The 50,480-nt window shown below is 38.5% G+C and overlaps 1 protein-coding gene across 1 annotated transcript; it reads left to right on the forward strand.

The window, feature by feature from the left end:
• The first annotated feature begins 8,510 nt into the window (after positions 1–8,510).
• On the forward strand, positions 8,511–39,503 carry F9 (coagulation factor IX). The gene is made up of 8 exons (XM_017499913.2): positions 8,511–8,618; positions 15,026–15,189; positions 15,378–15,402; positions 19,571–19,684; positions 25,324–25,452; positions 27,538–27,740; positions 36,834–36,948; positions 37,610–39,503. The coding sequence occupies exons 1-8, from the start codon at positions 8,531–8,533 to the stop codon at positions 38,155–38,157; spliced, it is 1,386 nt and encodes a 461-aa protein (XP_017355402.1). The 5' UTR covers positions 8,511–8,530; the 3' UTR covers positions 38,158–39,503.
• The last annotated feature ends 10,977 nt before the right edge of the window (positions 39,504–50,480 follow it).

The raw sequence follows: 50,480 nt of genomic DNA on the forward strand, positions 1-50,480 counted from the left end.
CGTGGAATACTATGCAGCCATAAAAAAGGATGAGCTCATGCCCTTTGTAGGGACATGGATGAATCTGTAAACCAACATTCTCAGCAAACTGACACAAGAACAGAAAACCAAACACTGCATGTTCTCACTCATATGTGGGTGTTGAACAATGAGAACACATGGGCACAGGAAGGGAAACATCACACACTAGGGTCTGTTGGGGGGTGGGAGGCTAGGGGAGCAATAGCAGGAGCTGGGGAGGTTGGGGAGGGATAACATTAAGAGAAATATCTAATGTAGGTGATTGGGGGATGGAGGCAGTAAACCATCATGGCATGTGTATACCTATGTGTAGATCCTGCAAGATCTGCACATGTACCCCAGAACTTAAATAATTTTTTAAAAAGCAGAGGATAAAGTTAAAGCGTAGAGCTTTTACTTTTCTTTTTACATGTTTGTTTATGCAACCAGTATTAAGTTGTCATTAGTTTAAAACAATGGTTATAAGGTCGTACTTGCAAGCCTTAGGGTAACTTCAAATCAAAAACCACCATGGATAAACAAAAACAGCAAGAAATTAAATCATATCACCAGAGAAACCATCTTTGCTAAAAGGAAGAAAGTAAGGAAGGAAAAATGAAACACAAACCACAAAACAACCAGAAAACAAACAATAAAATGATAATAGTAAGTCCTTACTTATCTATAATGACTTTGACAGTAAATGGACTAAACTCTCCAATCAAAACACATAGACTGGCTTAATAGATAAAAAAGCAAGACTGAATGTTCTGTTGCTTACAGAAAAACATACTTCACCTATACATAAACAGTGCATAAAGGAATGGAAAAAGATATTTCATGCCAAGAGAACCAGGAAAGAACAGGAGAAGCTATACTCATGTCAGACAAAATGGGTTTTAAGACATAAACTGTAAGAAGAGATAACAAATGTCATTATTTAATGATAAAAGGGTCAACTGAGCAAGATAATATAACAACTGTAAACATATATTCACCCAACACAAAAGCACCCACATACATAAAGCAAACATTAGAGCTAAAGAGAGAGATAGACCTCTATACAATAATAGCTGGAGATTTCAATACCATACTTTCAGCATTAAACTGATCTCCCAGACAAACTCAACAAGGAAACATTGGATTTAATCTGTACTTTAGAACAAATGGACCTAACAGATATTTACAAAACATTTCATTCAACAGCTACAGAATACACATTCTTCTCCTCAGTATAGATTATTCTCAGAATAAACCATATATTAAATCACAACAAAAGTCTTAAAACATTGAAAAAATTGGAATAATATCAAGCAACTTCTCTGATCGTGATGGAACAAAATTAGAAATTAATAAGAGGATGTTTGGAAATTATACAAATACATGGAAATTAAACAATATGCTCCTGAATGACCAGTGGGTCAATGAAGAAATTTAAAAATTGAAGTTTCTTGAAACAAATGACAATGGAAGTTCTAGCAACTGCACTAGGGAAAAATATACATAAAGGTATACAAATTGAAAATGAAGAAATAAAACTATATTAATTACAAATAACATGATTATATATGTGAAAAACACCAAACAATTTACAAAAAAATGAAAAAAAAATCTCCTAGAACTACAAAATGATTTCTGCAAAGTCAGCAGATGCAAAATCAATGTACAAAAATCAAGTGCATTCTTATTTCATAAAAATGAATATGCCAAAACAGAAATTTAAAAGACAACAGCAAAACTCCTGTAACTAGTAAGTGATTGGTAGTAAGGTTGCAGGATACAAGGTTAATATGCAAAAGTCAATCACCTTCCTATATGCAAGCAATGAACAAGTGGAATTTGAAATTAGAAACACAATGGCATTTACCATTAGCACCCACAAAAATAAAATTTGTGCATATAAATATAACAAAATATGTACAAGGTTTATATGAGAAAGTCAAAAACTCTGATGAAAGAAATGAAAGTAGAATGAAATAGAGAAATATTCCATGTTAATAGACAACCCAATATCGTCAAAATGTCAGTTCTTTCCAATGTCATTTATAGATTAGATGCAATCCTGATCAAAATCCCAAGAAGTTTTTTTTACATACATATTAATTAGTTTTCACACAGCTATAAAAAAAAATAACCAAGACTGGATAGTCTATAAAGGAAAGAGGTTTAATTGACTGACAGTTCTGGAAGGCTGGAGAGGCCTCAGGAAACTTAAAACCATGGTGGAAGGGGAAGCAAGACCTTCTTCACATGGTGGCAGGAGACATAAGGGCAAGTAAGGGAAATTCCAGACACATAAAACCATCAGCTATTGTGAGAACTCACTGTCTTTTATGAGAAAAGCATAGGGGAAACTGCTCTCCTGATCCAATTACCTCCCTCCCTTCACACGTGGGGATTACAGGTTCTTCCCTCAACATGTGAGGATTACAATTTGAGATGAGATTTGGGGAGAAAAACAGGGTCAAACCACATCATTCCACCCCTGACTCCTCCAAAAGTTCATGTCCTTTGTACATTTCAAAACCAATCATGCCTTCCCAACAGTCTCCCAAAGTCTTAACGCATTCCAACATTAACTCAAAAATCTAAGTCCAAAGTCTCATCTGAGACATGGCAAGTCCCTTCTGCCTATGAGCCTGTAAAATCAAAAGCAAGTAAGTTCCTTCCAAGATATAATGGGGGTAAATGTGTCATTCCAAATGGGAGAAATTGGCTCAAACAAAGGGGCTACAGGCCCCATGCAAGTCCAAAATCCAGAAGAGCAGTCATTAAATCTTAAAGCTCCAAAATAATCTCCTTTGACTCCATGTCTCATATCCAGGGCACACTGATGCAAAGGGTGGGCACTTATGGCCTTGGGCAACTCCACCCCTGTGGCTTTGCAGGGTGCAGTCCCCCACTCTGGCTGCTTTCACAGCTGGTGTTGAGTGACTGTGACTTTCCCAGGTGCATGGTGCAAGCTGTTTGTGAATCTACCATTATGTGGTCTGAAGGATAGTGGTCTTCTTCTCACAGGTCCACTAGGCAGTGCACCAGTGGAGACTCTATGTGGGGGGCTCCAACCCCACATTTCCCTTCTTCACTGCCCTAGCAGAGGCTCTCCATGAGGTCTCCACCCCTGCAGCAAACTTCTGCCTGCATATCTAGGCATTTCCATACATCCTCTGAAGTCTAGGCAGGGGTTACCAAACCTCAATTCTTGACTTCTGTGCACCTGCAGGCCCAACACCATGTGGAAGCTGCTAAAGGTTGGGATTTGCACCCTCTGAAGCAATGGCCTGAGCTGTACATTGGTCCCTTTTATCCATGGCTGGGACACAGGGCGTTAAGTCCTAAGGCTGAACAGAGCAGTAGCAGGGCCCTGGGCCAAGCGCAGGAAACCATTTTTCCTTTCTAATCCTCAAGGCCTGTGATGGGAGGGGCTGCCATGGAGATCTCTGACGTGCCCTGGAGATATTTTCCCATTGTCTTGGTGATTAACATTTAGCTCATCATTAATTATGCAAATTTATGCAGTTGGCTTAAATTTTTCCCCAGAAAATGGGTTTTTCTTTTCTATCACATGGTCAGGCTGCAAATTTTCCAAACTTTCACTCTGTTACCTCTTGAACAGTTTGCTGCTTGGAAATTTCTTCCACCAGATACCATAAATTATCTCTCTCGGGTTTGACGTTTCACAGATCTCTATGGAAGGGGCAAAATGCCACCAGTTTTTTTGCTAAAATATAGCAAGAGTAATCTTTACTTTAGTTCCCATAAGTTTATCTCCATCTGAGACCACCTCAGCCTGGACTTCATTGTCCACATCACTATCAGCATTTTGGGCAGAACCATTCAACAAATCTCTAGGAGGCAGCAAACAATTCCATATTTTCCTGTCTCTGAGCCCTCCAAACTATTCCAACCTCTGCCTATTACCCAGTTCCAAAGTCACTTCCACGTTGTCAAGTATCTCTATAGTAGTACCCCACTTCTGGTACAAATTTACTGTATTAGTCCATTCTCACACTGCTATTAAAAAATGCCTGAGACTGGGTAATTTATACAGGAAAAAGTTTTGACTCACAGTTCTGCATGGCTGTGGACACCTCAGGAAACTTATAATCATGACAGTAGGAGAAGGGGAAGCAAAGACCTTCTTCACATAGCAGCAGGAGAAGGAAGGGCAAGCAGGGAAAATACCAGATGCTCATAAAACCATCAAATTTCATGAGAACTCACCCACTATAACAAAAACAGCATGGGGGAAACCACCCCCACGATCCAATCACCTCCTCCCTCCACACATGAGGATTACAATTCAAGATAAGATGTGAGTGGGGACACAGAGCCAAAATATATCAGATATTGACAATATGATAATAAAGTTTATATGGAGAGGAAAAAGTCCCAGAATAGCCAATAAAATATTGAATGAGAAAACAAAGTTGGAGGACTGATACTACCAGAGCTCCAGACTTACTAGAAAGCTACAGTAATTAAGACAGTATGGTATTGGCAAAAAAATATATACAAATATAATAGCTCAATAAAATAGAGAGCCCAGAAGCAGACCCTCATAATATACTCAACTGATCTTTGACAAAGAAGCAAAGGCAATAAAATGGAGAAAAGATAGTCTTTTCACCAAATGGCATGGAACTGGACATGAAAAAAATAAATCTAGACGCAAACCTTACACACTTCACAAAAATTAATGCAGAGTGGATCACAGCCCTAAATGTAAAGTGTACAATCATAAAACTCCTAGAAAATAACATATGAAAAAATCTAGGTTACCTTGTATTTGGTAATAACATTTTAGATACAACACTATAGGCAAGATATATGAAAGAAAAAAATGATACATCAGAGCCCATTAAAATTGCTCTGTGAAACATACTGTCAAGAGAATGAAAATATAAGACACAGACTGGAAGAAAACATTTTCACAAAATATATTTGATTAAGGAATGTTATCAAAAACATAAAGAACTCTTAAAAGTCAACAATAAGGAAATAGCATGAGTTATTTTGTTATTTTCATTTAACATGGGCCAAAGAACTTAACAGACAACTCACCAAAGAAGATACACAGATGGCAAAGAAGTATATGAAAAGATGCTCTACATCATATGTTATCAGGGAATTGCAAATTGAAACAACAATGAGATACCATTATACATCTATTAGAATGGCCAAAATCCAGAACCCTGACAACACAATGCTAATGAAGATGTGGAAAAACAGGAGCTTTTATTCACTTATTGGCGGGAATGCAGAGTGGAACAGGCACTTTAGAAGACAGTTTTGCAGTTTCTCACAAACTAAACACACTCTTAACGTACAATCCATCAATCTCAATCCTCATTATTTACTCAAAAGAGTTAAAAACATACATCTACGCAAAAATATGAACACAGATGTTTATAAGAACTTTACTTATAATTGCCAAAACTTGAAAACCACCAAGATGTCCTTCAGTAGGTGAATGGATAAGCTGTGGTACATTCAGACAATGGAATATTATTCAGGATTAAAAAGAAATGAGCTAATAAATCATGAAAAGACATGGGGAAAATTTAAAAGCATATTACTAAGTGAAGGAAGCCAATCTGGAAAGGTTACATAGCATATGATTTCAACTAAAGTTATGTACCACATAACAACATTTTGTCCTCTGACAGAATGTGTATACGACAGTGGTCCCATAAGATTATAATGGAGTTGAAATATTCCTTTTGCATACTAACACCATACCTGTTGTAACATTGTAGCACCACACATCACTCAGGTGTTAGTGGTATTGCTGGTGTAAAGAAACCCACTGCACTGTCAACTGTATAAAAATATAGCTCAATTATGTACACTACATAATACTTGATAACTAAAAACTATGTTAATGGTTTCTGTATTTACTATACTATATTTTATTCTTATTTTATGGTATACTTCTACTTATATATTAAAAAACATTAATTGTAAAACAGCCTCAGGCAGGTCCTTCAGGAGGTATTGCAGAAGAAGGAATTGTTATCACAGGAGATGACAGCTTCATGTGTTATTACTCCTGAAGACCTTCCACGTGTGGAGCTAGAAGACAGTGGTATTAATGATTGTGACACTGTGAAGGCCTATGCCAATATGCTTTTTTGTGTCTTAGTTTTTAACAAAAGGTTTTAGTTAATAAAAATAGAAAAAGCTTATAGAATAAGAAAGAAAATATTTTTGTTGAGCTGTATAATGTGTTTATGTTTTAAGCTAAGTATTATGATGAAAGTGTCAAAAAGTTTAAAATTTTAAAAGTTTATAAAATAAACACATTGCTGTAAACTAAGGTTAAACATTTTTTATAAATTTGGTGTAGCTTCAGTGTACAGTGTTTATAAAATCTACAGTAGTGTACTGTAATGTCCTAGGCCTTCACATTCAGTGATCACTCACTCACTGACTCACCCAGAGCAACTTCCAGTCCTACAAGCTCCATTCTTAATAAGTGCTCTATATAGGTGTGCTATTTTTCTCTTTTATTTCTGCTGTACTTTTTTATGTTTATGTACATAGATATTATCATAATTGCCTACAGTATTCAGTCTGGTAATATGCTGTACAGATTCACAGCCTAAAAGCAATAGGCTATATCATATAGCTTAGTAGTGTAGTCTGCTATGCCATCTAGGTTTGTGTAAGTGCACTCTATGATGTTCATATAATGATGAAATTGCCTAATGACACATTGCTCTGAATGTATCCTCATCAAACTGTACATGACTTTCTGAAATAGGCAAAACTGTGGAGACAGTAAAAATGATTAGTGGTTGCCAGGGGTTGTGGGGAGACAAGATAGAGAACAGAGGATTTTTAGGGCAGTGAAACTATGCTGTATAATAGTATAATGGTGGATACCTGTCATTATACATCTGTCCAAACCTTTAGAATGGACAACACCAAGAATGAACTCTAAAGCAAACAATTTACTTTGGGTGATTATGATGTGTCAATGCAGGTACATCAATTGTGATAAATGTACCACTCTGGTGGGACATGCTGATAATGAACGAGTCTGTGCATGTGTGGGGACAGAGAGTATATGGGAGATCTCCGTACCTTCCACCCAATTTTGCTGTGAATCTAAAATCACTCTAGAAAAATTAAGCCTTACAAAGAAACACAATAGTATTCATAATTACTCCAGAGAAAATTAAATCCTTATGTATACACTTACCAAAACACGTATAGTGTGTATATGCTAAAAATTACAAAAAACTGATGAAAGAAATAGAAGACCTAAGTAAATGAAGAGATATATGTATTATGTTCCTGGATTGAAAAACCCAACACGTTGAAGGTATCAATTTTCCCAAAGTGACATATAGGTTTTACATAATTCCTATCAAAATCACAGTGTTTTTTTTTTTTTTAGATACACATAAGATCATCCTAAAATGTATATGGAAAGTTACAAGCCCTTAGAATAGTTAAAACCATCTTACCAAAAGAAGAATAAAATTGGGGGAATCACTCTACCTTACATAAAGTCTTACTACATAGCTACAGTAATTATGACTGTGTGGTATTGGCAGAGGGATAAATACATCAATGGTACAAAGAATAGATAGAAAAACTGGAAGTAGACCCAAAACAATATGGTTAGCTGGTTTATGAAAAAATTTCAGAAGCCATTCAATCGAAGGAGAAGAGGGTGGGTTTTTTAATTTTTTTTTTTTTTTAACAAATTGTGCTTGAGAAATTAGACATCCCTATGCAAGGAAAGGGGGAAAGGGGGAAAGGGGAAAGGGAAATGGGGAAAGGGGAAAAGGGAAAGGAAAGGGAAGGAAAGGGAAGAGAAGGGAAGGGAAGGAAGTTTGAGCTAAACCTCATACTTTACACAAAAATTAACTCAAAATGGAGCATAGACATAAATCTACTTCAAAATGCTAAACATTTAGAAAAAAAAACATAGGAAAAAATCATCAGGATCTAGTGTTAGAATTCTAAATGTGATTCATAAAATAAAAAAAGATAAACTGGACTACATCAAAACTAAAAAATTCCGCCCTGTGACAATATGTGTAATCCACATATCTACGAAGGGACTCATATCTAGAATATATAAACAACCTTAAAAATCTAACAGTGAAAAAAATCAAATAAACTAACTGGATCACTCATACATTGCTGATGGAAATGTAAAGTGGCACAACCATTTTGGCAAACATCAATGTTCTCTAACAAAGATAAGATGGGTCCCACTGATGAACTGTACTGCTACAGTAAATGTAGCCACTGTGCCTATCCCCATTCTGAAGATGTGTCACTTCCTGTTTCAGCTTCAAATCAGCCACAATGGCACAAGCCCACGAAATCAGAGGTGAAATCTAATGATGACCACTGCCCATTCTCTTCACTTGTCCCGAGAGGACACTGGAAATAGTTCAAAGACCCATTGAGGGAGATGGACATTGTTTCCCAGAAGTAAATACAGCTCAGCTTGTACTTTGGTACAACTGATCGACCTTACCACTTGCACAATCTGCTAGCAAAGGTTATGCAGCGCCTGAAGATGATCATGGCAGAATCACCAGGCCTCATCACCATCTGCCTTTTAGGATATCTACTCAGTGCTGAATGTACAGGTTTGTTTCCTTTTTTAAAATATATTGAGTATGCTTGTCTTTTAGATACAGAAATATCTGGTGCTGCCGTCTTCACTAAATTTTGATTACATGATTTGACAGCAATATTGAAGAGTCTAGCAGCCAGCATGCAGGTTGGTAAGTACTGGTTCTTTGTTAGCTAGGTTTTCTTCTTCTTTGTTTTTAAAACTAAATAGATTGGCAATGCTTATGATGCATTTATATTTAATAAACACAGTTCAGTTTATGACTTGGCCATGTAACTCCTCTTAGAAAACACTTATCTTTTTAATTAAAAAAATTAAAAGTGGGAAAACAAAGAAATAGCAGAATACAGTGAAAAAAATAATTACATTACTTTTTGGACTCACCACCTTGAAATCAAAATGGGAAACATTAAAATCACAAACAGTCTTATTTACACAAAAAGTCTGATTTTAAGATACATGACATTTCAAGATTTTAGAAGTATGTAATGAGGTATGGCTCTGATTTTTAAAATTATATACCCTCAATTTAAAGTATTAGTTAAAATATAAAGATTAATCTTTCATTGGTAAGCTGTTATTTATCATGAAAGTTTTTCATAGGTTAGGAAAAAAATCATTTTTTCTCTATTTCGAACATTTTTGAGTTGATATTTGGTGAAACACTTGAGTTCCCTAGGGGAGATAAGCAAGTCTAAGAATTGACATAAAGAGTAGGAGTTAGCTAATGCAACATATATCACTTTGTTTTTTCAGAACTACAGCAACTTTATATATTCCCCAGAGGAAGGCATACAGGGAAGAAATTATCCCATTTGGACAAACAGCATGTTCTCACAGGAAGCATTTATCACACTTACTTGTCAACCTTCTAGAATCAAATCTAGTAGCTGACAGTACCAGGATCAGGGGTGTCAACCCTAAGCACCCCCAGAAAGCTGACTGGCCCTGTGGTTCCCACTCCAGACATGATGTCAGCTATGAAATCAGACTGAAATGCTGAAATAATGATGCAAAAATACAGAGGTTAAGCTAGCAAAGTGAGTAAAGTCAAGGGATAAAGAAAATTTGTTGGAAAACACACAAAGCAGGACATAAAACAAGGTCATTAGACATATCTCATTAGTGTGACATCTGGGAGGACAAAGAATCCAAACCCTTTTTCAATATAAGTGGTGAAATGATGAAGGTTGTGAGAGGGCTGCTTAAAGACTTCAGATGCTAGGGAAAGGATAGATTCGAATAAAGAAGAACCAGGCTTTTTTAAGCCTGAAGGGAAGTTAAATATATGACCCCCAGACAAGACTAAGGAGAAAGGCAATGTGATTCTACAGCCATTGTAGCTAGAGATAATAAGCTCTTGAGGAGGGGGCCAGGGAAATTTTTTTTTAAGAATAAACAATATTAATGCAGCACTCTCTTCTGCTATTAAACTCTCACTGGCTTCTAAAAGAAGTTTCTGTGAATGATTTGCTGAGATGTTGCATTTTCATGGCTGCTGCATTTAAGTGTTATTGCAACAATTTAGAATTTTGAAATTAAATCTGTTTTGTAAAACCAGTTTAGTTTTATAAAGCGTGTGCATCAAAGATTTCCTTCATTCATTCAGACATTACTGAGTTGCTAGTACAATGCCAGGTACTGTGGCAGGGTACTAGCGGTATGGGGATAAACTAGGCCCCCTCTTTGATGTAAAGCACCATAAGGCCCGGTGAGAGATTCCAATATAATGTGATAAAATGTGTACCAGGTGCTAAGGGATCATGGAGAAAGGAACGCATTAAATGGGGAAACACGACAAGAGAGACAATATTTTCATCTGGTCTTAAAAGATGAGTAGGAGTTATCTCTCTTTAAATGTCTGATATAAGGGCATTTTATTCAGAGAGGATTACTCATGTGCAAAGATTCAGATTCGCAAGAATATGAGGTATTTCAGGAGTTTTGTTTGGTTCCACATAGACTACGACAAGTGAAGCAGGTAAACTAGGCAGAGCTCGTCATCAGATAATAAAGGCGTTAACCAGATGTAGGTGATGGGGAGGAAGGCAGCAAAACACACTGCCACGTGTGCAAAAAAAATTAATAATAATAAATAAAATAAAATAAAGGCGTTAACCTAAGGAGATTGGGAAATAAAATGCAATATGGAGGTATCCAAAGTATGAAAATAAGGAGTAACACTGATGGCTGATTTAGGATGCCCAGTCTGGCAACACTCTAATGATATGATAGTTGGGGAGGGAGGCCATACCAAGATGAGGAGAGAGCAGTCTTGAGACTATTGCAATTATCTAGGGGAGACATAAAGGCTGGAACCTGAACAGTGGCTGTACAAAAAGAGAGTTCAAATGATATTAAAGAAGTAGAAGTGGTATGACTTATCCATCTGGGTATGGAAGGGGAAGCGGCTTAGAGTCTCAGGCATTTTGTATTTGACATGATTACGGGCCACAGCATAATGTCTAGATAACTGGCTGTTCAGTCTGACTGCCAGAGTCTGAATCATGGGTCTGACGTTTTAGTATGTTACCTTGGCCAAAGCACTTAGTCTCTATGAAGCTCAGTTTTCCTCATTTAAAAAATAAGATGACAGTGCCTATCTCATGGGACTTTTGTGAGGATAAGGTGAGATAATGGATGCAAAGTTACTGACCACAGTGTCCAACACAGCAGAAGCATTACATATACATCAGCTATTGCTGGCCACATTATGATATACAGTTAGGGAGTTGGAAAAACGATCTGAAATTCAGGAGACATACCTAACTATAGATGAGTATTTGGAACTCAGTGCTCTGTAAACAGTAGTTACAGCCATGTGTGTGGGCATCTAGAGAGTGAGCACAGATATCGGGATGCCTAGTACGGTGCTAGGCAGTAGTGGTTATATGCTCAGTAAATTTGCTGACAGGGTCAGAGCTGGACTAGAGTGTGGTAAGCAAGGCCTGTAGGGCATAAATATACTTGTACATGCTGAGAAGTGAGGACCTCTTAAATATTGTGCCCTAGATGCCTTGTTTAGTTCACTCTTGTCCCAGCCCTGACAAGTATATATGAAGTGAAAAGGGAAAAAGCTGAGGCTGGAGCCTGGGTGAACCCTGGACATCTAAGGGCCAGGGAGAGGAAGAGGAGTTAATCAATTCAAGTGCTGGATGGACAATAGGAGTTAGAGCCAAGAGGTGAACCAGAATGGAGTGATTATTATAAAAATAGTTTCCTAAAAAGGGAGAGATCAATAATTAGAAATGATTTAGAGAAGCCAGTAAATACATAAACTCAAAATTATTCTTTAGGTCATTCCTGATTGTGACAATAGTCATTTCATTATGTAAATGTGATTAAGGAAGGAAAAGAGCTACACAAAAGTTATTAAAGAGCTAAAGAGAACTGAGAAAATTAAAAAGGAAGAAAGTAGGGCCAACATGAAAGAAGTAGGGAGAAAGAGAGATAGCCAGCATATTCTCTCACTGATCCTGTCAACACCACTGTGAGGTGGACATTCTTATTATACTACTTTTAAACCTATTTTACGCCGGGCGCGGTGGCTCAAGCCTGTAATCCCAGCACTTTGGGAGGCCGAGGCGGGTGGATCACGAGGTCAAGACATCGAGACCATCCTGGTCAACATGGTGAAACCCTGTCTCTACTAAAAATACAAAAAATTAGCTGGGCATGGTGGTGCGTGCCTGTAATCCCAGCTACTCAGGAGGCTGAGGCAGGAGAATTGCCTGAACCCAGGAGGCGGAGGTTGCGGTGAGCCGAGATCGCGCCATTGCACTCCAGCCTGGGTAACGAGTGAAACTCCGTCTCAAAAAACAAACAAACAAACAAACCTATTTTACATTTAACAAAGTTAAGGTTCAGAGCTTATGTGACTTGTCAAAAGTCACAAGGTCTATAGGAGGCAGATATTTGATTCAAACCTATTTCTTTCTGATGGTATTCTGTTTATCACTCAACCACACTGTACAGTCATTTCTCCCTGTGAGTTCCATAGCCACAGATTCAGCTAACTGCAGATTAAAAATACTCAAGAAAAAAGTGGATGGTTGCATCTCTATTGAACATGTACAGACTTTTTCTCTCTCATTATTCCCTAAACAGAGTATAACAACTATTTACATAGCAGCTACATTGTATCAGCTATTATGAGAAACCTAGAGATGATTTAAAGTATAAGGGAGGATGTGTTTAGGTTACATGCAAATAGTAAGCCATTTTTATATCAGAGACTTGAGCATCTGCAGATCTTAGTATTTTGCAGGGGGTCTTGCCACCAATTTTCCATGGATACTGAGGAATGACTGTAAATGGATGCAGGAATGAATGCTATTTAGGAGTGTCCAGAGCCAAGTAAATGAGTTGCTGAGCAGAGAGGCGGGTGGAGGCTGTGAGGCATCAATATGTAGTGGCATACATCTGCAGCTTGGTGATGTTTTTCCTTCACAGTGCTCAGCCGTCTGGGAAGGGAAGGATGAAGGCAGAGGGCTGCTCTGATTTAGGGGCTAGGGTTGCAGGATAGGCACAGCATTTCAAAGGAGTGAAGGGAATTGAGAAATTTGGCAAATGAAGAGTTGAAGAGAGGCCGGGCATGGTGGCTCACACCTGTAATCCCAGCACTTTGGGAAGCCCAGGCAGGCAGATCATTTGAGGTCAGGAGTTAGATGCCAGCCTGGTCAACATGGTGAAACTCTGTCTCTACTAAAAATACAAAAATTAGCTGGGCATGGTGGTGTGCGCCTGTAGTCTCAGCTACTTGGGAGGCTGAGGCAGAGGAATCACTAGAATCAGGTAGGCGGAGGTTGCAGTGAGCCAAGATTGCACCACTGCACTCCAGCCTGGGCGACAAAATGAGACTCTGACTCACAAAAAAAAGAAGAAGAAGAAGAAGAAGAGAGAGTTGAAGAAAAAAAGTCTAGGCTTAATTCAAAGAAAACAAAGTGAGCCCAAAGGGGACTTGCAGAGCAAGAGAAAAACAAGCATATCAAAGGACTAGAATGCTCCATAAAGTGAACAGCTGCAATGAAAATAAGGGAAGAAAGTTTAGTCCATCTCCTTTGCTTTCCTTTTTTACTTTCCTTTCTCTTCCTTTTTGGAATTTAGGAAGTAGTCAAAAATAGCCTGGAAAGGTTATCTTATAAGTTCTTGATCCTCTTGGGATGGTATCAGATATATTGCTAGACCCTTGAAGAAAGGAACAACTCCAGGCAACCTCTTGAGTCTCTGTTATTAATTTTATACATACACACACATATATATATACATACATTAAAACACACAAACACATGCATGTGTGTATACAGTCAGGCATTCCTTAACAATGGGGATATATTCTGAGAAATGTGTCATTAAGCAATTTCATCATTGTGCGAACATAATAGAGTGTACTTACCGAAACCTAAATGGTATAGCCTACTACATACCTAGGATATATTGATGTGGCCTACTGCCCCTGGGCTTCTAGGCTGCAAACCGGTACAGCATGTGACTGTACTGAACACTGTAGGCAACTGTGACAGTGGTATTTTTGTGTCTAAACATAGAAAAGGTACAGTAAAAATACAGTTTTATAATCTTATGGGACCACTGTCATATAATGTGGTCCATCATTGACCAAAATGTCATTATGCAGCAAATTATTTTATATATATGTATACATATATACACACAGAGAGAGAGAGAGAGAGAGTGAGAGAGAGAGAGACAAAGAAACAGAGGAGAGAAGGAGTAAAGGAAGTAGACAATTCAGATGGGGACATCAATCCTCCAGAGTTCAGGAGTATCTCTACAGACTATGTAGCTGTCACTTAAAAAAATCCACATCCCAAATTCGAGAGAGATGTTTAAATCTCTGCAATTCCTATAGTACATGCTAACCAAAGGTGTTGCTGATCTGAAATTTTTTTTAATTATTGTAGTGGTTTTTCTTTAAAACCTAGTGACAGACACTGAGATCACATTTGCAGCTGGACCATATTTAGGATTCTGTTCTTCAGGAGACATTTGTTCAAAGTCATTTGGGCAACTGTATCCTGCAAACAGCCAAGCCAGGGTGATAGATCACCTTGCAAGGATCCGCAATGAGCTAGCTATTTTCAAGTGATGACAAAGTGTGAAGTTAACTGCTCATTTGAGAACTTTCTTTTTCATCCAAAGTAAATTCAAATACAATTAGAAATCTGACCTTTTACTACTGGAACTCTCCTGACTAAAAGTAAAATTGAATTTTAATTCCTAAATCTCCATGTTTATATAGGACTGTGGGAACATCACAGATTTTGGCTCCATGCCCTAAAGAGAAATTGGCTTTGGGATTACTTGGATTAAAAACAAAGCCTTTCTTAAGAGATATATTTAATTTTCATGATGTTTTCTTTTTTTTCCCTAAAGCTAAATAATTATTCTTTTACATTTCAGTTTTTCTTGATAATGAAAATGCCAACAAAATTCTGAATCGGCCAAAGAGGTATAATTCAGGTAAATTGGAAGAGTTTGTTCAAGGGAACCTTGAGAGAGAATGTTTAGAAGAAAAGTGTAATTTTGAAGAAGCACGAGAAGTTTTTGAAAACACTGAAAAAACAGTGAGTATTTCTACATAATACCTTTCAGATGCAGAACATAGAATAGAAAATCTTTAAAAAGGGACTTTTCTTTAACATTTTAAAGCATCCATATATATGTATGTATTATAAATGTTACAAAAGATAGGGAATCGTTACCAAAACACTTTAAATACTACCATTAATTTGTCTTCTTTTATTCTTTATAGAATGAATTTTGGAAGCAGTATGTTGGTAAGCAATTCATTTTATCATATAGGTTGTATATGAAACATCTGAGAATTATGTGGGTTTTTTTCTCTGCATAAATAGATAATAAACTTTGTCAAAAAGATTCAGAAAGATCAATCTAACCTTCTAACCCATATTGAATAGCGATATACCATAGGGTTATGCCAGCATGGGAACTATCAGCTGGTAGATAAGTTTAATCTTCCCTAGGGCTTCACAAAGAACATTGTTCCACCCCAAGAAGGTGGAAGGAAGAAACTGAAATGATTGTGTCTTAGGACCCAATGAAAGTTTGCATTCCTCGGTAAAACCAGAGAATGCTGATTGACTTAAATGTTTGTAGCTTCAAAGTCCTCCTCATTATCATGGCCCACAAGCCCTTCCATGATTGTCCTTCCCCGCCCTCCCATTGCCCTTCTCACCACTGCTGCTTCTCTCCTCACACACTGGGCTCCAGACGCCTTGGCCTTCCTGCCACTTCTTGCACACTCTAGGAATGCTCCCACTTTAGAGGTTTTATCTGGCTGTTCCCAAATTCCCCTGAGCTGGCTCCCTTAACTCCTTCAGGTTTTTGCCCAAATGTTACCATCTTAGCAAGGCCTACCTTCATCATCTATTAATACTTCAACCTGCCCCAGTAGCCCTACCACTCTAGACACCTGCACAGTATCCCACTCTACTTTTTTTTTTTTTTTTTTTGAGACGGAGTTTCGCTCTTGTTGCCCAGGCTGGAGTGCAATGGCGCGATCTCGGCTCACCGCAACCTCCGCCTCCTGGGTTCAGGCAATTCTCCTGCCTCAGCCTCCTGAGTAGCTGGGATTACAGGCATGCGCCACCATGCCCAGCTGATTTTTTGTATTTTTTTAGTAGAGACGGGGTTTCCCTATGTTGACCAGGATGGTCTCGATCTCTTGACCTCGTGATCCACCCGCCTCGGCCTCCCAAATTGCTGGGATTACAGGCTTGAGCCACCGCGCCCGGCCCCCACTCTACTTTTTAACAGAGCTTTTCACCATCTAATGTATCTTATAATTTCTTACTCATACTATTTATCATTTATTTTTTCCTGCTCCCCAAACATCCAAAAATGCAAGTTTCATGTTGGCAGAGAAACTTAACAATGAGGATATATTCTGAGAAATGTGTCGTTAAGCAATTTCATCATTGTGTGAACATAATAGAGCTTACTTACTTAAACCTAAATGGTATAGCCTACTACATACCTAGGATATATTGATGTGGCCTACTGCCCCTAGGCCCCTAGGCTGCAAACCTGTACACATGTGACTGTATATTCAATTGTTTTGTTTATTGATATATCCCCAGCACCTAAAACAATATCTGGAAAAGAGGTACTCAGTAAATATTCATCCAATGAATTAACCAAAAGAAGGAAAATTCAAAACTTTAATGACAACTAATTTTAAAACTACAGTAACTTAAAATTCAGCAGTAGGATTTTGAGGGAGAGTAAGTTTCAAAGATTGACTTACCTAAGACTATGCATAAATAAAAAGAAATTAATCCAAATACCAAATTCTCCAACTTCCATCAATTGGAAATCCAATTCTATTTTCTACAGTGTATGTTCTGGAACACTACTGGACACTCTCATACTCTCAGAACTCACAATTCCTCCACTTTTGTTTTTAAATCATGAGAAAAAAAGGAGTTGACTCTATTATATTGCTTTATCTGTCTTTCCTTGATCTTAGAAATGAATACTACCATGGTAATTTTTACTGAAGTACCTCCTAAAGTTAATCCAAAGAGGTCTTTGTAATATCCATTCCTGCAAAATTTAGAACTTTGAATCACATGATTTATTTCTAAAAGTAAATCCATGCCTACTTTACCCTCCAAAAAATTCCGCACTACATTTAAATTCCTATAATCCCTTCATTGCTCACTCCCCACCCCCAGGATCATATTTTAAAGTTGGGCCTCTGCCTTTTGGGCCACATAGGCATACTGTTTGCCATACCACAGGTATAGCTATCTGGAAGACATGGAGGGCATTATTCTGTCACTATTGCTTCATCAACCAAAAAATAAAACAACAAAAACAAGAACAAAAAAGAAAGAAACTTCCTCCCTCTTTTCACTTGCTGTCGAGATTCCTAACCACTACAAAATTAGCCTATGTTTCTTCTCCCACATAGTAGAAATCCAGGCTTCTCACTGCTGTGCTATTCTGTACCATCAATTCATCACATAAAGAGCCTCGTTGAAGAAGAATGATTGTCCAACCACTTTACTAGCATCTGTCAAGCACTTTTCAGTTTACAAAAGGCCTATCTCATTTAACCCTCACACCATGCCTGTGACCAAAGCATTATTTAACTCTATTTTACAGGAGAGTAAACTGAGGCTCAGGGAAGTTAAAGAAGTTGCCAAAGGTCATCAGTTGGGGAGTCATGAAGCCCAGAAGAGAAGCCAAATTCTCTACTGTTCAACCCCTTGCTTTCACTATTACACCTCATGGCCTTCAAATCTAAATGCAGTTATTCATGAAACAAGAACCTGGTAGTCTTAAACAGGAATCTCTCACTTGGCAAGGTCTTGTCTCTTGTATTTGACCCCAACTGTCCACGGCTTTTCCTGGACCCAAGGTACACACAGACAAGAACCCAAAGGAGGACTACACGTGGGATAAAATGACACTCATTTTAATGATATGTCTCGGCAGATGAGTTCCTGTGTAGCTGGCTGAAAGCCCAGACCCTTTCAGTAAAACATCCTGAATAATTCACATTTTTTGGTCTATAATATAAAGGGCAAATGTAGCTCATTTTTAGACCAGTTCTGAACATCAATAATAATAAACCAGAGATAATGTATTTTGTTTTCATAGAATTGGAACAAATTGGAATGTCTGTGCAAAAGGTTATCAGATGTAGTGGCAGAGGGGACAAGGTCTAATTTTTACAGCAGGGAGATTTTCCAGGGAGAAACTATTTCTGATAAAGGGATATTAGCCTCTTAGTCAACAGAACCTGGATAGATGTTTCTGACAGAGAAGAGGGAGTAAACAGGCAGGAATCTACACACAGGATATCAGGGATATTTGCTCTAAAATACGATTGATAATTAGAAATTTCTCAGTTCCCCCTTTTCCCTGATTCTTTGATTCTTATTGTTATCTTTATCTCTTACTCCTTTGTTTCTCATATATTGAGACTTACAGATCAAGCTCCCATTTTTTTCTTCAGGGATATTTTTCTAGTTCAAAGTGCCTACCGTCTCCCTTCTGGTTCTATTCATCCTTTCTCCTGAAACTCCTTTAGAAGTGTGGATTAAGGCAGAGCACTAAGAAATGAGGCTTAAAGGTCCCCTTCGCATTCTGACTCTTCTCCTTTTGTCTATTCCTTCCTCCTGCTTTCTTAATTTTGGTGTCTTCAAAGGCTTTCAAGCTCACAGTAAATGTAGAAACTTGAAGAAAGGCAGAATAGAAACATAACCAATGCATACATAAATAAAGCACACTGTAGAATCTTTTTAAATTCTGTATGATATATTGAATGCTGTTTTTCACATTACCTAGACCATTTGAAACCTAATTTGTAGAACACAGACTATCTTTAAGCAGTAACAGATGTTTCTGACATCTTTTCTGTTGTCTTGGACCATTACTGCATATGATACATCAAAGTTAAGTGGCAATACAAGGAAGTAGATGCATTTGCTCCATGCCTAGGCCATCAGTTCCTAAAGTGGAAACACCATATATTATCTAGCTTAGTTTACTCTACAAGACCTGCCATAGAGCATTGTACGACATAGAGATATTTTTTGAAGCAATTCAATTTGACTTGGAATTAACTCTGCCATCATTCTGTAAGGAAGGATTGAAAATTGGTCTCACCCTATGCTGAAATAGTACATTTCTATACAAAAACGTCCTTCTCCCTCTTCCCTTGGATTGCATAAACTATGTACATGCCTTCCTCAGGGCAACTTCCTAAGACAGTGTTAGCCTAAGGATCTTTGTTTGGGTGGCTTTTAGAAACTCAGGAAGACAGGAGCATCATATGCCTATAAGCAGCTGGCTTCCAGGTCAGTAGTTTTGCTCTGACCCTAAAATCAGACTCCCATCCCCATGAGTATCTACAGGGAAGGACTGGGCATTCTAAGTTTATGTGCCAATTCAATTTCTTAACCTATCTCAAAGATGGAGATCAGTGTGAGTCCAATCCATGTTTAAATGGCGGCAGATGCAAGGATAACATTAATTCCTATGAATGTTGGTGTCCATTTGGATTTGAAGGAAAGAACTGTGAATTAGGTAAGTAACTATGTTTTGACTACTCATGGTTCAAAGTTTCCCTCTGAAACTAGTTGAAACTAGAAAATGCAATATTCATGTATCATAATTTTTTCTTAAAAACATACTTTCAAAGCTTATAAACATTTATTTCATTTGTGGTTATAGTTTTCAGAATATGAGTTCAAGAAACTATATTAAAATCAATATTTGGTAACTAAGTGATAATGATGTTCCACTCACTTTACTTATTAATCCTTAGTACAACCATACGTGGTTAGTACTGTCATTATCCCCATTCTACACAGATGAGAAAACTGCAACCCCAATAGCCAAAAGTTACAGAGGCATAAATGGTTTAGACAAGACTTAAACTTCAGTGTGACCAAAACCCATGCTTTTAACTACTATATTCAAAACTCAGAGAAAACTGAACACAGAAAATTGAAATCATGACTAAATTGCTATCAACATAGGTAGTGAAAGTCAATTAAGTACAGAACTAGGGTATGACTGGCCAATTATCCCATATAATGGGAATTCTCCACATGTACAAACCACTTCATATACTAAATTTGTTGACAAAATTCAAAGCTCATTCCTGAATTTGACTATATTTATTACATCAAAAGTGTTACATAGCAACCCTAGAATCCTCGTATCCCTTTTCTTCTCAAAGTCTAGATTAATTTTTCTGAGGTTTTGGTAATTGGAGCAGTAAACCCCAATGTCCTTTACCTACTTGTTTATTACCTCCAGATGCAATATTACTGGTACTGTGATTGTGAAATGCACACAGTGCTAATGAGGAATTCACTTTCTACTCTGATATGCCAGAAGAATAGAGATGCAATCCTAAGGAAATAATTTAACACCACAGGCTACATAACTAAGGACAAAGAGTAGAAAATTAGCAGAACTCTATTAAGGCATTACAGCAATCCACCTCACAGATGAAAAGGGCATGAAATGAAATGAAATGTAGCAGCTGCACTTGTCCTGCTGAGAAAGGAAAAAAGTCACCCATAATGTTGTTCAGAAATCCTTTCAGTACTAAAAAGGAATTCATTGACCCCCTTTGGGCTCTAAAATTTCTTAGAAGGTTAAAAAAAAAAGATAAAGGTGACAGGGAAAAGATATTTGAAAAGAAAGAGAAGAGTCAATGAACTTGCACACCTGGCTTGGAGTCCCATTCCTTTAGATTTGCATTGTGGGGACAAACTAATGTCTGGGTTACATTTCTTGCGGGTGCGTTCATTGATTCAACATCTCTGAAGTGCTACTTTCATCTGAAAGGTTATAATTTGAAATTCAGATTTACCTGGATAAATTTGATCCTGCTATTATGAAAAACCTCAAGAATTCTTTGGAGTAGTTACTCTATCAGCTTAAATAATATAACCATTGGAGCTGAGGGAATGAATAACTCAATTAGTCTCAGTTACAATTGAAGGGCACGTTGTAGTAAACTATAATTGAAAACATAAGTATTTTTACCTAGTTTAAATATAAAGACACTTTAAGAGGAGGAAGGGAATAGCCCTGAGGAATGTAAATATAAGCACAAAACTTTAACAGGTGTGTCTATGTTCCACACAGCAAAAATGTGTTGTGTCTATAACTGACACAACGTGGATACTCTCATGTTCCCACATTTTGGTTTGGTCAGAGCTATGCAGTTGTACTGCAGCTACCACCAATCCTGGCCTCTAAAGTATGTTGATCTAACCCACCAATCTGATCAAGGTTTAGAAAAATATTTTCAGCCCAGTTAACTCACAAACAAAATGAGAATTCCCTCAAATTGCTCTTTATCTCAGACAATAGAGGAAAGCAACAGCAAAAGCATAAACAAATTACCATTTAAGCTTGTTGCTTCAAATTAAAGACTAATCTCAATAGCTATTAGATAGCACAGTTTATGGGGCATCTCAGCCCCATCTTTTGTCTTATATGGTGTGGAAAAAGAAAGGAGATTTTCATCAATAAGAATGTTTTGTTATCTTTTTCCCTTGTCTATCGGGCCCTTCACTGGGTGAGAGAGGTATAAATATTCAGAGTGTGCTTTCTAGTTAAAGAATATTAATTGGCTACTAGGTCCCTTTGGTTAGAATAAAGACCTCTGTACCCTAGCTGTACAACAAATCCAAGTATCTCTCAGATAGACGAAGTTCTGTAAGAATTTGGTCATTCCTGCCTCTTCTAAAGAGTAACAGAGGCATTTTCCCACAGTAAAGTAGAGTGGAAAGAAAAAAATCACAAGCATATAAACACTTTTTCAATTTTCCAGCATGTCACAGACACTGCTGTCTTATTTACTACATTTTCTGAGGAGTGAGAAAAAGAACTACGTTGAGTTTAGCTGAAGCACAGCATATTTTACGGTAAACTTGTTAAATAAAACATCTTTTGTCCAAGGTTCGGTTGTCACGCCAGTGGATATCTCAGGAAATATAAAGCCAGAATAAAATAAAGCAGAACATACTAACATTTGTAGTAGGCATGAAGGGAATTAGACATTGTTCGTGTTAACATGGAGGGAGAAAAACAGATGCTTTGAGACATTCTTTAACATATATTCTAGGCACTGAGACCAGCTTCAGGATCAAAGAGCACCCATACCCACCACAGTACCTGACATAGAAATGCTCAGTAATTGATAAATGAGTCCCATTCTAACTGTCCCTTAGGTCCTGCTCTATAGAACTCTCCCCTGGAATTCCTCGTGTCATTATTCTATTTCTGGAATCTTGAGTCCTTTAGCTGAGGGCAAAAGACTACTGATTAGGAAGCGATATTTCCCACCTCCTGCACAAAACAAGCCAAAGATCAACAGCACCAGCAACATACTGGGCCCTAGAGGGCAATGAATAACATGGAGAATGATACAGTGGTATGGTTATTTACCCAATAACACAGAATCAGAATTGAGAGAATTCAGAATTTACTCATTCCCATTGTGCATGCCCTGGACAAACCAAGCTGCACCTTTTGCAACTTATCACAATCTCATATTGACCGAACACTTTCCACAGGTAATGTTTGATTTGGCTGAACACTTTAGTATTGCTTTGTGCAACAAAATGATAACTAGTAACATAAAAAGATCCAGAGATATTACCACTGCTAGTGGGGAGAAAGGTCTTTAAATTAATTAATTAATAGGACCAAGTGCCATTTTCTTAGATCATGCCCTTAGTGGATTATTGGTAGCAAAGGTTAAAGCTCAAGCTGGTTCCTTTGTCCCCATGGCAATAGTCTATTTGCCTCCCTTTATTTCCTGAACTATCAGTAAGGACTAAGAGCTAATTAATACATTCGGCTATGCTAGCATATGTAAAATAGCGTTTAAAAGTTTTGTCACTCAAAAGTTCATATTCTCCAAAACCATACAGTCACTCTGTTAGCCTGTGTTCCCCAGAAAAAAGACACAAGCTGATTTGTTAACATATGCAATCCCAAGGGGCAAGAAAAAGGAACTAAAGAGTGAGGCAGCAAGGAAAAGAAAGCCAGTAAGAGGATGAGTTATCAAACTACTTGCTTCTAACTGCAACTCATTGCTTAACTTCCTGGGACTGTCTCCAGTAAGTTAAATAAACTGACCTCAGGTTAGTCCACCTGAGTGGGAAGAAGAGGTGAAAGAATTTGTCCATCAGTATCTGTCTCTTGTTGGTTAGAAGTTTGACTTATGGGGAATTAACTTCCCCACATTTCCTACTTGGGCATGCCTGGGTACCCAGAAGGTCATATGGCATCCATGCCTCAGCATTAACAGGGAAGCCTCAAGGCAAAAGACACATAGGGCAGCTATGAGCCAAGGCAATTCAAGGATACCCCTATAGGAGGTTGGTTGAAATACACCCAGAGCAAATCACCACCATGCAGGAAAATGACACAGGTGAAGCTGAGAAGAATGAAGGTGGTGCATAGGAAGTATCTAATACAGTCACTCATTTTCAAAATTTCCATGTTATGATGACACTGACCACTGAGGATTTCTGCTGAAAGCTGTACTATTGTCAAGCATGTACATAAGATGTGCAAGAACTCTACATAAAAATTATGAGACATTATTGAGAAAAATTAAGGAAGACCTAAATAAATGAATGGGCAATGTTCATCAATTAAAGGATACAATATAGTAAATATATCAAATATTTACTAATGGATTCAATGTAATACCAGTCAAAGTACCCAACAGGCTATTTTGGTGAGGGGAGGTCAGGCAGAATTAATAAGCTAATTCTAAAATGCATATGGAAATGCAAAGAGCCAAGGATAGCCAAGACAGTTTTGAGGAAGAATAAACTTGTACTACTTACTCTACCAGATGTCAAGACTTATTATCAAGTTACATTTATTAATACAGTGTGGTACTGACACAAGGATAGACAAACAGATCAATGAAACACAATAGAGTGCTCAGAAGCATACCTGTACCTATATGGAGGCTTGATTTATGACAGAAGTGCCACTGCAGTAGAGAAGGGAATTGGTGTTTTCAATAAAAAGTGGTAGGTCAATTAGATATTCATATGGGAAAAAGAGATCTAAGCTTGAAATATAAAACAATTAGATATTCATATGGGAAAAAGAGATCTAAGCTTGAAATATAAAACAATAACATTTTATATTCATGAAGTTGCAGAAAGCAAAAATTTCTTAAAATACAAAAAGTGGTTACCATAAAGGAAAAGATTGATAAACTGAACTATATTAAAACTAAGAACTCCTGTTCAAGCAAAAGACTCTACTTCAACTGAAAAGACAAGTCACCGACTGAGACAAGATAACTGCAATACAGATACCTAATAACTGAAACCCATACAGTGATGGTGAGAATTCAAATCTGTACATTCCTTTTAGAAAATTGTTTGGTAGTATCTATTAGATCTGAACATGTGATCCAGTAATTACACTCAAAATTATAAACCAGTAAAAAGGTATGTTTATGTCACCAAAAAATATATACAAGAATGTTCATTACAGTATTACACATAAGAGCCAAAAACTGGAAACAAATCAAATCTCCATTAACAGTAGAATGAATACATAAAAGCTGTAATAGTAATGCAATGGAATACTACACAGCAATGTAAATGAACTACTGCTACACAAAACAACATGGATTAATCTCACAGACAAAATGCTAAATGAAACACACAGATGAGTACATATTGTGAACTTCTATTTGTAGTTCCAGAACTGACAAGAACTATTTACTGTGTTAGAAGTCCAGGTAATGGTAACCTATAAAAAGGAAAAAGGGTGGAATGATCAGGAGAGGGCATCTTCTGGGGTATTGATATTGGTCAGTTTAGTGTTTACACAGGCTCATTTACTTTATGAAAACTTATACTAAAGTTTTGTGTACTTTTCTGAATATGTTATATATTAATAAATAGCATTTTAAACCTGTAGTCCATGATTTAGTGAAAGTAGAATATCCAAATATTTAGTTTTAAACCAATCAGTTATAGTGCTACCACCGTTTTTATGCCTTATTTTACCTTTCTTTTCACTCTTAGTTCAAAGCTCCAAAATTTCTCTCCATGAATGTCCCCAACATATATTTGACCCATACATGAATCAATAGTTCCATGTATTTTTTAGAAATGCATGTTAAATGATGCTGTTGCTGTCTATTTTGCTTCTTTTAGATGCATCATGTAGCATTAAGAATGGCAGATGCACGCAGTTTTGTAAATTTAGTGCTGATCACAAGGTGGTTTGCTCCTGTACCGAGGGATACCGACTTGCAGAAAACCAGAAGTCCTGTGAACCAGCAGGTCATAATCCGAATAAGATTTTTTTTAAGAAAATCTTTATCTGAACCTTCAGCATTTTAACAAACCTACATAATTTTAATTCCTACTTAAATCTGCTTCCTTTCGAAGTCATATAAAAGATGAGTAGCTTGAATTAGACAAATTAATCATCTAAATTGCATCATATTTTAAATATAAACTATGTAATCATCTACAGCTTGAATTCTTTTCTGTGTCCAATTTTTTTCTCTAACACTTATATGACAAAGCAATTAATTTGTGTGATTTCTGCATATATATTTGTAATTCATCAAGTCAAATCAATGTAGTAATACTACATCATAAAATATACACAAACGATAGAGTGATAGGCTTCTAGTACAAGGATTGTGAATTTGAAGCATGATTCTATTTGGGCTGGCTAGTTTACTCTGATAAAGTTATTTTTTTATTGTTGGGTCTCAAGCCAAATTTACACACTTGGTGTCAGAATGATTCCAGCCATGAACTGTTTTAAGTTCTGCTAGGCTGATCAGTACAATCTATATGGCAGAGAACAAAGCAATGTTTCCCAGTCATATCAACCATGCCACCATTTTACCAGCTGATTAGTGTATTCAGAACATCTCCACTCCATGTTCATATGACTCCTCTCTCAAAATGAAAGCCCTAGACACTTTAATTTTTAAAAAAATTTAGGCTCTACAGGGTCAAATGCATTTGAAAATTAGGGGTCTCTTTGAAGCAAACTGGATATAATTTCTTTTGCATTTCCAAAACCTGATATCTTATTAAATTGGTACATTAAATCATGTACCATTTCTCTATAACTGGTTTCAATACCTATCTCAACATACGCCAGGCAGAGGAAATTAAAGAAAGAAACAGAAGCCAGGAATATATATCCTGCAACTAAAATGAAGAGTCTCTAAGGCTTCAGGACCTGCCCACTTGTCCTTCTGCCTGGTTCTTCATATACATTGTCTCAAAGCTAGTCTACCTTGAGAGGAGCATGAATATGTATGTGGGTGTGTGTCTGTGTATTTTAACCTTAAAAACCTAACTTCCAGTATAGACAGATGGTATAGTAGCTAAACCCTTACAAGCTCTTCTATGCCATAAAAGAGAAACAGAATTGAAAACCACTTCCAATTTATTAAGTGTTATGTTTGAATATAGCCTTAGCTTTAGCAGAATAAGTAAGCCAAACTTAAAATAAGCTTTTCTGCCTTTTCAACAATGGTCCCTTTGCTCCAGCCATTGTTGATCATGTATATTTATACATAGTATTTTGAAATAATTTCCTGTTTTCTCAACCACTTGCTGTCTTCATGATACTTTGTCGCAGCTGGTTGCTATAGAAATGTCTGTTACAAAGAATGTGGCTTGAAGGAAAGTGAGAAATGGAAATGAAATGTGAGGTGACTTTGTTTGACTACAAATTCCCATTCTGGTAGTCCCCAGTGTATCAACAGATTTTTTTTCTTTAGAAAATAAACCAACCCAAGGAAAAATGGTGGGCACGTCCTGGTGAATATGGCTGTGATAATCATATCAGCAATTTCTTTGGATAATATTTGAAAGCCAGGCAATTGAATCACAATTCTCTCTCCCCAGAAAATACCTAAAATGCACCTTGGAATCTAGAAGGCATTTTAGTCTGCAAAAGAAACCCTCTTAATGATAAGCAGCAGACGTCCCATTTACTGAATTGGAAAGTTAAAGTTACAAGGCATCAATCAGCAGACTTCCATTCAGGGATGGCACTTGGGAGTAAGACTTTTTAGTAAAGAAACTAAACAGAAAGTCATTAGACTCTATAAAAGTCTTACCAAATTTGATTCTGGAACACCTATTCTATTTCCGTAAAGATGATGAATTCCGGAGCCAAATGTTCTTTTCATGAAGGATTTGAAAACTTTCCATGAAAATAATTCAATCAACCTTTTAGCTTGAGACTTTATTCACTGATTAGATTTTTAAAAATACTGATGGGCCTGCTTCTCAGAAGTAACAAGGATGGGCCTCAATCTCAATTTTTATAATGCATGTTCCATTTACCAATGAGAAATATCAGAATACTAATTTTTTCTTCTGTTTTTCTAGTGCCATTTCCATGTGGAAGAGTTTCTGCTTTACAAACTTCTAAACTCACCCGTTCTGAGACTGTTTTTCCTGATGTGTACAATGAAAATTCTACTGAAGTTGAAACCATTTTGGATAACGTCACTCAAAGCACCCAATCATTTGATGACTTCACTCGCGTTGTTGGTGGAGAAGAAGCCAAACCAGGTCAATTCCCTTGGCAGGTACTTTATACTGATGGTATGCCAAAACTGGAGCTCAGCTGGCAAGACACAGGCCAAGTGGGAGACTGAGGCTAGTTTACTAGACAGACCTATTGGGATGTGAGAAGTATTTAGGCAAGTTTCAGCACTAACCAATGTGAGAATGCCTCCAGAGATGAACAGCTGGTGAAAGAGAGGCCCAAAACTAACTACTATACAGATCAAGAAGAATTTGCCATTAAGGAAACAGCAGAGCAGAATTCCAGACAGGCAACTGGTCAGCAACATGAAGGTCTGGAAGAAAGGTTACAGGTACTCAGGTTCAGGATACTACTTCAGCTTCAGCCTTTGCAAAGTTGGAAAGACTTTAGGCCCAGAGAAATTAGATTATTTTAAAGGGGGCAAAGAAAGGGACTCAAGGAGTAAGGATTAAGGCAAGAATTAGGTTCCAAGAAACAGGGTATGAGAGAGAGTCTTGGTCTACAGCTATGGTTCTCAAAGTGTAGTAGCATCAGAATCACCTGGGAACTTGGAAATGCAAATTATCATACTCCACCCTAGACCTACCAAATCAGAATATCTAGGGGGTGGGGCCCAGCAATCTGTGTGCAAACAAGCGCTGCAGGTGATTTTGATGCACATTATAGTTTGAAAACTAGGCCAGGTGCAGTGGCTCACACCTGAAATCCCAGCACTTTGGGAGACTGAGACGGGAGGATCACTTAAGCCCACAAGTTTGAGACCAGCCTGGGCAACATGGCAAAACCCCGTCTCTATAAAAAAATACAAAAATTAGCTAGGTGTAATGGCGCTCACCTGTGCTCCCAGCTACTCAGGAGGCCTAGGTGGGAGAATCACCTGAGCCCGGAAAATCGAGGCTGCAGTGAATTGTGATCACACCACTGCATGCCAAGCTGGGTAACAGAGTGAGACCCTATGTCAAAAAAAGGAAAAAGAAAACCGCTGGCCCAAAGTAAATGAACTTGTTACAGAAGCCAGGATTCAAAACACCAAATAATGGACTCGTTGTACCTAGACCTTTCAGTGTGCTCTGCGGAGCTTTCTCCAAGTGTGGTCTGCAAACAACCTACATATGTAGAATTACCTATGCACATTTTTTATTTAACAACCAAGAGCTACATTTGTAGCAAAATCTGGTTTGTAACTTAGCCTACAGCTAAAGCCTAAGAGATTCCATCTGTGAGAAGGAATAGCTCCTCTCTTTGGCCCCCTTCACCAGGCAGGAAGCCAGATGGTTCTTATATAAAATTGTGCTGTCCAATAGGTAACCACTAGCCACAGAGGCTATTTAAATTTAAATTAACTACAGTTAAGTGAAATTAAAAATTCAGTTCTTCAATTGCACCTGCCACATTTTAAGTGCATAACAGCCACATGTGACTAGTAACTACTGTATTGGAGAGTACAAGTGGAGATAGAGCACTCTATTACTGCAGAAATTTCTATTGGATAGCACTTAAAATAGTTTAGTCTAACTTAAAACTCCCTAGTTGCCACAATCCTGATTTGGTAGTAGTTTCAAGGATTTCTCTACTGAGGTTTGAATCTCTGCCATTAGAGACTGATAACTTGGAAGACTTTGCAATTATCAAACTGGTAACAACTGAAGGCAGAATCAGGTAAATGTCCTTAGTTTTAACAGCATTGGAATTTTCTGGGACCAGCTGTGTATCTATTCAGGATTCTTGAGAATGCCTGCCATTTTCCAACACAATGAATCTAAGGTATTACACATATACCTGGGGATGCGGTGATAGGTATAATTGCACAAGCATTGTGGAGAATGGTATCAGAGAGTGGCAGAACATCACAATCAAGGTTTATATATTCCTTTCTTTCACTTTTGCTTTTCCGAAAGACAGTATTTGCTGAACCTGATATTATGGCCCATAAATGGGACACTGTATGTTCCTTTTCACCTCCTCTCTTTCTACTTAAATGCACCCTACGAGGGCTGCTTCCCCTACCTACCATAACCCCTTCCTTCACTCATCCATATCTTTCCTCTTCTTCACAAGTCTGTAATATTGACCTTCTTTATGAATCTTTCCTTGAACAATCCCTCTTGAATCAAAGCACTCTTATTATGCTTTCAATGTATTTAATATCCATGCATCTAATTCACTCTAATTTTGTCATCTGTGTTCTCATGTATTTTCATTCATTATGTGTCCAACTTCCATGGATAAGCCGGTTACAACAAAAGGTCCTACTTTATGACAATTATCTTCCTTGGGTTTGTGGGACATAGAACAGTGCTTAGAGTGGAGGATCCAAGAACCCAGAAGAATATATTAGCTAAGAAGATAACTTCTGTTTTTAAAAACCCAAGATTAAAAAAAAAAAAAGTAGGATGCATGCTTTGTGAGTTTAGCATTGTCTCCTTGTCATTCCAGAAATGAAATGGCAAATACATTTAAATAAGAGCTAAAAAGGGGGACAGGGTATAAAGGCTCAATTTAGTCACATAATTTGTTTCTCACCCACCTCCTTTAAACCAAATGTTTGTCAACGTGTTAACAATGCGGATGTTTCCTGAAAGAAAGTTTAATAAGTCTAGCAATCACCTTATTTTCTTTTCAAGCAGAAAAAGCTATGAGATGGTGGTTGTGGTTGTTTTGGTAGGAAGAAGATATAAATGACACACATCATTTCAAATCATTTCATTGCCTTCTCACTGCATACTTAGAGTTACTGTACCTGTTGTTTTTTTTTTTTTATGTCAAGGCTGGCTAAGAGCATTTGGAATGTTCAAGATCACTCATACATGCATGTGCACACATGCACATACACATAAGTTCACTACCTATTTCATCCATATGAACTAAGATTACTGACTTGTACAGATTCACAGCACTAACTTTTATTCTTTTTCGAAGGCAAGAAGCTGAGCTACTTTCCAGAATAGTTGTGAAAGATCTTGTCATACTTCTGCATTGTTTCCTCCACACCACCTGCATCCAGTTCCTTATGAAAGGTTACTGGTTTTCAAAATTACAGGATAAATTGAGTATACAAAAGTCATTTTTACACAAAATGAAACAGGAAATAAAACAAACTAGAATCTCTCCTCATTTGTGGATGGGCCAGCTCCACCATGCCATGGTTAATCTGCAGGGAGGAAATACTAGATTTGATTGCAGCTCAGACTGCAGCAAACCTGCTGTGACTATGCCATCAAGAGAAAGCAAGCAACATCTGGGGATTCAGTGGTGAAAACATTATAAATCTGGCTTTCAAATATGAAATAGTATTTAGCAGTGTCACCTAGAAAACAATATTTCAAAACGCTGATGCTTCATAAGAACCTTTCTCTTCAAAGTTGTTTCGTTTATCTTTCAAATTAGCCACGGTGACAGATAAAGTGACCACTTGGTGAAGAAATCTCACAAAGAATAACATAGAGAGTTCACTTTCATCTAGTGTTAAAGAAAAGGTGTAAGTGAGCTGTTAGCAGAAGCCACAAGGGAAAGGGGAAGATAACTTCTTTGTGGACTAAAGGGTGAAAGTTGCAGGCGGTCAAGAAGATTCTGGTCTCCATTAAGAAAGCCCTTCCCAACCAACAACCACTGGGTTGGTTACGTAGGCTGGGCAGCGGTGGGAGCAAATGTTGATTGAACAAATGTTTGTCGGAATTGTTGACTTAAAAAGCTGTTCTGTCAATGAGGACAGCAGCGGCTGGATAGCCACACCCAGGGAGAGGGCATTCGTTCACCTGGCGAGAGATTACAGCAGTCTAAGGGACGGGCGGGATCCTGTGCAGCTCTGAGACCCTACTGAACCGTGTCCACCTGGCACATATCCCGTCTGCGGTGGCGCTCATTTCTTACCTTATTCCAGGGCTTTCACCTCAGCTTGCCAGGCTGGAGCCAAGGTCCAACGCAGCCGCACGTTGCTCTCGACGGTAGCTTCCCAGGAGCCCCCTGTGGTTCCGGAGCCGCCCTGCCGGCCCCACCCTCTTTCCTACTTCCTAAAGCCAAAGGCACTGGTGGGCCGGACCAGCTTCTAAAGTCGTGCAAGGAAGGTCTAAGACAGGAACGGTGTGAGGCCAATGGAAGGAGGTACTTCACTTTCCCTCCAGATGCCCAGCGATGAGCTCAGAGCTCCTTGAGAACTCGGGAAAGGAAGCAAGGTCTCTGGAGAAATACTTCAGGAGTAGAGAGAGGAAGCTAGAGTGTTAAATGCACTACACAGGAACAGAAATGAGATTTTCTTAGAGTAAGTATGTATCTAGCAGTGTAGCAAACTAAAACATGTCTTGAATTGCATACCACTACATACGGAAGAAATGAAAACCTTTGAACATTAGTGAAAAAAGGGAAACTGCAACGCCTGTATTACTAGATAGCGTTCATCAACAGCTCAAAAGCGAGAGATTTAAAGAAACAACACCGCGTTTTGGCTTTATAATGCTTTAACTTGGTTTGGATCCCATGCCCACGACCGTGCCACTTGACAATTCTAGGCATGTACAAACTGGCCCCCAAAATTCCTCCCACATTTCCAAAGAACTATTTGGCCCTTTCTCTGAAGTACCTGTTTTTTTCCATTTTTGTTTTGCCATAGGCCTCAGCTCAGTATGTGGCATATTTATTCTACATTTAACAATTTGAAGATCATTCTATTCGATTGAAAAAAAAAGGAATACAATGGAAGTCAAGCGATTAAGCTTTCCTTATGCTTATATTAAGTTGTAGCATATGCATTTACCAATAGTTAACCGTGTTAACCTACAGAAAATGTCCAGGGAAATGGTCTATTTCTTATTCTATTTTTGGCCTAAAACATCTTTAAAATGTCTTAGCATTTTCCGCTGTCTCCACTTCCCTCAGCTTTGGCCTGAAGCTATCCTTAAAGGTACCCTGTACAGCTCTTGCCCTGTACAGCTAGCTACAGAAAATCAACCCTTTCCATTCGATTAGGACACATCCAAGTGGCAGATAGCATGCAAAGTTATATGTATGAACCAGAACTTCTTTTTCCTTAGGGGCCAGGATGTTACACTAAGGTCTTAAGACTATTGTAATATCTTCACTTGAAAAAGATAGCCCTCTATTATTCCTATCTCAGATGATAAAAATTCAATTAAGAGAAATAAGAATGTGACATACGTAATCTCACCTGACTCTAAAAAGCTAGTCTGGACAGATATTTAAACAATTATCCTCTAAGATCATTTGATGAAATGAATTTCAATGACTAGTTAACCGTTGAAAACCAAAGTGAGCATCCCGTCTGTTCTCAGCCAAATGACCTAGAGCACAGGACTAGGCAAACCATATCTGTGGACATAGCAAGCTGTACATCACAGACAAATGAATTTGTTTGTTTTGTATATGAGAGAGAGAGCAAACACTCTTTATTGTCATGCTGGGGTGGGTAGGTAGGGAGAATAATGGTTTCACTGAAATCACAGGGAAAGGTTACCTTGGAGTTAAAGATCAGGAAGAGAACAAAAGGGTAAGAGCTGTGGTTCTGGGCTGGCATCGTCAATGAAAAGCATACATTCAGATGTGTATCTATATTTTGTAGATGCATCTGTGTGATTGATGTGTATATATGTGTGTGTCTGAAAGAGGGAAAACAGGTTCCCATTAGACTATGACAAACAAAAATGTTTGACAGATTATAACTCAAATGCCTTACTCAGAGTATGTGCCTTCCCATTTTCCCCATTATTCCTCAAAATGATGTCTTATAAGAACTTGTCCTTGGCCAAACAGACAGCTCTTCCCCCAAATTGCTAATATTTTGATAGCTATGACCCTGAGTGGCCAAACAGTCCAAAAGCAAGTCGTTTGTAAATATCTTTAATTACATTTTAGGCCTTTTCCTTGGCAAGGATATTTGGTCAGGAGTTGGCAAATATAATACTCTTCAGACTTAAAAGAACACAATCATATTTCTTAGCCCTCCACCAGAAAGTAGTAGAAGCTCCAAGAAGCAAGTCTTTGTCAAGACTCAGACTAGCTACATCATAATCTCTCTGCCCAGGGGCTATGGATGTCATTCAGCCTGGCCTGAATAGACCACTGAGCTGAGAGATGTCCAATTTCCCCCAATACACTGGCCAGAGGAGAAGCACCATAATATCACTGCATTAATAATTAAGTGGAATTAAGTGAATTCTTAATTCCAGTTGCTTAAACAGATATGTTCAGTTGTAACAATCATGATCAGTATATAACAGTGTTGGCCAAGTTTTCTTGATGCTGAAAATCAATTGGAGTTACAGTCAGACATATGGTCTTATGACCAGTGTACTTGCAGAGGGTTTTGCACTGAGACAGATAGTGCATCTGTGCCCTGGCCCTCCCTCTGAACACCTGCCCAATAACCACTGCCACCCCATGGTGTCCAGACATACTCTCCCTCCTCATCCTTACCCAGCTACCATTGCCACCCTCCTTCCCCAGCAAGGACATGGGCATAGGTGTAGGGAGAGTTAAGGTTGGTCAGGTGCACATGCCCTATGCTACCTTGGAAGGGGGCTTGGCCGTGTAGCATCTCTGGCCCAAGAATATGCCACAGCACGTTTGGAGGGTGAATGACAGGGACATGCCCCTTGTCCACCTCCATTTCAGGCATGGAACACATCCTGGCATGGAAGTTGCAATCTCTTGGGAATCACCTCTCCACCTTGATTGCCACAGTAGGCCAGTGACAAGGGAAGATTGACACACTCTCCCCTGATGGGGCCCAGAATCCTGTGACTGCCAGGCAAGGGATCCTAGGGACATGGGGGTGTTAAATTGTAGGGTGCACTTCTTGGGCACCTTTGAGGATCTGCACTGCCCCAGCAAATATCCCCATGCTAGAGGGAGCAAAATAATAAATGGCAACTTTAAAAAATGTAACATGATGGGTTGCAAAAGAGACTACAGAACAAAGAAAAAAGTTTTGTATGTTAGTATCTTCAATGGCACTTTTCTTCCTAGCTTTTGAACAAGAAGCCCCACTTTTTTATTTCTCACTGAGCCCCACAAAGTATGTAGCCATCCCTGCCTCGAGTGAAGACTTCTAAAACATAAAAAGATACCCAAGCCTTGGATTCTCAAGCCTTGGAAATTCTGATTCAGTAGATATATAACAGATCTCAAACTTAATTGTGTAAAGAATATTCTGGATAGCTTTATTTTGGCCAGTCCCACCCACCAAATATTCTGATAAGCTTGGATTAACCCCCAGATCTGCATTTTAGAGGGACCTTCAGGTGATTCTACTGCAACTGGTCCACACACCATGCCTGGACCAAAATTGGGTGCTTAGGAGCACAAATTCTGGAGTCAGGCTGACTTGGGTTTGCTTCCTAGCTTTACAAACTGACCTCAGAGGAGTTAATGTTGATCTCTAAACTTTAGTTTGCAGATCTATAAATATATTAATATCATGTCATAAGGATATATTGTATTGAATGTCTATAAAACACAATGATTAGCCCAAAATGAACACTCAATAAATGTTCAAAAAAATTAGGAAAATTGTTAAGTCTGGGTTGTATGCACACTGGTGTTTATTATATGGTTTTTTCTATATTTTTACAACATTTCAGAATAAAAATCAAGATCTAGAAAGAGAGGGAGATGGCCAGGTGTGGTGGCTCACAACTGTAATCTCAGCACTTTGGGAGGCTGAGGTAGGCGGATCACAAGGTCAAGATACTGAGATCATCCTGGCCAACATGTTGAAACCCCATCTTTACTAAAAATACAAAAATTAGCTAGGTGTGTTGGCATGCACCTGTAGTCCCAGCTACTAGGGAGGCTGAAGCAGGAGAATTGCTTGAACCCAGGAAACAGAGGTTGCAGTGAGCTGAGATCGCACCACTGCACTCCAGCTTGGAGACAGAGTGAGACTTCGTCTCAAAAAAAAAAAAAAAGATAGAGGTAGAGTATGAAAAAGGAAGTCAGAGGCCTTTAATGAGTCAGCCCTGTAGATCTCCAGGTAGGAGGCTAGTGCTTCAGTGTCCAGGACGTAGTAGGTATTCAGTAAGTTACATTCAGGACAAAAAAAAACATGCCCCAAGGACCATCTGATACCCACTTAAAGTAATTGACCACCTCCTTTTCCTTGTTTATGAATGGGTATATGCCTAAGACTGCATGCACTTCAATAAAAGGGCAATCAGCAATCGTTCAGAACTAGTAAGCGCCTGAAAATAATTTACTAAATGTTTTGTGTGCCCTCTAGTGTTCACACTTTCCAGTTTTCTTCCTGTAAAGGTGAATCAAGGCCCCTGCTTACAACTGGAACTGAAATCCTCCAAGTTGATCTAGACGTTGAGATGGCGAAAATATTCATTGTCCACTGTAATTATGCAATGAACATCCAGTTGAAATAATGGACTGGCCTCTTATCTAATAATTCCCAGGCTCAATGCATCACTCCTTTGCCCACTTTGCCCAAAACTCAAGCACAGCTAAGTTGATATTTTATGACAAAGGCAGCTTACTATCCAACCACAGGGGAGTAGAATAAGACAGAATGGAAAGAATGAATGAGCCCTGCTATTCCTCACTGCCTGGATGGCTATAAGCACAACCCTTTCGGAGTCCTTAGTTCTTCTTTCATAATATTCCAGTTTGGGAAGTTTTGAAAAAAACTCCTAGAAAAATCAGCAGTTTTCCTTTTTCAAGTAACATGTAGCAAAAAAAAAAAAAAAAAAAAAAAAAAATCATCATGTAGGTACAGGGAACACCGTAATAACTATTAATCTCAAGGAGTCAAATCAGTGTTTCCTAATGTATCTGCTGTATCACCATGAAGCAAATTTTGCCATCAGAGAAGGTGACTCATGGGGAAAAAAAATCCAAGGGCCTCAAATCACCAAAAGAAGCCATTCCTCAGATTTGCCTCAGCTTAAGCTTCCCTGTCTCTCCTTGCGTGTTGCTTTCAATTCAGTTACATAAATGACTTTTTTGTTTATGCACCAGAAACACTAATTCATCTGCAAAGCTCACATTTCCAGGAATACTCCAATTCTGCCAGCACCTAGAAGCCAACATTTTACCTATTCCTATAACCAGCATACATATTTATTTTTTTCTAGATCAAATATAATGTGCAGTAAGAGTCTTAATTTTGCTTTCACAGGTTGTATTGAATGGCAAAGTTGATGCATTCTGTGGAGGCTCTATCGTTAATGAGAAATGGGTTGTAACTGCTGCCCACTGTATTGAAACTGGTGTTAAAATTACAGTTGTCGCAGGTAAGTAAACAGAAAGAATAATCTGCAGCATCACAAGCTTTTTAATATGATTGGTATACCATATTTTACTAAGGTCTAATAAAATTATTGCTGAATAAATTGGCTAAAGGCAGAAGGGTCATAATTTCAAAACCTAACTTGCACCATCCTCCAAGCCTCCATAGCTCTTTTGATGTACCCATATTATCATTCCCTTTAGTGAGGTACAGCTAGTTCTTGATGTGGCCATTTCCATGCCAGAAAGCCTTCCCAAAAATCAGTGTCATGTCACTGATCCTTTTGTCTCTGGTACCTGGCACAACTTGTAGCAGGTCTTGAGAAAACATTTGAATTGATGGCCAAATGAATTTGTGCTCAAAAAAGGGATCCGAATACTTGAAATTTGGGAGATCTAGGATAATTTATGACTAGTGGATTCATTATCACCAATGAAAAGCCTATAACAACATGAGTGAACAGACCCATCTCTATGATAGTCCTGAATGAATTTTTGGTCAAAAAAAAAATGAATTGGCTCTCATTACATTTAACCAAAATGATCACAATATAAGCTTGAGATCTTTGACATTGCCAGTTAGGTCAGTGATGCCGAGTAGACACTTAGAAAATCTGTGTATGTGAAATATTGCTTGTGACTTAAAATGAAATTTATTTTTAATAGGTAAACATAACATTGAGGAGACAGAACACACAGAGCAAAAGCGAAATGTGATTCAAATTATTCCTCACTACAACTACAATGCAACTATTAATAAGTACAGCCATGACATTGCCCTTCTGGAACTGGATAAACCCTTAGTGCTAAACAGCTATGTTACACCTATTTGCATTGCTGACAAGGAATACACGAACATCTTCCTCAAATTTGGAACTGGCTATGTGAGTGGCTGGGGAAGAGTCTTCCATAGAGGGAGATCAGCTTCAGTTCTTCAATACCTTAAAGTTCCACTAGTTGACCGGGCCACATGTCTTCGATCTACAAAGTTCACCATCTATAACAACATGTTCTGTGCTGGCTACCATGAGGGAGGTAGAGATTCATGTCAAGGAGATAGTGGGGGACCCCATATTACTGAAGTGGAAGGGACCAGTTTCTTAACTGGAATTATTAGCTGGGGTGAAGAGTGTGCAATGAAAGGCAAATATGGAATATACACCAAGGTATCCCGGTATGTCAACTGGATTAAGGAAAAAACAAAGCTCACTTAACAAAAAATGGATTTCCAAGGTTAATTCATTGGAATTGAAAATTAACAGGGCCTTTCACTAATCACTTTCCCATCTCTTGTTAGATTTGAATATATACATTCTATGTCTACTGCTTTTTCTCTTTACAGGGGAGAATTTCATGTTTTACCTGAGCAAATTGATTAGAAAATGGAATCACTAGAGGAACATAATGTGGTGGGAAATTGTAGCCATTTCTAAGGACCCAGTCCTTGACAAAATTGTGAAGTTAAATTCTACACTCTGTCCATCAGATACTATGGTTCTCCACCATGGCAACTAACTCACCTGATTTTCCCTCCTTAGCAGCATTCCATGTTCCCAATCTTCTTTGCTTCTCCAACCAAAACATCAATGTTTATTAGTTCTGTATGTACAGGATCTTTGGTCTACTCTATCACAAGGCCAGTACCACACTCATGAAGAAAGAACACAGAAGTAGCTGAGAGATTAAAACTCATCAAAAACACTACTACTTTGCCTCTACCCTATTCCTGAATCTTTTACCTTTTCCAAATCCCAGTCCCCAAATCAGTTTTTCTCTTTCTCATTCCCTCTCTCCTTTTTACCCTCCACAGTCATTAAAGGAGTGATGAATAGGGAGCATCATTCTGTTACACTGCTGTACACAGTTATACATGTCTATCAAACCCAGACTTGCTTTCATAGTGGAGAATTGCTTTTCAGAACATAGGGATGAAGTAAGCAGCCTGAAAAATGTGGGGGAAAACTTTTTTTAGAGGGTTAAATTTATATATATATATACACACACACACACATACACATATATAATGTGTGTTTTTACACACATATAATGGAAGTAATAAGCCATTCTAAGAGCTTGTATGGTTATGAAGGTCTGAGTAGGCATGACTCCATGAAGGCAAGATTGGCAGGTCATTGTAACTAACAAAGCTGACATTGACCCAGATATATTGTACCCTTTCTAAAAATAATGATAATAATGCTAACAGAAAGAAGAGAACAGTTTGTTTGCAATCTACAGCTAGTAGAGACTTTGAGGAAGAATTCAACAGTGTGTCTCCAGCAGTGTTCTGAGCCAAACAGGAAGTGGAAGTTACCTAGACCAAAGGACATAAGCATCCTGTTTCCTTTACTAGCATACCCTTGAAGTGGAGGAGGGTGTAGCAGGCTCAAAGACATGAGTCATTTCAATCAGCCAACTAAGTTCTCCTTTTCTGGTTTTGTGTTCACCAAGGAATATTTTGATTATAGTTAATCCTTCTATCTTGAATTTTCTAGAGAGTTGCTGACCAAGTGACGTATGTTTCCCTTTGTGAATTAATAAACTGATGTTCTGGTTCATACCTTGGCTTTTTGTGAATTTCATTGATGTGAATCTGTCACCCTGTATTTGATGATGCATGGGACTATTGACAAAATCACTTTGACCCCGCCAAGCGGCTGCCTTCTCCTGCCCCCACCTCACCCCCAGCCAGGCCTCACTCTTGCTGATTCCTTGAGTTCTTTTAGTCAATATGTTTTTAATTGTCTTTACATATATGTATAAATAAACATATTTTTAAATTTCTTGGCTGGGCCCAGTGGCTCACACCTATAATCCCAGCACTCTGGGAGGCCAAGGTAGGCAGATCACCTGAGGTCAGGAGTTTGAGGCCAGCCTGCCCAACATGGTGAAACCCCATCTCTACTAAAAATATAAAAATTAGCTGGGCGTGGTAGTGTGCGCCTGTAATCCCAGCTACTGGGGAGACCAAGGCAGGAGAATCACTTGAGCCCAGGGAGCAGGGGGCAGTGGAGGTTGCAGTGAGCCAAGATCACGCCAGTGCACTCCAGCCTGGGTGACAGAGTGAGACTCTGGATCAGTAAGAAAACACATACATACATACATTTTTTTGAGGCATTTCTTGTTAAATCACTCACGGAGAGGTATCCCAAACACCACATTCAACAAAACACTTTGAAAAATGTTTTCAAATGCAATATAACACAGCAGGGATTTGATGCTTTGTTATCCAGCTTTCATATAAGGCAGTGTGAGCTGTAAGCAGTGTGATTACATGTCTGTAATCCCAGAGAGGACAGTGGTCTGAATCCACCTGACACAGAATTGGGTCGAACTAGCTGTGAGTATGGCCTTCAATAAATCACTCTGCATTTGGGAATTTGATTTCTCCACTTGTATAATAAGAGAGTTTGACAGGATGCTCTCCAAAGACCCTTACAACTTTGTTAGTCTGTGATTTCATGTTTTTATTTTTATTCCTTTATTCAACAAATATTCAAGGAGTAATTGCTGTGTTCCAAATACCAACAGTGTTCATTAAATTTTAATTCAGATTTATATATGTATGTACAGTTAAATAATGTATATAAATTGCTTTGTGAGTGCATACTACACTACTAGACAGTAGTTGCTCAATAATTGTTACCTGCATCTGAATCCATGTTTATCCCAGAGTAGCAATTAGCCTTGCATTGAGTATCATGAAAGAAGGCCATACTTAAATAAGAATAATGCCTGGGGTTTAGGTTTTATGAACAAGTGAAAGGAAATTAGTTCTGCTTGTGTTGACCAAAGGTGGGGAAGAAAGAAGAGACACTATAACTGTCTGCCTCAGATTTAAGGAGGATGCTAATTCATTCATTAAACATGTTGCTTCAAATTTGAATGACCAAAGGTCTGTAGCCTCAGCACTCTGAAATTGGTAAAAGTGAGACACTCTGGCTTTGTTTCCATAGAGACCATCCCTTACAAAGGCAGCAACAGCAAACTGGGATTGGTCTTCTCTGTGGCAGAGGAAGGAGCTTTTGGACCCATAAATCTCTAAGCCACAGTTCTTTTTTTCATGGGCTCAAAAAACTCTGAATTCATCATAAGCCACCTGTGGCATGTTGCCACCACTGAACATGTGGGGCCTTTAAGCTCACTAAGAGCCAATGTCTTCAGAGCCAGCCCTGGCTGGATTCTACCTAGGGCATTTGCAGTTGCCATATAAGAATCATTAGTACTTTCAAAATCACTGTAGCTACTTCGCCTAAATGGACTAAAACATGCAGCTGTAATATTGAAAGTGACAGATTAAAATAGAACTCTTGCTGAGTGAAGGAAAGTGTACTAATATAGTGCAATCATTTTAACTTGCTGCTTAAATGATTGTTTTCAGTTCTTTTGAATATTAGTTGTTTTATAGTGACAGGAACAAAGTACTGTCCAATTTTCTCTGCCAAGGAAAAAAGAAAGGGTTTTCTTCCTTACTTACCTGAACCAAAACAGACCAATTTACAGAATTGCCTAATTATGATTGTTAAACAAGTTCTGAATGCTTACACTCTAATCCAAGAATGTCAGAGCTGCAAGGACCCTTAAAAACTGTGCAATCCACCCCACTCATTTAGCAGATGAGGAGATTGAAGCCAACATAAGGCCAGGCCCAGGATAACACAACGACAGCCAAGACTAGAACTCAGGTCTCCCACCCTATACTCTGAAAGAATGCTTTCAACTGAAGTACATTAACTCTACTGCCTATATTTTTAAGGCAGCTGGGGCATTCTGCATTGGTAACAGTCCTCTCAACAACCCTGGGACTGAAAACTACCTGGAATTCTTACTATCAATTCTCTAATTTACCAAAAGGTGACAAAATCAAGGAGACCAATAGGTAGCTTGGAAGCAGAGTGAGAGTCAAATAACAAATTGGAGCTTCAACCTCTGGCTCATAGCAGGTACTCCGTAAGTACATGTAGAATGAACGTGTGGTGATGGTGTCTGGCGTTTAGCCCAGCTGTGAGCACTGGGCCTTCCAAATGTGACATTTGACTACTATAGCACATTCATCAGTGTCATCTGGAACACAATCATTCCAGCAACAATTCAACTTTATTCATTGTAACTGTGCTGGGGAAGACATGTGCGGCACACGGAGACAGCAGGTTACTCCAGAAGCTGTTGTTTGAGGGTTGAAGGCAGGCTTCAAAGGCCCATCGAAGCAGAGATTCTAACAATGCAGTGCACTTGTGGATGATTGAGAAACAGACTACAGCTGCTGAAAGGCCCGTCTGAGTAAAGCAATCAGGAATCAGAGCTCTTTTTGAATTTGAGGCTTATGCCATCTAAAAAAATCTCAGGGTTAAAGCCATAAAAATCAATGTGTTTTGTAAACTATGGGAAACTATTGAAAGAATCACAGCAGGCAAAGGACTGAGAGACTCCTGCTCTTTTCAATCAATCCAGACCCCAAAATCACTCTACTCATTTTTTCCTATAGTAGTTTTGAGGGAAATCTTTTTGATCCTGTCTTTGGGGTTATGGACTGCCTTGAGATTTCTGGGTTAATCTCGACTTCTAATATAGGCGAAGTTATCAAAAGGGAAGAAGAAGATCAGGCATATCTTTTCTTGCATATGTAGACAAAGAGGCAAAGACTTCTGGAAGAAGGCAGATACATTTTCTCCATGCCTTCACAGAATAATTTCAAACTCCTGGCCAGGTCATTCCACTCTAATAGGAGAGCTAGCCTTCTATTCTCTTGGTTAAGAGAAAGTTGGAAATAGAAACAAGGATATTGCAGGCCAGGCAAGGGGGCTCATACCTGTAATCCCAATACTTTGGGAGGCCGAGGCAGGCAGATCACTTGAGGTCAGGAGTTCAAGATTAGCCTGACCAACATGGCAAAACCCCATCTTTACTAAAAATACAAAAACTACCCGGGCTTGGTGGTGCACACTTATAATCCCAGGGAGGCTGAGGCACAAGAATCACTTGACCCAGGAGGCAGAGATTGCAGTGAGCCAAGATCAAGATCATGCCACTGCATTCCCATCTGGGTGACAGAGAGAGAAAAAGAAGAAGGGATGGGAAGGGGAGAGGAGGGTAGAGGACGAGAGGGGACAGGGATAGTAATGATTCCAAAGACTTTCATTCAAATAGTTGCTTTATTGTAATGTTAAATATGAGATCCTAATTTATAAAAATTTACCACCATAGTAAATCTCCCTGATACCATCACTCTTAAACCTTTAGAAATGCTGCAGTATCTAGCTTCTCTAGATCAATAACCACAAAGAGGCTTCAGTGCTGACCTCATAAAGATAAAGGGTTCCCGTGATTTACACATTATGTACTCTCATGAATATCTATACATAAAAGCCTATTTTCCTCTTGGACTATATTACAAAAATAAGTATGCATTTTCATAAGATTCAAACCCAGCTCTAAAAGTAAGAAGCCAAATTAAGAATGTAGCAATGTATGAATGAAAAGGAAGGAAAAAAGCCATTACTAACCACAACTCTGTGCAAAACTCCCAGTCATCTAAGGTAGGAATAAGATATTTACCTTGAACACATAAGGGAATATGTCATAGGAATGGAGACAGGGAGGCTGAGGCAGGTGAATTGCTTGAGCTCGGAAGTTCAAGAGCAGCCTGGGCAATGTGGCAAAACCCCGTCTCAACAAAAAAAATACAACAATTAGCCGGGCATGGCGACTCATGCCTGTAGTCCCAGCTACTCAGGAGGCTGAGGTGGGAGGATGGCTTGAACCTGGGAGGTTGAGGCTGCAGAGAGCTGTGATTGCACCACTGCACTCCAGCCTGGGTGACAAAGTGAGACCTTGTCTCGAAAGAAAAGAAAGAAAAAGAAAAAGAAAGGAAGGGAGAAAGGAAGGAAGGAAGGGAGGGAGGGAGGGAGGGAGGAGGGGAGGAAAGTGGAAGGGAGGAAGAGAAAGAAAGAGAAACAGGCAAATACAAGAAAAAAAGGCCTCCTACATTCACTTTCTTCCTAGGATATAAGGAGGTATTATCATTAATTTCTAGGAAATGCAAAAAAGATTAGCCAAGGAAATTATGTATAGCCCTGGCCTTTTTATCTCCTATTTTGTGTTTGTCATCTCCACGAGCTCTATCCACCCCCCTTGTCTGTGCTTTCTATCCTCATTTAGGTAGCTATTTTGTTGTTGTATCTTATTTTTATACATTCAGCTCTTACCTTTCATTTTGATCTCTTTCTCCCTATAGCTATAACCCGATCAAATAACCTTGTAATAAAGTAATACCTGAACAAAACTTTTATTCTTGGTCACAGGGATTTTGTTTCTCTCAATATGTCTCCCACATTTTCGTTGTCCATGTTCTCTTCCATACACTCTGTTTCTAGTCCTAGATGAACATGCTTAAGATTAGAATCTCTGCTTCCTTAGTTTAGAAAATCTAGATTTACATAACAGATATGCTAAAAGGATAGGTGCACATTACCTAATGGTGGAATTGTTATAATTCAGAAGTCTTAACACTCTCTAATAAGCTATTTTAATGAATACTTTCTATGTTCCTAGCGCTGTGTCTATTTCCTAAGGTGAAATGAATGGTATGCTGGCACTGGCATACACTAACTCAAAAATCAATGTTAAAAGAAAAACTTTAGAAAAAATAAATTCAACTGGAGGTCATTATATTAAATGAAATAAATGAGGCACAGAAAGATAAACACATCACACATTCTAACTTATGTGCGAGATCTAAAGATCAAAACAATTGAACTCATGGGCATAGAAACTAGAAGGATAGTTACCAGAGGCTGAGAAAGGTAATAGGGGATTGGAGGGTACGTGAGGATGGCTAATGGGTCCAAAAAAAGAAAAAATAGAAAGAATAAGACCTAGTGTTTGATATCACAACAGGGTGACTATAGTCAATAATAATTTAATTGTACATTTCTTTTTTTTCCCCCCCATTTATTTATTTTATTGCATTTTAGGTTTTGGGGTACATGTGAGGAACATGCAAAATTGTTGCATAGGAACACACGTGGCAGTGTGATTTGCTGCCTTCCTCCCCATCACCTACATCTGGCATTTCTCCCCTTGCTATCTCTCCCCAGCTTCCCACCCCCCACCATCCCTCCCCTATTTCCCCCCAACTGACCCCAGTGTGTAGTGCTCCCCTCCTACATTTCTTATAACTAAGAGTATCATTGGATTGTTCATAATGCAAAGCATCAATGCTTAAGATGATGAAGACTCCATCTTCTATAGTGTGATTATTATGCATTGAATGCTTGTACCAAAATATCTCATGTATTCCATAAATATATACACCTACTATGTACCCACAAAAATTTAATATAAAAAAGGAAAGAAAAAAATTTAACAGTTTATTTGAGAAAAGAATGATTCACGAATGGTATAGCAGTCAGAATCAGGAGAGGTTCAGAGAGCTTTGCTGTAGCAGCCTAAGCAGTGAGTTTTTATAGACTGACAGAGAAGGAAAACAAAATATATTTGATTGGTTAGAGTGGAAAAGACCCTAGTTAGAGGTGAGTTGGCGATTTCTGATTGGTAAAGTCTGTAGTCTTAGTCTCCTTTTACTGTTTACATTGGGCTTCAGTTTGCTCATGTAGGAACTTAAAGGGCTAGGGCAGTCCAAATCGGGTGTCAGGTGGCTTCCCCATTTTGTGTGTGTGTGTGTGGAGTCTCACTCTGTTGCCTGGGCTTGAGTCCAGTGGCCCAATCTTGGCTCACTGCATCCTCTGCTGCCCAGGTTCAAATGACTCTCTTGCCTCAGCCTCCTGAGTAGCTAGGATTACAGGCACCTGCCACCACACTCAGCTAATTTTGGTATTTTTAGTAGACACAGGGTTTCACCATGTTGGCCAGGCTGGTCTTGAACTCTTGACCTCAGGCGATCCACCCACCTCAGCCTCCCAAAGTGCTGGGATTACAGGCATGAGCCACCACACCTAGCCATTTTTTAACACCCATTTTGCATATCACTTCCCAACTCTCGGTTCTATGTCCTCATGTTGGTAGCTTGAAATCTGCCATGGTAGGAGTGTTTACACCATGGAAATTGACAAACATTACAAATAGGGTTTTGGTGTGTCTTTTAAAGAGATTCAGTTACTTACCATATTCCAACATACACCTGAACACAATATAATCGTCTAACAACTCGTCATTTTTGCAATTCTGCTACTTAATTATTGCTATGACTGAGCACTAAATTCACATTGTAAATTAAAATATAAAGGTTGTTTAAGGAAGCAAATGTTGGTGAAGTAGAAATGTTGAGAAAACCAGGCCTTTAAAGATGTTCACAGATGGTAACAGATACTTTATGTTGTAAAATAAAATGTAACATTTCTTAAGTGCAAATATTTCTCCTACAAGACATTCACACATTGCAATCCACCAAGGTTTATTTTATGATATTTTTCTGCTGTGCCAGTATGTTAGTTCATAGTAATTTGTAAGATACTTATAAAAACTGTGGAAAAGAGTTCTTGACTGCTATTTTGGGTAAGTATGTAAGAAAACTAAAAAAAAAAAAAAAAAAATCTCATAGGGATGTATGGAAGATAAATTGACGCAGTTTCACTACATTTCAATCAGGGGGCATGACATTTTATTCCACTTTTCCAGTACTGAACTAAAGTGAGCAGAATGTTATACAGTGTAAAATAATTTTGACATTTAAAAATATATCAAGAATAATATCTTCAACTCCCAAGTACCAACACCTATCCATTCCTCATCTCTCTCTCTCTCCAGCATCAGAGGTAGCTATCATTTTTAACTTTGTGTTCATCATTATCCAGCATGTCCATAAACTTTAACCCTAAACTAAAAATTAACTCAAGATGGATTAAAGATTTAAATCTAAGACCTAAAACCATAAAAACCCTAGAGGAAAACTAGGCAATACCATTCAGGACATAGGCATGGTCAAGGACTTCATGACTAAAACACCAAAAGCAATGGCAACAAAAGCCAAAATAGATAAATGGGATCTCATTAAACTAAAGAGCTTCTGCACAGCAAAAGAAACTATCATTAGAATAAACAGGCATTCTACAGAATGGGAGAAAATTTTTGCAATCTACCCATTTGACAAAGCGCTAACATGCAGAATCTACAAAGAACTTAAACAAATTTACAAGAAAAAAAGCAACCCCATCAAAAAGTGGGTGAAGGATACGAACAGACACTTCTGAAAAGGAGACATTTATGCAGCCAACAAACATATGAAAGAAAGCTCACCATCACTGGTCATTAGAGAAATGCAAATCAATACCACAATGAGATACCATCTCAGGCCAGTTAGAATGGCAAGCATTAAAAAAATCAGGGGACAACAGATGCTGAGAGGATGCGAAGAAATAGGAATGTCTTTACACTGTTTTGGTGTGAGTTAAATTAGCTCAACCATTGCAGAAGGCAGTGTGGCAATCCCTCAAGGATCTAGAACAAGAAATACCATTTGACCCAGAAATCCCATTACTAGGTATATACCCAAAGGATTATAAATCGTTCTATTATAAAGGCACATGCACATGTATGTTTATTGTGGCACTGTTCATAATAGCAAAGACTTGGAACCAACCCAAATGCCCATCAATGATAAAGTGGATAAAGAAAATGTGGCACATATACACCATGGAATACTACGCGGCTATAAAAAAAAAAAAAAGGATGAGTTCATGCCCTTTGCAGGGACATGGATGAAGCTGGAAGCCATCATTTTCAGCAAACTAACACAAGAACAGAAAACCAAACACCACATGTTCTCACTTGTAAGTGGGTGTTGAACAATGAGAACACATGGATACAAGGAGGGGAACATCACACACTGGGGTCTGTCAGGAGGTAGGGGGCTAGGTGAGAGATAGCATTAGGAGAAAAGCCTAATGTAGATGATGGAGTGATGGACACAGCAAACCACCACGGCACATGTATAACTATGTAACAAACCTGCACGCTCTCCATATGTACCCCAGAACTTAAACTATAATAAAATATATATATAGGTACATATATATATATATTTTTTGCTTTGCATTTTTACAAAATGTTATACAGATGTTATTGTATTGTTTCTGTCCTGCATTTTTTTCTTGTGGGATTCATTTACGATGATATGGGTAGTTCTAGGTCATTTATTTTAGTTTCTATAACAATTTTATTGCATGATATTCAATAATCTAGTTATGTAACCTTCTGTTCATGGTAATTCATGTTGTCTCCAAATTTTTTACTCCTCTAAACATTGCTGCTATAAATATTCTAGCACATGTGTGAGTCTTTGTGTGGGGTATATCCTTAGAGGTAAAAAGGCTAAGCCATATTGCCTTCACTGCAACTGTACTTGGTATTAGCAAATAGCTCACCAAAGTGTTATCAGTGCATGCTCCCAATAGCAGCACATACAAATTCTTGCTTTGTGTCCTTCCCAACTCTTGATATTTTTAGAAATATGGGCAGATTTTTAAGCTAATAATATTCATACATAGAATGCCTACTTTTGAACTGAATCCAGGTAATTTGAAATTATTTGTAAATGTATGACTATAGCCCTATGTGCTCCTTGGGGGTCAGTAAAGAAATTATTTTAGCCTCTAATATTAGATTCCAAAATGTCCATTATGATATTTCGCTTTCAAATCATTTTTATTATGGTGGTAAAGTTATGGCTCACTTAATTACTTAACATGTCATCAATTGGCTTCTCATAACTTCTCATGTAAAAGAGTGCATTCACTATCAAACTGTGCCATAAACTGTCAACTAAAATAACTCAGCCCAAGTCCTTCTCATGCTTTAAATTTTTCTGATTTTCTCTTCCCCTTTCCAATTCTGCTCCATTACAATTTTTTTTATACTTATTTTTTCTTTTTTCGAGACAGGGTCTCACTCTCTGACACCCAGGCTGTAATGCAGTGGTGTGATCATAATTCACTGCAGCCTCTATCTCCTGGGTTCAAGCACACAGCCTCCTGAGTAGCTGAGACTATAGCCATATGCTATCAGACCTGGCTAATTAATTTTTTTAAAGAGCCGGAGTCTCAGTATGTTGCCAGGGCTGGTCTTGAGCTCCCGAGCTCAAGCAATCCTCCTGCCTTGATCTCTCAAAGTGATGGGATTACAGGTGTGAGCCACCACACCCAGCCATAATTTTTTCATCTGTTGTCCAGAAAGGTTGTGTTTGTCGCTTATTTTGGTAATAATCCAGTTAGTGAGTCTTACAAATTCTTAGGTGAAATTTATCTTTGAAATGGTTTACACTTTGTTTTGGGTGGGTTTAAGGAAAGTTTCAATTAGCTTTAGGAACTTAATCTTCACAAAGTTTAACTTCATTGGCTGTTCTCAATACACATTATAACTCCTATTTGGTAGACAAATGCTGAAAATATCTCATCATTTAAAGCGCTTATTCGTACATGCAAAAATGAGGTGATCAATATATAGTAGCAAGTAAGCCCTCACCAAATGCGAAGGACAATTTAATACTTATATATGTCATGAAATTTTTTAAAATGCATTTTGAAGTAAAAAGTATTTTTTAAATCTGGTTGTCACTTTTACTAATTGCCTTTTGAACAATATATAGAGTTTAGCTTTTGTCCGTAACACTGGCTTCTTCCCATTTTTTTCCCTTAAAACCCCTTGCAAACTGACTAATCAAAATTAATGTGGGGAAGTGTACAGAAATGTAATAAAAATGACTTGTTTGGTATTTTGTTACCTGAGACTTGACTCGTTAAACACTGTAGAGTCTGCTGCTCTGCAGGAAGAAGACTCCTCTCTTCTAATACATACTAAATAATAAGCATTTTCCTCAGGAAAAGTCTGTTGAGTGAAACCAGAATGATTTCTGACTAAACCTAAAACAAAATCACTGACCGGACTCTCCAAGATGGCTGAATAGACACAACTCCGGCTCACAACACCCAGCGAGAGAGACGCAGAAATCCAGAGATCTCCTAGCTCCAACCCAGGTACCAGGTGCATTTCAACAGGTCTGGTCTGACGGTGAGCAAAGTCCATGCAGGGCAGACCGAGGTGCGGAAGGGTGCTGCTTCCGCATCTTCCAGAAAGTGCATCTGACCAGCGAGTCGGAGGCTCCCCCTCTGGCACTCCAGTCCAGATACAGCGCTTCCCCCAAAGCCTCAGCAATACACAGAACAGAGGATCTTTGCCACTCAAGTGCCGGGAATTACAAGCGCAGATTTGAATAATAATCCCGGACAGTGTCCCGGATTGGTGCACAGACCTAAACAGACGCATAAGCCCAAAAGGCAGCCAGGAGGGCCTGCGGACAGAGCTATCGTCCCCTTCCCCCACCCAGAGAGAGAGGGAGCTGTAAGTGGGAGCAGCTGTGCAGGCCCCTACCCTGTGACCAGAGAGAGAGGAAGCTGAAAGGGGGAGGCTGTAGTGCCGCTGGGCGGGTCCCTACCCTCCCCCACAAACCCCAGAGGGCTGAAGCTCTGACTCTAGTGGGTTGCACAGCCAGTGCCACAGTCTGAGCTGAACCCTGAATGATCCA

This window comes from Cebus imitator, unplaced genomic scaffold, assembly GCF_001604975.1.
Source record: "Cebus imitator isolate Cc_AM_T3 unplaced genomic scaffold, Cebus_imitator-1.0 Scaffold262, whole genome shotgun sequence".
In the NCBI taxonomy this organism is placed as follows: Eukaryota; Metazoa; Chordata; class Mammalia; order Primates; family Cebidae; genus Cebus; species Cebus imitator.

What these genes read in the sequence shown, in the direction of transcription:
- F9 (XM_017499913.2), top strand. Translation starts at nt 8,531, where the DNA reads ATGCAGCGCCTGAAGATGATCATGGCAGAATCACCAGGCCTCATCACC. An exon ending in ACTCAGTGCTGAATGTACAG is followed by an intron (nt 8,619 to 15,025) that starts GTTTGTTTCCTT and finishes TTTACATTTCAG; the next exon opens with TTTTTCTTGATAATGAAAAT. An exon ending in CAGGTCAATTCCCTTGGCAG is followed by an intron (nt 27,741 to 36,833) that starts GTACTTTATACT and finishes TTGCTTTCACAG; the next exon opens with GTTGTATTGAATGGCAAAGT.